Source organism: Stomoxys calcitrans, chromosome 3, assembly GCF_963082655.1.
Source record: "Stomoxys calcitrans chromosome 3, idStoCalc2.1, whole genome shotgun sequence".
Lineage (NCBI taxonomy): Eukaryota > Metazoa > Arthropoda > Insecta > Diptera > Muscidae > Stomoxys > Stomoxys calcitrans.
This window is the reverse complement of record NC_081554.1, coordinates 5,800,193-5,872,281: the sequence shown is the minus strand read 5'-3', so window position 1 is coordinate 5,872,281 and position 72,089 is coordinate 5,800,193. Positions and strand designations below refer to the sequence as shown.

At 38.4% G+C, this 72,089-nt stretch overlaps 4 protein-coding genes across 6 annotated transcripts in view; 2 read left to right on the top strand and 2 right to left on the bottom strand.

The window, feature by feature from the left end:
* LOC106080821 (dyslexia-associated protein KIAA0319-like protein) overlaps nucleotides 1–3,385 on the bottom strand; it is an 8,102-nt gene extending 4,717 nt beyond the window's left edge. Inside the window, exons 1-5 of the mRNA XM_013242398.2 lie at nucleotides 1,215–3,385; nucleotides 1,019–1,150; nucleotides 660–959; nucleotides 325–606; nucleotides 20–260 (exon numbers count right to left, since the gene is read on the bottom strand). Coding sequence (XP_013097852.1) covers nucleotides 20–260; nucleotides 325–606; nucleotides 660–959; nucleotides 1,019–1,150; nucleotides 1,215–3,206 — 2,947 coding nt within the window. The 5' untranslated portion in view covers nucleotides 3,207–3,385. The remainder of the gene's footprint in view (nucleotides 1–19; nucleotides 261–324; nucleotides 607–659; nucleotides 960–1,018; nucleotides 1,151–1,214) is intronic.
* Nucleotides 3,386–6,527: 3,142 nt separating this feature from the next.
* LOC106080832 (uncharacterized) lies at nucleotides 6,528–9,516 on the top strand. The gene is made up of 3 exons (XM_013242418.2): nucleotides 6,528–6,781; nucleotides 8,740–9,356; nucleotides 9,440–9,516. Exons 1-3 carry the CDS (start codon nucleotides 6,533–6,535, stop codon nucleotides 9,507–9,509), a joined length of 936 nt encoding a protein of 311 aa, XP_013097872.2. The 5' UTR covers nucleotides 6,528–6,532; the 3' UTR covers nucleotides 9,510–9,516.
* A 5,879-nt stretch (nucleotides 9,517–15,395) lies between these two features.
* Nucleotides 15,396–44,916, bottom strand: LOC106080817 (blastoderm-specific protein 25D). 3 transcript variants are annotated; one of them, XM_013242392.2, is made up of 7 exons: nucleotides 44,074–44,916; nucleotides 34,044–34,484; nucleotides 25,421–25,794; nucleotides 23,258–24,696; nucleotides 17,157–17,583; nucleotides 16,967–17,078; nucleotides 15,396–16,880 (listed from the first exon to the last, which is right to left on the bottom strand). In XM_013242392.2, the coding sequence occupies exons 1-7, from the start codon at nucleotides 44,429–44,431 to the stop codon at nucleotides 16,630–16,632; spliced, it is 3,402 nt and encodes a 1,133-aa protein (XP_013097846.2). In that variant the 5' UTR covers nucleotides 44,432–44,916; the 3' UTR covers nucleotides 15,396–16,629. The 3 variants fall into 3 exon arrangements, with proteins under 3 accessions (XP_013097846.2, XP_059220520.1, XP_059220521.1); XM_059364537.1 differs by having other exon boundaries at nucleotides 15,397–16,880; nucleotides 17,157–17,547; nucleotides 44,074–44,915; XM_059364538.1 differs by lacking the exons at nucleotides 15,396–16,880; nucleotides 16,967–17,078; nucleotides 17,157–17,583 and adding an exon at nucleotides 22,706–23,104.
* Nucleotides 44,917–46,834: 1,918 nt separating this feature from the next.
* LOC106080827 (putative mediator of RNA polymerase II transcription subunit 26) lies at nucleotides 46,835–56,647 on the top strand. The gene is made up of 4 exons (XM_013242409.2): nucleotides 46,835–48,249; nucleotides 48,315–49,496; nucleotides 50,658–51,491; nucleotides 55,580–56,647. The coding sequence occupies exons 1-4, from the start codon at nucleotides 47,245–47,247 to the stop codon at nucleotides 56,303–56,305; spliced, it is 3,747 nt and encodes a 1,248-aa protein (XP_013097863.2). The 5' UTR covers nucleotides 46,835–47,244; the 3' UTR covers nucleotides 56,306–56,647.
* Nucleotides 56,648–72,089: the final 15,442 nt, after the last annotated feature.

Genomic DNA, 72,089 nt, shown 5'->3' with positions numbered 1-72,089 from the left:
TTTTTTTCATATTCCATACCACAATTGGCCTCCTCGAATCCCCAGAAATATCCAAATGATGGCATCCAAAAGGCTTCACAGAAACAGGCTCGTGTATCAGAGTTGCAAACACCATGACCGGAACATTTATTCTGGCAGACCATGGTGCGAACATCGGCAAACACTGTACCCAATATGGAGGCATCTCGTTGTAGTTTCTCTTTAAGCAAACGCTCTATGGTCAAGCCATCCACGGGAGAAGTTTTACCAGCTTTTTGCAACTGTTGAGAAACAGAAAATAAGATATCATAGACTTTTTCAGTTTTCATACAGTGTTTTTCTTACCTCCACATAGAACACCAATATGGCGGCATTGGTTCGCGAATCATGCTGCAAGTCACGCACTTGGATCTTCATGTCACCCATTAGCAGACCAATTTTTTGCACAATCGTTGTCAGAGCGGAATGTGTCAACATGGATATATTCATGGGCAACGTTAGTTGTACCAAATTCAAGAGCATAGGGTCGGGATGTATAAAAACGCTGGCAGTATCTGAACTGGTCAAGCCTTGATCATCACTTACGGTTAGTTTGAAGACATAACGTCCAGACACCAAATTGGTTAGCTAAAAGAAAGACCCCAATTAATAATCGTCTTATATTCTTATATTCTACTTACAATCATTATGGGACTGCTATCCGTATTGCCCACAATCTTGCCGGCAGCCAAACTGGCATCTTCGCGAGTCCATTGATATTTCGATACACCCAAATCATCCGAAGAAGCAGAGCCATTGAAATAAATCGCTGACACTGGCAAGGTAATGCTTTGGTCGCCCCCAGCATTTGCCACTGGTGGAGAATTCTTCTCTTGCACCACTTTTAGCCACATATGATCGCTGGCAGTGTTATTGCTCTCATCAACAACGGTGAGTTGAAATTCATAAGCACCCAAAGTAAGACCAGTGGCATTAGCTACCTAAAGTGTTTTCAAAAAAATTACAAACCGACTATTTAACACAAAAATCGATTACCTACCGTTTCATTTGATCTCAGTATCATGGCTGTGTTGGGTCCACTTACTTCTTTCCACTCATAGGATTTTATGCCTATATCATCTGTGGAAGCAGATCCATTGAGCGTAATCCAGTTGGTGGGCAAATTTATAGTCTGCAACGAAAACGAAAAAAAAAATGAACAAAAGTTTTCCCATGTGGCTATGTATCAAACTTACCATATTCGTACCCGCCACTGCCACAGGTGGGGAATTTGTGGGTGGCTTTACAAATACATGAACCTTGGCTGTGCTCGATTGGCCACTGCCATCAGTCACCTTTAAAACGAATGTATACATGCCCTCTTCCAAATTGGACAACTGCACGTAGGGTGTTCTGGTGTTTTGCATATCAACAGCCTTTGCTTCATCGCTGGCATCCTTGGTCCATTCCCAGGCAACAATTTCGTGATCATCCGAGCTAGCGGTGCCATTGAGGGTAACATTGTTGTTGGGCAAATAGAGTATAACAGCATCTCCAGCATTGGCCACCGGGGGGTAATCGGTGCCTTTTAGCACTGTTACATTCGCTGTTGTGGAATTTGTAACGTTATCGGTGTCAGTTACAGTCAACTTAAAGGTGTAATTTCCTGGAGAAGTGAGATCAGTCAATTGCAGTGTGTTCACCTCGGGTAGCTTAGGTTGATATCCAATTGGGCCGGAGACTACTTCCCAGTGCCATGATACAATTTTATCATCATCTATGCTGGTACTGCCGTCTAAAATGGCGTTTGTTGTTGGCTGCCTGATGGTCTGTTCGCTGGGTGTTATTATCACCTGCGGCACTCGGTTTATACGTTTTTCTGGCAGGACTGTAACATTTGCCATGCCTTCACCATAAGTGCCATTATCCCCCGTCACGGTTACCTTAAATGTATACAGGCCCTCGGAGAGGTTGGATAATTTGACCTTCGATTGACTTTGGTCGGATATGGTACCATTCATGGGACTTTTGGGTTGATTGATAAGTGTCCACAGGTACTTATATTTGGTATTGCTGGACTGTTCATCGGGTACGGTGAAGGCAGCCAGTGTTACTTCTTTCTCGGGCAAACGCACTTCCTTCGAGACGACCGATACCATCAGTTTTTTATTTGGTTCAGTTTTGGGAGTGGGTTCAGTCTCTGGCTTCTGCATTGTCGTGGCTTCATTGGAAGATGCCGAAGCCATCATTATGTTATGAGCTGCTCCTGTTTCGTCCATCAAGTTGTAGTCCATGGAGTCTGGCACACAAACCCGCAGATGATTGCGCACAAAACCCCGTATACATTTACAAATACCCGTATTTGTATCTACCGAAACGCATTCCTCATTCAGGGCGCATCTTGTAGCGCCCTCAGATGTCATGTCTGGACTGCAAGTTAGAAAGTTTGTTAAAGCAGCCGATTCGGGCGACAAGTTGGCCCTGTAATAGGACAAATCTTCGGGTAATATTCCCTCATTCTCATCCAGTGGCGATGACATTAGCAACTGTTTTACCCTTTTTTCGGCCAGAGGGAAATCATCATCTTCATCATAATTCCCCGGAGACGATTCAGCCGTACGCGAATAATATGGGAGTTTATGAGGTTGTTTCCAAAAGTTCAGGGAATTTATGTTTTCATTACCTTCGGTCTCATCGAAGGGCATCATTTCGTTTAAGGCTTTTGAGGACTTCAGCGTATCCAGCCATGAGTATTTCTCTTTTTGCGTATCACTTCTCACCGGATTAACCAACACCATCTGTATGCGCCCTGTTGGCAGTGTTCTACGCTCCTTAGGCAGACATGCCTCATTACTCACACAACGCACATGATAACATTTGCGTTTAAACATAAACACCACATTGCAAGTGTTATTGCGTCCTTTTTCGCAGCAAGCCTCCACACAAGTACGCAAGTCTACTTCGCCTTCATCCGTCGAAGGATACTTTTCATATATTCCCGACTTGGATTCATCATGGGGCATGGCACTCTCAAAAACATATCTCACCATATTGGGACACAGGACCGTCAAATCACCATCTCCCACATTTCGTGTACTTACGGGTGTATCACCTTGTGTGACCTCATGCCCAGCAGTTGGAATTTCTGTAGTAACAGCGGTGTCCGCTGCTAAAATTGCTACCACATATGTTGCAAGCAGAACTAACAACCTCATCTCCCAGGCAATAAAAAATCTTGTAATCATCATGAAAATCTGAATATTTAAATGTTCACTCTATTTCTAGCAATGTTCAACTTTTATGGGCACACAAAAAAAATTAGTTCTTTACTTTCGGTTTGCTCTCAAATACATTTTTTGTGTTTTGTTAAAAAATTTTTTCGCTACCAAATGGGATATAGCTCAGTGGCAGAACACAGTCGATATGCTTTGTCAAAACAAATTTCTTCTTCTTCTGGGGACGTATATAAACGTCAATTCTACCACCATATGACTACGGCAGTGAAACAGTAAAAGGGCTATGTTGCCACATGTTTGGGATTCAAGTTTTATGGGGGTTGGTGAGTTGCGTTTGTCGTTTTGTTTTAATTTGTTTGAATATTTAAACTAAAATGTTCTTTGAGTAGTACTTTCACAAACGTATAAAGATTTTATCATCGCCCTTTTGCAGGTAACTAATTTAAATGTTATGTAACTAATTTAAGAGTTTATCCGATCAAATAGAAATTACGATCAATTTAAAATTAAATTAAATCAGAATCCTAACATTTTCTATATATTGTTTTTTTTTTGTGATGAAATGCTGTATCCCCTGAGGATTTTAAAACCAAATAAGGTACTTATCTATTATTACGGTATGTAAAAAAATAGTCGGCAGTTTTGCCTTTTTCAATACATCCTCCTTTCGAGTACAAATATTCAATTCTATTGAAATTTGGTTTTTAAAATTCGAAATTTTGTTTTAAGATGTAATTAAAAAAATTTTAATTTCTTTTATTAAATTCCTAAAAATTTTCAATTTTATGAAAAATTAGCTTTTTCACCAGCAGTCGCCAACATTTTCCAATGATCGGCAGGATCTGGCACTCAAATGCCGACCACTGGAAAAGCCAATTTTTTATGGTCCCTTAAGGCGGCAATTACACCTTAAAAAAGTCATATTTTGACCGAAAAGTTTTTTTATTATGAAGGGCAATAAAAACTTTTTTTCAGAAATGGAAAAAAACAATCGGCGACATCAAAAAATTATTTGGCCACATTTTAATTTTTTAAATTACCTTAAAAACAATTTAAAAAACTTTAACACTTCAAAACGTTGATAACACTAACTGTTTTTTTTTTTTTTGTTTAGAGAAACTTTAAAGTTACACCAGTAGATACCCCTCTTCATAATAAAACTAAAATCATTTTAAACTATTAAGTCGACCGTTCTTTCTTTGCCTTGCCAAAACAACTTTAATCAGCTGTATTACATTTTTAAGAGACAACACAATCTACGGAGTTATCGATAACGCAATAAGTCAATCGACATTGAAGTATGATTGTAGCACAAAAACGTTAATTTTGAAATAAGCACATGTAGTATTGTAGGTTGTTGTTGTTAGGTTAAAGATGGTGTGCAACTAAATAACCCGCTGTGTTCTGCGATTTCAATTTTCCCCGCAAATCAGTTTGTTATTATCACGTAAACACAAAAATAAATTGTCAAAATATTTCTTTGGTTTTATTTAGAAAGGTTAGGTTAGGTTGAATGGGTTGGTTACCATAGCACTCTTGTTCCATTTGTATGGGAAGGTAAGCAAATTTATAGGTAAAGGTCATTGCCACAAAGGTAAAAAATATGAAAGTTTGGGCATGATCGGTCATGTTTTACCTGTATTATATTGGGTTGCCCAAAGAGTAATTGCGGATTTTTTAAAAGAAAGTAAATGCATTTTTAATAAAACTTAGAATGAACTTTAATCAAATATACTTTTTTTACACTTTTTTTCTAAAGCAAGCTAAAAGTAACAGCTGATAACTGACAGAAGAAAGAATGCAATTACAGAGTCACAAGCTGTGAAAAAATATAATATATATGCATTTTTCAACAAGGAATAATAGACTACGTCTAGACAATACGGTGATAAAAGCAAGAATCTTAAAATTTTGCATGAAGGTTGCAAAAGATAGAGAGCGTCCAGCAGGATATTGATTTGTACTAAAAAGTTACGAAATGTACTATTTTTCGTACAACCGTTCGAATTGTACTCTTTCCCGTACCACTTGACGAATAGAGCAGGAAAGGCTATAAAGATCGATCTACAACACTGACATTTTGTATGAAAATCGTGGTATTTGCTACCAAATAGTACTATTTGGTACCAATAACCACTATTTAGTACAAATAAGTGCTATTTGATACCAAAAAGTACTAAATAGTACATACTTAGCACAATTGTTGGAAGTGATATCAAAACACCAACATTTGAGCCAAATCGAATAAGAACTGCGCCCTCTAGAAGAACAAGAAGTCAAGACCCAAAATTGGTTTATATGGCAGCTACATCAAACATGGACCGATTTGACCCATTTACAATCCAAACCGACCTACACTAATAATATGTATTTGTACAAAATTTCAAGCGCCAAGCTTTACTACTTCGAAAGTAAGCTTGCTTTCAATAGGCAGACGGATAAATTAAAATGTCACGACGACTAAGAATATATATACTTTATGGGGTCTTAGACGAATATTTCGAGGAATTACAAACAGAATGACAAAATTAATATACCCCCATCCTATGGTACAGGGTATAAAAATACCCGAAAATCTGAATTTAAATCCAATCCAGGCGAATTTAAGCCATATTTAATATGGATATTGGAAATTATAAAGAAACATTACAACCCACATTTTAGTCAAATCGGCTATTAAATGTTTTCTTCAGGGGTTAAATATGAAGTAAGTGTGCAAAATTTGAGCCACTTTTCTCACTAGGTCGAAAGTTATTGTGCTTTCAACAGAAATATGGATGAATGCAACTCGTTAAATGGACATTAGTTATAATGGCTATAGAGAATATGGCAGAATTATACGAATGTATTATGAGAACTAAAAAAGTCCCTATACTCATAGGAACAAAATTATCTTTTAACTGATCTCAGCTTCTTAGACACATTTACATTTTCACTTAGCACATATCCCATCTTTACGCTAGCCAAGAGAATTTATTCCCATGAAAATAAGCAGCCAAAAAAAATCACTATGCGTTGCATATCATTGAATGGTTGGATAACAGGAAGAGCTGCAGAATTCATTGACCATCTTAAGTAATGATGGCCAGTCAACAACAAAAGCATAGACATGTTACCATTACCATTTTTCTGGTATTGAACACCAAAGCCGGTATTGCATCAAATCACTTAGCATCGTTCTGTTCAAAAAAGAACAAAAAAAAAAAGAACGTCTCAAACATTCCACATTCCCTTTCAAAGATAGTTGGACCAGAACTTGCATTCAGTCTTGCTCCAACTGTTATAACGTGTACAACAACTTGCACCTGTTCTGTGTTCCAGTGTTCAATTCTGATTGAATGAAGCGATTTTGTTTTTGCCAAGTCCAAAAGAGAAAGATGCAATCAATAAAACTGGTTCAATGTGTAGTGGTGGTATTTTGTGTGGCATTAATACATTTGCCAGGAGTTCACATGGACACAGATGAAGATGAAACTAATGTCAGCGGACGCATAATTTATGATCAACGTCAAAGTGGAAAATACAATATACATGTTGTTATAAAAGATGTGGCCATTATTGAAATGGGTCAAAATGAAATCGAAGATGTACGTAATTTTATTGAAAGTTCTTTAAGTTTTAAAAATTGATTTTAATGTCACCTGACTTTAAGAGATGTGGTTTTAAAATTCAACATTCAAGAAAGGCTAAAGATCATCCAAATCGAATTTTCCAAAATTTTTGTATCTGAAGGGGGAGAAGATACTTCTTTTTCGTTGGTATACAAAAATGTATCTTGGAGATGATTTTACTGTTTAACAATTTTATCAATTGAATAAACAGGCGTCTGAGGTAGAAAGTACATGGGACCCAAAACTATTGATGCTTATAATTTTGAAGCTTCACTTCTCTGATATGATACTTAATCGAAAAATTAGACAAAATCATAAATGTGCAACAGTTATGTAATAATTAAAGCCAGATATAACCCTTTGATCCTTGAAAAGTTTCAGCCTATGATTTACTTCATGCAAATGTATACCAGTCCAAATGCATCAAAAATACTGAATGATATGCAATAGGCTGTGGTGAGTGCACTGCAGTAACGTCATAAAGATATTTGCAGAACATATTTACAAAACCGGGCTAAATGCCCAAAAGAGAAATACCTATCATCAGTTCGTCGGCGAATTTCAAGCTAACGCCTTTGAAAAAAACTTTTAATCAAATCAATATTGGGTAAATTTAAAGCAAAAGGCAGGTACTATATTCGTGTTTCCCACGTCATAGAGATATTTGCGGAACATATTTACAGAACCGGGCTTAATGCCCAAGAGAGAAAAACCTTTCGTCGGTTCGTCGGCATATTTCAAGCTAACGCCTTAAAAAAAAACTTTTAATCAAATCCATATTGGGTAAATTTAAAGCTAAATGCAAGTACTATTGGGTTGCCCAAAAAGTAAATGCATTTTTAATAAAACTTAGAATGAACTTTAATCAAATATACTTTTTTACACTTTTTTCTAAAGCAAGCTAAAAGTAACGGCTGATAACTGACAGAAGAAAGAATGCAATTACAGAGTCACAAGCTGTGAAAAAATTTGTTAACGCCGACTATATGAAAAATCCGCAACTACTTATTGGGCAACCCAATATATTCGTGTTTCCCATTTGAAAAAACATGTTTTTCGCGATTACTTTTTTGGAACACTGAAAAAATCTCGATGTCAGCATAATTTCCCTCATTCTAGATGGTGAATTTCGAAATGTTTACAAAATGCTATTATGGTTGTCGAAGACGAAAATTCTAACATTTTTGGTATCACGTAAATAGAATTCGACTATTAAATTTGGCGACAACGAACGATATATAAGTTAATTGCGGTCTAAAGTACATCACGCCTGTTGGTTAAAAGGGTATGGAGCCAAATTTTATATAATTATAGCCTTCGACAACCAGAATAAGGGTGAATATCTATTTTTTTAATTTTATCAATAGTAATGAGGGAAAGTCCAAATGAATGAAAATATTGTTTATCTAAAAAAAGTAATCGTGAACAAATTTTGATTTTGGTTACGAAAAGCGAACCTAGTACCAGCCTTAAGATGTTAAATTTGTACTATATTTCCAAATTCTTAATTCGATTTTCATATTGATCGGTTGAATGTTCTTTCACATTATAATTGGGGTCGAATTTGGATGTTTGATTCGTAGTGTACTTTCAATACCTTTCATTTAAATTCCACAGTGTCTTTAGATACTTGGCCAAAGTATAAATACCGAATTTGTTATCTTCTCCCAAACATCTTTGAGTACCATATAACCATAATAGGTTTTTGTCCGTTTGAGTGAGGGGTAGGCGGGCATCGCCACACGCACTCTCACCGGGACTTCAACCAAATTTGGGTTTCTTATTTCTACTAAACACCCCAATTGATTTCCCTCTATGGCGGAAATTGGATTATAGCTCCTCTTAGACCCTAAACACAAAAACGAAGTTCGTCTATGCATAGTGTTACAAATAAGGTGTATTAAAAGTTCAACCCGACTTGTTTTTTTTTCTAGTCTAGCTACAACGATGAGGACTACTATTACGATGACAACGATTTAACTGTCAAACCCATTACTCTCAATCCTCCAACTTCAACTTCTACAGCGCAAATACCTACATCCACAACCACCACCACGACATCAAAGAGTGAAGAACATTCAACAACGCCTAACATGGAATCAGAATCTTCCACTAAACAAGCAACTACCGAAAGTGAAACAACATTTCCAAAACAGCAAAAAGATGAAACGGCAACATTGACCCCAGCAACCATAATATGGAATACATTATCATCAATTATTTCCAAAAAACCCATAAAAGAAGAATTATCACCCCCATCACCAACTCCATTTTCAAAACACAGTAATGCTCATGTAAGACCCCGCAGCAAAGTTGAGCCAATTTATGCCATTGATGAGGAATCTAAGGCTAGAGAAGACTCCGTGCCCATAGATGCTGAGCCGAAGCTTATGAAAAATTCCAAAATATTTAAAGTAAAAGTTCATAGATCACCCTATCCACCACATCACTATTCGCCATTGAAGATACAATCAAGACGCTGCCGTTCGAATCAATATAGAGATATAAGTGGCAATTGTCGCACCAAGAGATCGCCTTCCAGTTCACTATTGTAAGCGAATTTTGGAAAGTGTTTGTATGACATTTCAATTTTTTTTTCTTTTTATTCCATTTTACTTTTGGTTGATTGTAAAGAAATCGCCTGTTCCACATGTTGGTTACATTACCCTTCGTCCATGGCGAGCAGCATCAGAATGAAGACTGAATCTAAAATAACACTTTGAAAATAATTTAATTGTAACATTCCTTTTTTTATAATCATAATAATAATACAATATATCTATACTAATATAGTGTTTTTGTATTTTTGTGTGTATTATTTAAACTCCAATTTGGGATAAATTTGTTGAAGAAACGTAGTTCAGTAGTTCAATTTGCGTTTTTACTATTATCAAGAGGAATTTTTCGAGTTTTCTTTTTTTCATTTCATTACTAAAATTTACAGTCAACATTTTTTAAATATATTTTGTTTTAAAACTTTATATAATTTCTGTTTTTATTTATTGGGTAACAATTGATAAACTAAAAAACATAAGTTATTCGGGAAGTTAAACTATAATAAATAAAATAGTATAACATAGTACAAATTGCGGGAGTCGCCGACTGGTCGTTCAGTCCAAATTTACATAAAATAAGTAGAAATATAAAAAATGTTTGAATACTTTATGATAGGATATGTACAAGATCTAAGGGATATTAAAAAATCCAATTTAAGAAAATAATAACAATCACCAAAATAAATTAAATATTGGTAAAAAAAAAATTCAAATTGTAGACTTTTATCGATTAATCAATTGAAGTTTTGCATTTGCATTGAAGTTGAATAGATTTCATAGATTCATAATTTTATGAACATTAAACTCTCTATTTCTTGTCAACAAAAAATAATGCAATATTATTTAGGGATATAGGTATGTATGGATGGACTAGTTGTTATTAGGGGTGTACAGCAGGTTTTAATTTAAAACTTTTTATAGAGTATTGCTATTTTCAACAAAATAAGAAACGTTATTCAAAAAATTGATCTCTAAAAGAATTGCGAAATACATTTTTTACTGGAATTTTGAAATTTAAAAAAAAATTAATTTAAGGCATTTTATTCCCGATTTTTCCTCAACCAAAACTTGTTCAGAACTTCTTTGAAAAAGTTCGGTTGATTTGTGAGTAATAATTGTTTAAATTAAACCACGGTATGTATCATGTGTTAACACGTGAAGTGAACCATTCAAAAGACTTTTCTCCTCTTCAACACGGTCGTTCTTACATTTTACTACATTTTTTTATTTTCATATATTTTATGCTATAGCAACGAATCGCCTAGTTGATAAGACATTTCCATCAACATTGACAGGGATTGATTAGGATTCACGGATACCCAAATTCTAAGATGAATTATTTAACTTTAATGAAGAATAACTGGCGCCACATAAAGAGGATGGGGTTTAAAAATGTTGAGTTTAAGTGTCACATGAACTTAAGGAATAAGAAAATAAAAACCAAATGTGAACTTTCCCTCAAAATCATACTGATTATCAAAACACTCGTATGACTCTATCGATCCAAGGAACTCAATGAGGACTACTGTCCCTCCTACAATATGGACCCATTCGAATGTAAGTAAATTTTCTCATAAAGAATTGTTAAAGGCGGCAGAATATATTCGACGCGAGGGACTATATACCTGGCGGGACTTTTAATGTTGACCAACTGGATGTCGTTTTCTCGCTTAACAAGTCTAGGGCTGGAGCTATCCCACCTTTTCCTTGACCTTCTGTATCACGGATGGCTCCATATTGTAGGAGGAGCAGCAGTCCTCATTGAGTTTCTTGGATCGATAGAGTCAGAGGCTAGAGGCTTTGTAGTTATGAGTAGAAGTTGGTGAAAGTCGAGCATCTAATGTTTTATCTTATAACTGCGGGGAGAAGACACAAGCTGGATAACTATAATATTGAATCTGGATGTAGTACTTTCTAGTTAAAACAGTTGAGGATTCATAGCATGAAATACGTAAGCAAAGTACATATCTGTGGACATTTGACAAAACAACTTATCTCAAAATAAGAAAATTTCCAGGATTTTTATTATAAATGTATGGCAGTTATTTCTCATTTACCAGGGCCTTCTACCATTTCTGGTTCCAGAGTTGAAATCTGGCGTAAAAAAAACTTCAAAGATCACTTTATCTTTTAAGCTGTCCATATTTGCTTAAATTGATACACAAAAAGTTTTGCATGCCATTTTATGTGTTTCTTCGCTCTCGTGCAAAATTCATATTTTCGAGATATTATGTTGTTTTGTCAAATGTCCACAGACATTTATGATTGAAACATCAACTGTGTCACGACTGTGGCCGTGATAAAACTCAGAACTTCTTTTTAATATGGCTTAGCATCAGTCTGTCTGTCTGTGTATCTTTTTTGTACTGATGTTCGTGTGTAATCAAGATGCAGATCGCATTTGTTACCCAATCACCACGATTTAATGCCTGAATCTCCTGCCAAACATAAATTAGTGCAAAATTGCCCATGAAAATTCCAATTACGAATAGGGCTACTCACATATCAATGAGTGCTTAAACTCAATGATAAGTAGGGTGCGCATGAGTTTAAACTCAATGATAAGTAAGGGGCGCATTTATCGTTATTCGATTATTATTTGTGAATATCCAAAAAACTATATATATCGGAATTATATACAAATCTGAACCGATTTTCTTGAAATTCACTATATATTCTTCTTCTAGGTATCGGCAACATCTGAGACAAATTTCGTTTCAATCGGTTGTTGTTTGTAGGTGTAATAGCATTGAAAAGAAATATCTCAAAATATGTATATATCGGATATATATCCAAGCCTGAACAGAATTTTTGATATGCATAAATATTTTTCTTTCATCGTCCTTCCTTTCTGTGCTGAATTTTAATAAAATCGAAACATAAATCAAAGAGCAATTGTAATATCAATAAATAGTGTAAACAATATAAATATCAGATATCAGGGACGTAGCCAGGATTTTATTTTGGAGGGAGAGGGGCCCACCCCACACTTTTTTTTAAAATCGAAAATTGCCAATATACAGAAATTTTTTATATCCCAAAAATCAAACGAAAAATGTCACTAAATTCTTAGCTTTAGCCTTATCCGTAAAGAAAGAACATTTTGAAAGTTTTAGTGCCTAAATGTACGAATTAAAAAAAAAAAACTAGTCGGCCGATAGATACTGTCAAGGTGTAACTGTACAGCAATTTTGACATCTTTATCTCAATCCGTAAATAAAGTACCATTTTGTACGTTTTAGTAACTAAATGTACAAATTTCAAAACAATCTTCTAGTCATCCGTTAAATAATCCCAAGATGTACCTGTATCCTTTATTTCACAGATGTAGCTCAGTCTGTAAATAAAGTATCACTTTGTACGTTTTAATACCAAAATGAACGAATACCAGAAAAAACCTTCGAGTCGCTCGGTACATAGTGCCTAGATGTAAATGTATTCCAAATTTCAGAGCTATAGCTCAATTCGTAAAGAAGGTGCCATATTGTACGTTTTAGTACCAAAATGTGTGAATAACAACAAAATTTTCTAGTCGTCCGGTACATATTGCCAAGATGTGTCTGTATCCCAAATTTCAGATCTGTAGCTCAATCTATAAAGAAAGCACTAAATAGTACCAATTACAGCACTTAAGTACTTTTTATTCCACTCCTGCGACGATTTCAACATTTCGTTTTGTTACAACTTATCGTATATTTGTCAAGACATCGATAATTTTTAGCAATTTTTTTAATTTTACCCTTCTCCGTTCACTGTAATAGTATATAAGCTATTGCGTACTTTTTGGTACCAAAAATGTATGATGGTATGATCGGTAAAGAAAGTATGAAATGGTACCAAATACGGTACTAAACATACGTTTCTTACGTTTCCATTACTATTTTTCATAATTTTGTCTATATATCCCATTTATTTAGCAACAACAATCATTTAAACCAAATTTCGAAGTTCTAGCTCTACCAGTTCGCCATATGCAAAGTCCACCTATATCGTAACTTTTTTGGTACTTTTTTGTTTCTAAATGTCAAAAAAAAAACTGTTTTGGTATCCCGATTTAGGTTGCCATATTGTACCTAAAATCAAATCTCTAGCTAAACTAACAAATAATGTATCAAAAAGACCCATTGCGGTACTTAACGTACTATTTTGGTTAATTTTTGTAACTAAATCTTATTTTATCCATCCGTTCGCGCTGTGTAAAAAGTCACCGCTTCGTAGAACAAAATCCCGTCTTACCGCTCGCCTACGACCCAAGACCGACATTCGTGCCAAATTTAATGACTCTAGCTTTAGCCGTTTGGACTGGGAGTTGATCATTCAGTCAGCCAATCAGTCAATCACGCGTCTCTTTTCTTTAAAGAGATAAAATTCCATAAAAATCGGACAACGGAATCGAGGGTCAGGCGTAATGGGTCAATTTTGTCTTTAAACATATTTATTGAAATTTTTCTATAGAAAAATTTTTAGGAAAATGTAGTTTGAGACAGATTGGCATAACGTAAGTCCTTAAAAAAATAGTGATGAAAATGTAAAAAAATTTAATAAAATTTTTTTTATAAAAATGTTGTCTTAACAAAATAATTTCGAGGGGCTCCGTCCCGTGCTGAAGTTAAGTCATAAGAGAATATTACGCTGAAATTTTGTCTCTAGAAAAATATTATTAATATTTTTTAGAAAAAATTTCACTTATTTTTTGTTTTTACTAAGAATTTCATTACAATTTTGTCCTTAAGAAAATTTAAGGCGGCCTCAGCAAAATGTTGTCTTTGTGGAATATTATAAATAAGAAATTTTGTCTTTATAAAAAATGTTAATGAATAAGTTTAATTTTAAATTGTTTCTTTAGACAAAATCATTTTGGGGAGGCTTGAGCCCGAGGCCCCCCTGGCTACGTCCCTGTCAGATATATATATATATAAATCTGATCCAATTTGTTTCAAACTTAAATTTTTCTTTTTCAACACCTATAAGTCAGATTTGCCGAATTTCATGAAGATCGGCATGCCCGTTGATTTCAACGACACTTTTGAGGTCAAATTCCCAACTATGAGGCGTACCGCAGTGCGCCACCTTTTCGGGGAGACGTTTTTACATGGCATAGTACCTCACAAATATTGCCAGCATTAGGAGGGGATTAGCATCGCGGATATTTTTGTTCTTATGTTCTGACGAACCCAGGCGTTTAGCATCATAGGCGGACATGCTTACCTCTGCCATACAGTGGTCTCCAACATACAACGCCTACTCCTACAAGATTAAATGAAAGCATGAAGACATGTTGAAATATTATGTTATAAATTGGAGAAGAGCATAAAACTGAAGCAGTTGGAAAAATTTACATTCCAAATAAGTCCAAATAGGTGGCTTCGAAAATGAAAACAATCTCATAAATTGGCTCAACAACTTTTTCGAGACTAGGTCAGCCGATTTATGTCGAAGGAGCATCTTTTGTGGATTCATAAATTTCAAAGATTGTAAGCCTAGATTCTTACGACACCCCAAGTTCTGGAGCCAAAACTTAAGACTCCTTCAGAACCTAAGGCCTATGGCTGCGTTATCCGATCAACTAAAAAAAACATCCCAGTGACAAAGGGGAAAATAATTTCCATATACAGGAACAGAGAAAATCTTCTGGGCTTCAAAGAATAATGCCTAATTCGAGTCCGAATGACACACATTGGCTTAGGCACCTCATTGGCAACAAAATTTCAACAAGGTTCTTTTTTTCAATCGTTGGAAATAAGTGCATTAGACCTTTTAACGCATTATCTTTTTCAGAACAATTTTAAATCTGAGATCAGATATTTTAAGCAAAAAAACATGTTTTTAGAATCACTGAATGTCTAAAAGTCCTTAAACCCTATAAAGTCTAAAATAGAATGGCAGAAAACCGTGATTATCATCTCCAACATACCAAAGGGGAATCTAAACCAATTCTTGCTCATAATTACAGAAATTCCAAAAAACATCGTTGACTTACATATGTTAAGAAAAAAAAAAAAAAAAAATTATTATATTTTATATATATTTTATATATATATGGGGTTTTGATTTAAAATAAGAAATATAACAGTATATAAAAAATGAGCAATACGAAACATAATTCAGTTCAACAAATGTATATAGATTACGCACTAATAAAAAAGAGTGGGGAAAAGCAGGCGGATTGTATATAAGAAAGGAAGTATGTTGATAAAGTAAAATTTTAGTAAAACTTAATTATAATAAATTATCTATTTATAAATAAATACTCATTTACATAGATTTCTATTTCATTAATAAGAAAAAATAATTATAGCATCGAGAATAATCCTTTGTTTCTATGAGACGAATTTGTTTGTGACAAAAATTGTTGAATAATTGCCTTAGAGTAGGTAATCCAAGGCAAGGCATTAGAAAAATAAACGACAACTCTTAAGTAGATTTATTTAAACTTTTAAATATTTCTCTTGACTCTGTACATACAAAGTTATAGTTATTTGCTTTTTTCGCTTGTTTCCAAAACATCGATTTGGTGTCGCCCTACAAATTCTTTAATCTTCAGCAATATTCGTTTAATAAAAAAAATTCTTTTGCCTTTGTTCGTCTTTTAATAATTCGTTTCACACAAACCAAGGTTTCGTTTGTTACAAACAAATTTTATTTCGTAGATAGCCTTGTGCGCTTTTCTTGCAGATTTCTTGGGAATTTTGTTCATGTCTTTTGTCAAAACTTAAAAATATAAGTATGCAGGTTTGTTATATAGATTCGTTGTAACCGAAAATCTACGTATATGGGTAACTATTTTCTTCATTTCTTACTAAATTATAATTGTGATTCATAATTAGGTATGTGTGGGTAGTTGTCTATTGGAAGGCATTTGGGGTTTGATTGCAATAATGGCTCTCTACTTCATTTATAATTATTTTCTATTTTCAGTGTTTAGTTGAAGATGGGGGAGGGCTTAATTCGAAAAAGTCTTACCTGATAGTGGAGGGGAGTAAGGAAGGTATTTTTGCTAGGATTTGTGACACACAGCGTTCTGGCTGCAAAACACTTGTGCTTAATTCAGAATTTGAAAGGTGTTCGTTTCTTCAATGGTGTTGATGGTGCAGCTTACAAAGCTACCCTGGCTGACTATCCTTTTGTTATCCAAAGAATTGGATATGTTTCCTTATTTTTGAGGTGCAAGGTACAGCTGGGCAGAGTTGGGTTTTTGGGATTTTCGTTAAAACTTTAAATATTTAAATACAATGTCTTTGTTTCTTGGTAATTCTAACTAACAGTAAGTTAAGGCATTCCTGGTAGGACTGATATATTCTGTCTTTGTTGTTGCTGTTGTTGTTGTATTATATTTGCTCGCACTCTTTGTTGTTCCAGCCTCTGCACGGAGGCAGTTAAGTGTGAATTCTCCACATACAGATCTTTAACAAGGATATCAGCGTTTTGCAAACGCTGCACCTGCTCAGTAATCAGGGCAGTTTGAGCCTCTAAACGTCCATGTAAATCATTCAATTCGATTTGATGATGACGCCAGGATTCTAAAATGATGATTATAAACAAATAAAGTCAAAACAAACTCTTAAAGTTCTGCCCTAACATATACATTTTTTTCTCCATAACTTACGTTGCATTATTGACTCTGTGTAGTGCTGTTGTTGCTTTATGACATTCTGCAAATGACGATTTTTCAATTCCAATTGATTTACTCTTTGTATCAAAGAAGGATGTGCTGTTCGCTGCAAAACAAACAAACAAAAACTCGAATAAACATTCGTCTGAGGGTAAAACAGTACCCCATTTTAGTGTCTACTAACCGCATAAGCTTTTTCTAATACTGGCTTAGCTTCTTGCAATTGTTGCAGCTCCATGATCAAACCATCTCGCTGCAAGGACAAATCCTTGATTTGTTCCTTCAATGAGAGTTCAAAGAATTTCAAACGTTTGAGTTCTTCTTTCAAGCCGCTAGGCGTGGGACTAGTAGAGCTGTTCTTGGTGCTGCTGGCATTCGATTTAATTGCCATTTGAGCATTACGCTGTTGACTGTGATTCGAGTGTATGCTATGGGTTTCGAAACTTTTACCCGATGTCGTTGACGAGGTTTCACAATCGGCCACATCGCCCGTTTCCGAAGGTACTGTGGCCTGTGGTGATTGTGTACGATTGGGTTTCTCAATGGGAGACTGCAGTGATGTTTGAGGCGGTGTGCTGAAAATTGTAGTTTCCGATGTGGTTAAATTTATTCTAAAACAAAAAATTCAAATAACGAAAAAAAAAATGAATTGTTTGTTAGTTTCGTGTTTGTTTCTTGAGTTACAAATTCACTGGCATTTTTGGAGGAAAACATTTTATTAATATCAGCTTAACGATTTTAGTATTTAAACTACCAAATTGCAGTCTTCTTACAAATTCAGTATCTGTACATTGAAAAAGGAGGTGCAGAGCGCGGAGGTTAGCATGTCCGCCTATGACGCTGAACGCTTGGGTTCGAATCCTGGCGAGACCATCAGCGGTTGTTTTCCCCTCCTAATGCTGGCAACATTTGTGAGGTACCATGTAAAACTTCTCTCCAAAGATTTGTCGCACTGCGGCACGCCTTTCGGACTCGGCTATAAAAAAGGAGGCCCCTTATCATTGAGCTTATAGTTGAATCGGACTGTACTCATTGATATGTGAGAAGTTAGTGGAATGTTCATGGGCAAAATTTGCAATTTAGCATTGAACAAATATTCGTTGAGAACAAATAATTTGTCTGATATAACTAAAATTCGGTACGTCCATTAAACTTTAGTCTTCCAACATCCTGGCCAAATACCGCATAGAAAGGTCCGTGTAGTAAAATAAGTACAATGACCTTCATAAAAGCCAATCCGCAGGTTTGATATCACCAGCTCCAAGAAACCTCAAATTTTGCTTGATGTGGCTGAAATTTAGAAGCGCCATAGCCTTGAGTAGACAAGTGTTTTCGGATAGGACACAGTAAGCAAGCGACTTTAGTTAAAAATTTGTCGAGCAGAGCACCCAGTGAGGTACGAAGTGAAAAACAGGCTGGAAACAATGACAGAACACAGCCGTTTAGAGCAATGGCGTTGGCAAGACAAAATGTTCCTTTCGTAAACCCTTAACCTGTTTATGTGATATGTTATCAGAAATTTGTAAAATGGATCGGATGGTTCGTTCATGCAGACGCCTTTTACTTTCTTATCCGCGGTGGCAAAGAATCTTCGTCCTCTTAACGACGTCCTACACACCACATTCTGCAATTCTCTATCCCTTACTCAACAATAACAGCTTAATACCCCTCACCACCGGCACGGAATAATCATGGGATCTTTAAACTCCGATATGTGGGGTGTTCATCATTATCACGAGTAGCTTAGCTAGGAGCAACCGTACGCGTCCACAGGTTGCGGAAAGTGGAGCATCATAAGCACTCAATATTTAAGCAAGAGCCGGTATCGCCTGACCTCTCACATAGACTTCCTATGATTGTCTGCGATTGCAATTGCAGCTATTCCGTACTGAGCATTACACTATGCACAATCTGTGTAAGCGTCCGGTAATTCTTAGCTGGGCTTCTCATGATAAAGACGAACACCACTTAGATCGGAGCTCAAAATTCCAGCCTGTGAGCCGCTCGCTCCATCCCAACCGGTCGAATACCTATCATTAGTCCAAATTTTAGATAAGATATCGAACACCCAAAAGGGCAAAAAGCATCCCACTGCCACTCGAGGCAGAGGCCATAAGGAGAGCCATGCCATATAGTCCGTTAACTGACGGATTATACCCTTAATTTGTCCATATCCACTCTGGTAATACCCGAAATATAGAAATTAGCTCTTGGGGTCCCTGTTCATAATTCGGGAAAATCCGCGGACCAGAGCAAGCCATTAAGCTGATATCTCCCCCAACTCCGGTCACAAAAACGTTTGATGCTCTACTCCTACCTGGCTTGAGTTTATCCCTACTTAAAACAAATCATCAAACCGGATTCCGGGAAAAGACCCCATGAACGCACTATCATAGTTAACTTTGCCTTTCAATCACACCACACTCTTCAATGGCGTCATCTAGTAGTCTGATCTTCCTCGACGAAGGGGTGCATTGTGAACTACACGCGCGGTGGGCAGTCATACGTAGAGTTTAGAAACACGAAATCGAAGCCCCCTAGAGTTTAAAAGGGAGGGTGTTCTCCCCGACCCTGATTTATGTCTTTGTTTCTCTCCAAGTTCCCTCCGACTCCTACTCACCACCATATATTTATGGCCATGGCAGCCCGTTGTATGTACCGGATTGACCCAATGAATTCCTTCATCGGCAAGGGCTGCCGCCTCAGTGTACCACACACTGCTACTACAACAACAACATTACCAAACTGTCGTGGACAAATGAGAATACCACGAAAAGTAAAATTTGCCTTCGTCTACGACTCCCGTCGATTTTCGCCTTCGACAACCGGAATCAGGGTGAGTATCTACTAACACTGTGGATATACATCCAACGTCCATAGACATCAGGGTGGATCTACATGATCTAGAGCGAGAGGTTCGGGGCTACAAGAGAAAAACCCTTTCCCGACATGGGAGAACTGTGAGCACCACACAGGCTGAAACTTTGAGCTCCGATCTGTGTGGTGTTCATCGTTATCACGAGAATCGTAGCTGGGAACTACTCAGAGACTCAGGCCAGGCGGCACCGGCTATTGCTTACATACTGAGAGCCTATGATGTTCGATACGACAAAGCGTGTTATTAGCGCCCTCAAATAACCAATGGCCATCATTGTTCCCGAGGCACGGCATGACTATAACCACCACACGGGTTGGAACTCTGAGCTCCGATTTGTGTGGTGTACATCGTCATCAAGAGAAGCTTAGCTGAGAGCTACCGGGCGCGTCCACAGTTTTCGAATAGTGGAATGCCTCTAGAGGACACCGTATCGCAGAGGTTAGCATGTCCGCCTATGACGCTGAACGCCTGGGTTCGAATCCTGGCGAGACAATCAGAAAAAAGTTTCAACGGTGGTTTTCCCCTTCTAATGCTGGCAATATTTGTGAGGTACTATGCCATGTAAAATTTTTCTGCAAAGAGGTGTCGCATTGCGGCACACCGTTCGGACTCGGCTATAAAAAGGAGGCCCCTTATCATTGAGCTTAAATTTGAATCGGACTGCACTCATTGATATGTGAGAAGTTTGCCCCTGTTCCTTAGTGGAATGTTCATGGGCAAAATTTGCAATTTTGCAAATTGTAATGCCTCTTATACGGAGTCGCTGTAATTGCAGTCGCTGGCAATCAGTGATATGGAGTGGAGTGTCTTACTGAGAGGCAGGGCGGCAGGCAAGCTTTTGCTGAAATACTGAGTGCCTATGATGTTCGATAAGACAAGGCGAGTTATTGGCACCTTCAAATAACCAATGGCCATCATTGTTCCTTGGTACCGGATTGACCCGATGGAGTCCTTCAGTCCAGTGTACAACACTCTGCTACCACAACAACAACAATAACATTGTTTCCGCGGAGATCGGTCCTTTGGAACGGAACGAAATTGGTCACTTATAGGAGCTCGGCGAAGATCGCTAACTCCACAGGTAAAAGTAGTTATAACAACCTCTATATTAGACGGCGTTTCAGCTACATTGTCTGCGTGATTTGCAGAAACGGTGACGCGCAGTCCTTGGAGATTGACCGCTACCCTTGCAAATAAAGAAGTAAGCCTCCATCAACAAATCAAAATTGCGCCCCGGCAAATGCAGCCTTGTCAACTCCTACAAAGCTAGAATTGATGCCTGCATATGTTGGATGTGTGTCTCGATTGTAATCTGGGGCTACCACCACCTGTTTAACTGTCCAACCTATCCTACTCGACCTGGTACCTGATCTCTCTGGACGCATCCCAACTTAGTCGAAGAGTTCCTGGAGTTGGATATGATGAACCAAAACACACTGCTCCATAACAATAACAAGTTTGCACCAGCTGGCAAGCATTGCCCTTAAGGTTAGCCATCATTGTGAACTTTTAGCTTAAGAAATTCCACTGAGATGTCATCGGAGCAATCATACGAACTCACTGAGCTGGAACCCTCTTCTAGAGATGAGAAGAAGAATATTAAGATGTTTAAGAACTCTAGCCGTCGACATATCGTCGATCCACGCAGGATATATACCAGGATGCTGTTATCAATATGATCTTATTATACCGAGGCCACCGTAGCACAGAGGTTAGCATGTCCGCCTATGACGTTGAACGTCTGGGTTCGAATCTTGGCGAAACCATCAGAAAAATTTTTTAGCGGTGGTTTTCCCCTCCTTATGCTGGAAACATTTGTGAGGTACTATGCCATGTAAAACTTCTCTCCAAAGAGGTGTCACACTGCGGCACGCCGTTCGGACTCCGCTATAAAAAAGGAGGTCCCTTATCATTGAGCTTAAAAAAACTTGAATCGGACTGTACTCATTGATATGTGAGAAGTTTGCTCCTGTTCCTTAGTGGAATGTTCGAGGGCAAAATTTGCATTTTTTTATACCGACTCAGGCACGCCACTTATTGAAGACGGCGACTAATATGGCTAAATTGAGATCCAGATGGTGTAGTATCGTTCGACGTTAGATGGTACAGTCCATAACATCTGTCCAGGGGACCCCATGGCACCAATCACGCCTGCGCCTCACATGAAAGGCGAAACCAACTAACCTAACTGCAGAGACACTATTGTTCGCTCAAATTGAAGCTGCCAGATTTCTGAAATTGGTTCTGGGGACCACAGCTGGGTCAGATTAATATCAGAATAAATCAATATGTATAGCAATCGCGGCCACAATAGAAAACAGAAAGCCACTCACGTTCCCTGCGGATTGTTTTGTGCGGAAACTCTACCATCTATTGCCCAAAAAAAGCATTCCTGATAATCCCGTAATGATGGTTAACTTTGTTCTCTCAAAAATTGTATACAGAGCGTACCCTTAGCATAGAAAGGCTTCCGAGGGGTGAACAAATAGCACACAATATACAAATAGCAGTTTATTAACAGGTTTACTAGGTTCACTCAACGGGTCAACTGGAACATCCTCCAGCATTCTCTTGCTTTCCTATTTTCACACGTAGTAACAATTACCATTTCAAAATTTCATCTATAGCCACCACCATTAGGAAAAAAAAAAAACAAACCAAAATGTACACGATTCCTTCGACCTTGTTTACTATGTGTGTACTATACAATTTCCACAACTCCAGCTTTGTACACCAGTTTTATTTGTAGTACCCAAAAGAAACAAAACGACGAAAACACAAACAATGCACAAAGACGAAGCATGCAATAGAACCATAGATAGAAAACAATAATAAAAACAAAAAATAACAAAATATCAGTATGAAAAAAAATAGTGGCACATTTTATTTACAAAAATTATTCTGGTTAAACTAACTAAATAAGTAATACAAATATTAATACGAAAAACAAAAATGATGGAAAATATGATGCCATATATTTGGGGATATCAATCTTCATATGTGTGATGTGCAATATTCTCTATGAGAACAAGTGCAATGAACTTAAAGTCCACTTAAGATTTTATTTACATTTATCAGATGGTACATTATATACCATGTTTTTTGCTTATATACAGTCAATTTTAGTTACTCTGTGTTTTATGGGATTTTGAGGAAGAGGGTGGGATAAGCATTAAATATTGCCGATTAGCCGATTTATGAAGCTTTGGGGAAACCGAACGTGCATGTTAGACGATTTCAAAGGGTGGGAGCAGCTAAAAATGTGATTGATTAAATGAATGGGTGAGTGAGTGAGTCAGTGATGTAAAGGAAATAAAGCTTCAACCATACATCAAATGTAACAGAAAGTCAAAAGCTTTTGAAAAGATAGCAGGCGCTATGACACACAAGTGCATTGAAATACTCACCGCACAGCATGATTGCTCACTGGCGCCATGGTTAGCAGAGTCGGTAAACTGTTCTCATGGCATGTCTTTGAGGGCTCCTGAATGGTGCTCTGGTGCCACAGATAACTAATGGGCGAGCTGGCCGGACTGCATGACTCTGCTAGATTGGTGTTGGTGGTGTTGGCGGCATTTTCGGGCTTGAGCTCATTGGCACCGGTGAGTATTTCAACGCTTTCGCCCAAACGCAGGCGAAGATCTTCAATTTCATTTTGAAGAACTTCGATTTCTTGAGACTTTTCTTCGAACATTCTACGAGCATTCTCTCGTATTTCTTCGGCCTCGGCTTCGAGATCGGCATATTGCTGTTCCAGCATGTCTTTCTCTTCAATGGGCGAGAGGCGTCCATCCTTACTGAATTGTTCCTCATATTCGCGCACCTTTTCCATAAGCTCAGTGAATTTTTTGTCACTCTCCTGTTGCTCCTCTTCGTAAATTTGACGTTCCTTTTCGAACAGGGCCCTCTCCTCGGTTAACTTGGCCTGCCAATAGTCTTCGCAATCTTCATAAGCCTTTTGCATTTGTTCCAGGCTGGCTTCCAGTTCCTTACAGCGTTCTTCGGGTGTGGGAGAAGAGGATGTGCCTGCCACTGAGTTGGTAGTTTGTGCTGCTTGCGATTCCTTGGCAAGTTTAAGTTCCGTTTCCAATTCAGAGATTCTTCTTCTCAGAGTATCCATTTCGTCTTGGGCCTGTTTGGACATTTTTATGTGGTGTGTATTTTGTAGTTCAGAGTTCAAAGCCATCCATTCGCCACTTGTATCACTGGCCTCACTGCCGTCGTCGTTGGTGCATTTCCTCAGCTTACCCAAGCGGGGACTTTCTTCTATAAGTCTGGTTTTAGTCGGAGAATCGCCTCGCCGTTTTGTGGCTGTATTTGATGAGCTGCCATCGTTCTCCTCTTGCGGCCCGGAAGATTCTTCACAAATTTGCAAGGATTTTTTGGACTTAATTCTCATTTTATTCAATTCATGATGTAGGGATTCCACTTCAGCTACAAGTTCATCATTTTTATCTCTAAGATTACAGTTCTCTAACTGTAGACTAGAAATTTTGTCCACCAGGCGTAAAACTTCCTCATCGGCCATAGATTTATCGTACGTTTCCCGATGTTGGCCAGCATCATGTTTTGTTTCATCCATATCGGTCAATTCACGCTGCAGCTCAATATTCTTCTCCAGCAAATCGGTTAATTGCTTTTGCATTTTATGTTGCTCCCACTCCAAGTCCTCGTTCTCTTTACGCACCAATTCTAGTTCAGTTTTTAGCTTAATTTCATCCTGTTCAAACGTTTTAATACGAGCCTCCAAACGTGCATTGAGATTAGACCAATTTTCTCGATCATTAGCCAAGCGAGCAGTTAGATCTCGGACCACACCAGCATGTCGCTGTTCCAATAAGCGGATCTGAAAGAGTGATACAATTTTAAAATTACTTCTTGGAAAAAAATGTCTTAGCTACTGCCAGTTGGACAACAAATCCTCCTCAACTGGCTACCTAATAAAAGGAAAATCCGCCCTAATCCAAGATTGATTTATATGGAAGCTATATCAAAACATGGACCGATATAGTCCATTTACGATCCCCACCGACCTACACTAATAAGAAGTATTTGTGCCAAATTTCAAGCGGCGATGTCATGACGATCAAAAATATATACACTTTATGGGGTCTTAGACGAATATTTCGAGGAGTTACAAACAGAATGACGAAATTAGTATACCCCCATCCTATAATGGAGGGTACAAAAGTATCAGAAAAATATTATTTAAAAAAAATTTAATTTTTTTTATATTTGGCGGTCACTGGGATTATCTATTTTTCATTAACCTTCCAAAGGGGAGCTACAGACTGTTTGGTCAAACACGGGCTGCATGACCGTATCATGCAAAATAAAAAATTTTAAAGAAAAACATGTTATTGAAAAAATTTTAAAAATATTTTTGAAAAATATAAAGAAAAATCAATTTTTTGAAAAAAAGGAAAGTATTTGAAAAACAAAAATTTGGGGAAAAAAATGGTTTGTTTCATTATTCAAAATATAAGAATATTTTTTCTAAGGTATTTAAAAAAAAAAACTCAAAAGCAAAACAAAAGGTCGTTTTTTGTTTTGTTACATCAAATACTTACTTCTTTTTTGGTGGCATCTTCCAAAGAAGCATGCCTCTCGTCGATTTCCACCGCCAATAGAGCAATGCGTCTATTGGCATCCTTATTGTCCGCTCTTAGTTTAGAATTTTCATCATGCAACTGTTTGGTGGCTTGTCTCAGGTTTGCAAGTTCAGTTGATTGTAGGGCCAGACATGCCTTCATTAATGCCATCTGGGGTTCTTCATCCAAATTGGGTATTTCCTCCTCCATGACTTTATTCAATTGGGCCAAATTGATTTCATCACTATCGAAACCCAAGGCCAAGAGTATGCCACGGCCATTGGGTATTTGAGAACGTTCCCACAAATCCAAAATAGTATTTACCGGCAGAGTTTCCATGAAAGCAGGAGAATCTAAATGGAATAAAACGAGGAAAAAGAAAATTAAATGGTTAAGGGGTGTGACGGGAAATTCTAGTGGAACTAAGCAATTGAAAAATTGAGCCTTCTGGAAATTAAAGAGAGATAGCTTTTCACCACTCGGGCTCAATTTTTTTTTTTATCAAGAACTTGGACAAGAACTGAAAAGAGAACAGACAGAGGTAAATAAGGACATGAAGAGAAACTCAAAATAGAAATCCATGAGTTTGTTAAAGGTGTACAAAAGTAAACAAAAAAAAAGAGTCAAAGTAGAGTAGTGCCAGGAAAGATCTACGAAAACTATAGTACAAGGTGCGCTATCTTAAAGTCGGATTTTGTTTTTTTTTTAACTCTACTTGTAGACTAAATATATAGCCACTCTAAAAGAAGAGCGTGCAGTTATACCACCAGCCGTTTTTAATGATTTTCTTTTGGGTTTCTTATTTCAATTGAATTCAAAACAAACCTTTAGCCAAATGTCCAGTATTAAAATGAGTTTTGCTTAACTCCCATTCATAGGAACTCCAAACAGCGTGCATGGCGGATGAAAGATTTTTCAAACCTAAATAGTTTCCGATTTTGTTTGTTTGTTTATTTTGTTTTGTTTGCGGTGAAGTTGAAAAGTGAAAGAAGTCAGAATTTGAACTAACCAAAGTTACAAAATGATAAACAAGTTTAAGCATTACTTCGAGCAAGAGACAAATGAAACATGCCCCCCCGCCGGAAACAACTGCGACGACAAACAGAGGCTACAAAGACAAAATGGAGAGAGGTAGACACAAAACAGCCACAGCCACAATAGCAAGTCAGCGAGCCGAAAAAATATTCTCAAGGGTTTTGAGTAATGTGAGCAAAAGAACCAATTTGGAAAATTGATCAATTTTGTATGATTTTAAAGATTTGCTTTCGCTGGTGCAAGAATGCATTTGGCAATACGAAGACTGCCACAATATCAAGGCGCAAAGTGTAGTTAAAGCATTTAATGAATTGTATCGGGTGGAAAGCTTTGATGCAGTGACATTTTTAGGCTATGATATGGAAGTACAACTAAAATACCTAAATTAATAAGTTGCTTGTATGATAAACCTGTGCAAAAAAAGACAAAAAAAAAAATTTGAATGACAAATTACTTCTTAGTTGCTAGCTTCCTACTTTGTGGAGCTCTACATTTTTAAACCATTTTTAATATCGTTATAGCCAAATAGTATTCATTGTTGTTAAATCGTCGGCATAATGCTATCTTGCTATCGCGATTTTCAAGTTTTTTGACTTAAGATCGGTTTTTGTGATGTTAAGAATCTTAAAGAAAATTTCCCGTATCGTAATAAGATTTCGAGATATTGGTTTGTAAATATGACAAATATGTTCTACTTCAATGCATTTTGCAAACTTCAAATGGGATCATCTCAAAATCAATAAAGTGGCATAGGGAACAAGATAACAGTACCCCGCCGATATGTAGATATAGAAAACTTATTTTGACAAGATTTACATATTTTAAGGGTTTTATTGCAAATGCAAATTTTGCCCATGAACATGCCATAAAGGAACTGGGGCAAACTTCTCAAATATCAATGATTGCTGTCCGATTCAAGTTTAAGCTCAGTGATAAGGGCCTCGTTTTTATAGCCGAGCCGGCGTACCGCAATGCGACAGCTATTTTGGGGGGAAGTTTTTACATGGCATAGTGCCTCACAAATGTCGCCATTGTACGTAACGAATTGACCCGATAGATTCCTTCATCGGCAAGGGCTGCCGCCCCAGCGAACAACAATGCAACAAAACAACTGCCGCTGAAAAAATATTTTCTGATGTTCTCGCCAGGATGTAAGGGTTTAGTTGGGTTTTCTATTTCTAACCGAAAAATAATTGGAAATTGAAGCCACCTTAAAACCCAATATAGACAAGAATTGCTAGAGCTTTAAAACGCATTTGGATTGGACAGCAAGAAATTTTCGTAGCCTACACCATGGAAACAAGAAATCAACAGGTTGGATACCTGAATGCAACAAATGTGTTGAGAGTACTACATTAACAGTATGGTATGGTAATTGTTTCCCTACGGCATTTAGGCTATAAAATTTGTTCAAATACCTTTCTATACACAATATTAAACTGAATTGATACCAGTGTTCTCTGGTTTTCTGGTTTCGGTAACTACCGAAAGCTACATGTCAGCAACTTATAAATTGCTGTATTCTATGGGTATCTAGAGCAATGGTTTCCAATTTACGGTTGACAAATGACAAGATTATTGCAAATTACCCAAAATCTGACGAACATATATATGGGAGCTATAACTAATACTGAACCGATTTCCATGCAAATCAGTAATGTCGAGAGTCATTAGAAAATCCTTCCTGCCAAATTTCGAGAGAATCGGGTAACAAATGACCATTTTATTGTATTATTACTGCAAATCGGACCTGTAAAGTCGGGAGTCATAAGAAAATCCTTCCTGCCAAAATACGAGAAAATCGATTGACAAATGAGCTTTTTATTGCAGTATTACTACAAATCGGACGAACATATATATGGGAGCTATATCCAAATCTGAACCTATTTTTTTCAATTTCAATAGGTTTCGTCTCTAGGCCGAAAAACATACCAAATACCAAATTTGAAGACGATCGGATGAAAGTTGCGACCTGTAGTTTGTACACAAATTAACATGGACAGACAGACAGACGGGCATAGCTAAATCGAATCAGAAAGTGATTCTGAGTCGATCGGTGCACTAATCAATGGGTCTATCTCTCTTCCTTTTAGGGGTTACAAACTAATTCACTAAGTTATAATACCCTGTACCACAGGAGCCAAGTCATCCTAGTCTCTAGATTTAGCCAATTTCTTTGCTTTTTTATACCCTCCACCATAGGATGGGGGGGTATACTAATTTCGTCATTCTGTTTGTAACTACTCGAAATATTCGTCTGAGACCCCATAAAGTATATATATTCTTGATCGTCGCGACATTTTATGTCGATCTAGCCATGTCCGTCCGTCTGTCTGTCAAAAGCACGCTAACTTCCGAAGGAGTAAAGGTAGCCCCTTGAAATTTTGCACAGATACTTCTTATTAGTGTAGGTCGGTTGGTATTGTAAATGGGCCATGTCGGTCAATGTTTTGATATAGCTGCCATATAAACCGATCTTGGGTCTAGACTTCTTGAGCCTCTAGAGTGCGCAATTCCTTTCCGATTGGAATGAAATTTTGGACGACGTATTTGGTTATGATATCCAACAACTGTGCCAAGTATGGTTCGAATCGGCCATGTTTTGATATAGCTGCCATATAAACCGATCTTGGGTCTTGACTTCTTGAGCCTCTAGAGGACGCAATTCTTATCCGATTTGAATGAATTTTAGCACGAAGTATTCTGTTATGATATCCAACAACTGTGCCAAGAATGGTTCGAATCGGTCTATATCCTGATATAGCTGCGATATAAACCGATCTTGGTTCTTGATTTCTTGAGCCTCTAGAGTGCGCAATTCTTATCCGATTGGAATGAAATTTTGCACGACGTTTTTTATTATGATGTCACACAATTGTGCCAAGTATGGTTCAAATTAGTTCATAACCTGATATAGCTGCCATATAAACCGATCTGAGATCTTGACTTCTTGAGCCTCTAGAGGTCGCAATATTATCCGATAGGAATGCAATTTTGTACGACGGATCCTCTCATGACCATCAACATACGTGATTATTATGGTCTGAATCGGTCTATAGCCCGATGCAGCTCCAATATAAATCGATCTCTCTATTTTACTTCTTGAGCCCCCAAAGGGCGCAATTCTTATTCGAATTGGCTGACATTTTACGCAGGTCTCCAACATATAATTTAATTGTTGTCCAAACCGGACCATATCTTGATATCGCTTTAATAGCAGAGCAAATCTTTTCTTTTATGCTTTTTTTGCCTTAGAAGAGATGCCGGGAAAAGAACTCGACAAATGCGATCCATGGTGGAGGGTAAATAAGATTCGGCCCGGCCGAACTTAGCACGCTTTTACTTGTTACTTTCTTTACACTTTGCTAAACTAACTAAAATTCCGATGAACATTCCATTGAAGAACAGGGGAATACTTCTCTTATATCAAAGAGTGCACTCCGAAAGTTAAGTTCAATGATAAGGGGTCTCCTTTTTTATGCCGAGTCCGAACAATATGCCGCATAGCGACACCAGTTGGTAGAGAAGTCTTAACATGGCAGAATATGTTACAAATGTTGCCTGCAATAGTAAGAGGATAACCATCGCTGGTGGCTTCCTCGTTGTTAAAACAGATGGAAAGACCGGGAATCGAATTCATTGGACAATTATAAATTTTTTTCACTCTCACAAGGGAAAATTCGCTCACGAACAAATTACGAAAAAATAATTTTCCCAACTTTTTTATAATCAATTCTTTATTAAGTATATTTGGATAATTAAGCTGTTGTACACTTAGTTGTTATATGTTACTGTGTAATAGGTATTTCTGGCCGAGAAGACTTAGTATAACTGCATTTGAAATACATAAAGAAGTTAAAGCGTGTAAGTTCGGCCGGGCCGAAAAAAAGTGTTTGAGGAACCGACCCCAAAAGTATATGTTGAACGACCGGGACTATATGATAATCGAATGAAAGGTCTACGACAGTAGAGTAAGAATTTGCTATCCAAATTTAGGCCAAAATCTTGATGACTGCCCAACCCAATAAAAAACGAAGGGCGACTGAGACAAATGGAAAAAAAAACATCAACCGAACATGTATGCCGTTCGGGACAAAATAGAACTGCAATAAATAATCTTTGAGTTGATCCAGCTGTGGTTGGGTTGAAAACGTTGTACCCCATGTGGTAGCATTGTGATATGATTTTGAAAGTGTAGATCTGAAATAGGCCCATAGCCCTTAATGACTTGATCATTGAAAAAAAGCAATTTTAGGGTCTGGCTATGCTCAGCTAGATTTGTATAAAATGTTGACAAAATTTTCCAATATTTTGATGCATCGCCCGATGGTGGAATCAGGGAATTTTGACAAAAAAAGAAAAACTATTTTGAAAAAATTCTATACAAATAAAATTTTGACAAAATTTTCTTTAGAAATAAAATCTTGACAAAATTTTCTATAGAAATAAAATATTGACAAAATTTTCCATAGAAATACAATTTTGACAACATTTTTTATAGAAATACAATTTCTTATTTTCGCGTGTTTTGGTGGAACTGAATGGAAGAATTATTTAAATGAGATTTGAGGAGAAGAAATCGTCAGTTTTGCAGACAAATCAGGACACAGATACACCACTGGTGGGCGCATTTCGATTCTTGCTTAGATAATAATTCTCAATACCATTGTGGATCATATCCGCCCTTCTGACCGGCCTACAGTTTACATCACCAGTGATGCCAACAATTTACCAGCAAAAAGCGTAACAGAAATTGTAAAAGGTTTTAAAATTTTTTTGTAAAAAGGAGTAAAAATATGCACTATCTTTAATATTTGGAAACTATTTGCTGCAATTATTTATATGATTTTAACGAAAAGTATCTGCAAACGATGATCAGCATTTAATTCGACCTTAAAAATAAGCCGAAAACCCAAGAAAATCATAGCCAATGTACGAATGGATACACAAATGCGGGGCTTCGCTTTCGAATGCTTTTCCTTCGACCGCTAAGCTATTGATTTCATTTTTGTGGGGAATTGTGGGGATTGTGGGGAAAATTAAAAAAAGAAAAATCTCCGATCATTGAGCTCGTCTCGAAAGAGAAACAAACTAAAAATTGTGAAATCTAATGATCTTCGCCTGACAGGCAAAAAAACTTGAATATGAAAAAATTCGAAAGAGCCCGACCGGGGTACGAACCTGGGCACACGGAACAACAGCGGGAGCCGTTGCCGTCGTTTAGCGTTCGAAGACATCAATACAACTCCCAATAGATGCACAGAATCATGTGCACCATGGAAGAAGTGTAATTGTCGCAGAAAAAAAGTCTGCCATTACACGAAAACATATGCATTGGGAAAAAGTACAGCTAATAGACAGGGTTGTCGAGCGTGGTTAATGTGGTACTTGTATCATAGAGGCCTTTTCGCATTAAATACGATTTAAATACAACATACCAACGCACGGCCTTTGAAGCCATCACACCTTATATGGCTGAAAAGTCTTCTAACCAAAGACGAAACGCGTCCCATTGTGGTAGGTGTGTTTTGCTATCTCTGGCTTTCCTTTTCCATTTGCAAAGAAAATCTTCGGTCATTGAGCTCATGTCGAAAGAGAAGCAAACAAAAAAATTTTGAAAAATATTTTAAACTCATTTATGTAAATAATCTCCCTCTTTGTGTGTAACATTCGATTCGTCATTCAGTTTGACATGGCCCGAATGCAAAAAACCAAAACAAACAAAACGAGTAAGAGCGCGCCAAGTTCGGCCGGGCCGAATATTATATACCCTCTACCATGGATCGCATTTATCGAGTTCTTTGCGTGTTATCTCTTTTTAGACAAGCAAAGAATAATGAATAAGAACTGTTATGCTATTGGAGCTATATCAAGTTGTAGTCCGATTCGGACCAAAAATGAATTGAGTGCTAAACATTGTAGAAGCCATTGTGTAATATTTCAGGTCATTCGGATAAGAATTGCACCTTGTAGGTGCTCAAGAAGCAAAATCGGAAGATCGGTTTATATGGAAGCTGTATTAAGCTATAGATCGATTCAGACCATATTTTACATGTATGTTGAAGGTCATGGGAGAAGCCGTTGTACAAAATTTGGATAATAACTGCGCCCTCTAGAGGCTCATGAAGTCAAGATCCAAAATCGGTTTATATGACAGCTATTTTGGGCTATGTACCGATTTGCTCCAAACTAAACACAGTTGTTGGAAGTGACACCAAAACACCACGTGCAAAATTACAGCCAAATCGGATAAGAATTACGCCCTCTAGAGGGTCAAGAAGTCAAGATCCAAAATCGGTTTGTATGGTAGCTATATCAAAACATGGACCGATTAGGCTCATTCACAATCCCAACCGACCTACACTAATAAAAAATATTTGTGCAAAATTTCAAGCGCCTAGCTTTACTCCTGCGAAAGTTAGCGTGCTTTCCACAGACGGACGGACATGGCTAGATCGACTTAAAATGTCATGACGATCAAGATTATATATACCTTAGACGCATATTTCAAGGTGTTACAAACAGAATGACGAAATTAGTATACCCCCATCCTATGGTGGAGGGTAATTTTGCCAAATAATAGAAAAGCAAAACATCTAAACCCTTTCCAATTGTTTGTAGACTTTTGACAACATTTTTCTAAGAAAAATTAAAAAAATATATCTGGTGTTCTAAACAGACTTTAAACGAAATACACATAAAATGTTCAAGTTTTCTACGAAATTTTAATAGAGGAAAATGCCCACACTCTAAGGACATCGCGAACTAATAAGTTTATCAATCCCATGGCAGCCGGTTGTATGTACCGGAATGACCCGATTGATTCCTTCATCGGGGCAAAGGCTGCCACCTCAGTGTACAACACACTGCTACAACAACAACAAGTCTATGACACATGGTGGGAAGTAATTTTTCAGGATATAATATTTAACCAATCTCAAGTATCAGAGGGATTCAGGTTTGGCCTAATGGAGTCTTTTATCGGCAAGGGCTGCCGCCTCAGCGTACAACACACTGCTATAACAACAACAACAATTTCAGGGGTTTTGGTTTATGGTGAAGTTATTTTTCAATTAGCACACTTAAATCATTATCTTTATCCAAAATTGTCTTTTATGATTACCATTTCATTTTAATTATGATTGTGTAAATTTTTCACACTTGACTCTTTCAATGTCTATGCAGTGAACTTCGTGAGCGTTTAGCTAATTTATAAAATAAAAAAAAATGATTGGAAGCCAGTGCCATAGTTGTTGTGTTGCATGATGTTAATGATTGAAGTTGCTGTGTTACAGTTTTTTCTTCCTAACATAATTTAATTTAGATTTCCATAACTCACTCTTGCTAGAACCATTTTATATTCCTAAGAACTAAGTAAACTAGGAAATTGTCAAATGTGTCGTCACGAATGAAAGATGTTGAGAAAATTATAGACATGTTGATGAAAACAAAAGCTCTAGAAAATGATTTTCATGATAAAAAAGCATTGACATGTTTGTTTTCTCCAAAACAAAAACAAAAGGTAAAAGAGAAAAGCAAGAGTCACAAAAAATAAAACACAACTTACCGAGAGATTCCACACTACTGCTGAGGGGTTTCTTTGCTAGCTGTATTAAAGAATCATTACCAAGTTTCGCTTTGTTTGCTGCCAATTTTGTTTTGTTCTGATGAAATAGATTCCTCTGGGCTGGCAGGGAGGCACAGCGTTTTAGTTTAGTTTCGGTGGCGCCTGTGTTCGTGCGTCTACGAGAGCCCGCTATATCAGTTTGAGATGAGGATCTTTGCACTTCTGGAGCTAGGCAACTGCGATGAGAGCTTGAATCTTTTTCATCTATGGAATCTTCTGAATCGGAGGCAGTATGATCATCACCTTTAGTTATATGTGGTCTAGAACGCCTGCCATATTTTTTAGCACCCACAACTAGTTTTGGTGAGACTTCACGATCCGAAGACTCTGGAGGACTATCGATAAATGTTTCCTGTTGATCAGTGATAATTAACGCGTGATCTGTAATGATGAGAAACAAAATAAGATTAAGAAAATATATAGGCTTTTAATAAGTCTTACTAAGATATCTGGCCAATTCATCTATGGTGGGATCATTAAATACTTTGGCTTTTTTATAAAATAAATGGGTTCCCATGTTGTTTAATCTTGGCTTGTTCTAAATGTTTTAATAAAACTTCTTGTTTAAAGTATATGAATGTCTTTCACGGTTCGTGTCTTAGAGACAACTAATGTCAGGCATAAATGATGCCTATCTATTTATAGGCGTTTGCCAGGTAAAAAAGTACTGTTATTCCTGGAATAAAAAGAACATTTGCCATTTATCTTCGACTTAACCCAATGCTAAATTCACATATGTCCTAATGCGTTACCTAAAGTCAGGTGTTTACATTTGAGAGCATTAATTTTTCGCGTACCTACTCGCTGGCTTATTAAACCGTTTAGGATTTCCAGAACAATTAGCATATGTGAATACCACCACGAAATACTCATATGTCCGTCTTTATTGGAGGAAAATAAATAAACCAAACAAAAGTGCTTGGGAGTGAAAAAAAAATTGCGGCAGTACTACCTAATTTGTAAAATTTCCGTGGGTTATAGTAACTATGAAACCCAGATTTTTTGGCATTTTAAAATTGCATTCCTCCTACTCAGCTGCCAAGGATATCTAGCAAAGTTCATCATTTAAATTTTAATAGAATTGAAAAGATGACAATTCAAATTAATTTAATTTTAAAAAACTCTTTTGATCTTCTCAAAACTGAGCAAACATAATGAAATAATCGTTTCTTAACGAAGATTAAATAACATACATATGTATGCCACAAAATGAGCATTAAATGACATCTGAAAAATGGTTAAATGTTTCTAAAGGGTGATATTTTAGCTTTGATCTTTTTGGCAACACTGGTACAAACAGCTCACGCACGTTTCCTGTTTTGTCTCACTGTCAAATATCTTCAGTTTGGTCTATAATTTAACCATGAATCGTCTTACAAACGAACAACGCTTGCAAGTTATTGAATTTTATTATCAAAATGCGTGCTCTGTTAAGAAAGTTCATAGCGAGCTTCTTCCATTCAGCGACGAAGCTCATTTTTGGCTCAATGGTTACGAAAATTAGCAGAATTGTCGATTTTGGAGTGAAGATCAGCCAGAAGCATTGCAAGAGCTACCAATGAATCCAGTAAAAATCACAGTTTGGTGCGGTTTATGGGCTGGTGGCATCATTGGTCTAAGCGGATGGACCATTTTAAACGCAGTCACGGTCAACTTTGGTATGAAATAATCTTCAAACATTTAATTATATGGTCCGAACTATCCATTCAAATAAAGATATGATGCATTTCCTGAATTTTATGTTTTTTTTTTGAAAACTTTCCTATAGCTCTTAAAAAATCACCCTTTACAACAAAAATTAGTTTGACAAAATTACGTACATCTTTTAAGATGGAGGTAACCGTAGCGCAGAGGTTAGCATGTCCGCCTATGACGCTGAACGCCTGGGTTCGAATCCTGGCGAGACCATCAGAGAAAATTTTCAGCGGTGGCTTTCCCCTCCTAATGCTGACAGCATTTGTGAGGTAATATGCCATGTAAAACTTCTATCCAAAGAGGTGTCGCACTGCCGCACGCCGTTCGGACTCGGCTAAAAAAAGGAGGCCCTTTATCATTGAGCTTAAACTTGAATCGGACTGCACTCATTGATGTGTGAGAAGTTTGCCCCTGTTCCTTAGTGGAATGTTCATGGGCAAAATTTGCCTTTTTTATAAGATGCGAAGAAAGATATATAAGCTGATAGATGCTTTGCATGCTTCGAAATACTCGTAGTTTCTTTTGTTAAGCCGTTGGAAACATACCATTATGGAACTCATATCATTTAGTGCTGTCCGAGTCAAGTCTTCTCTAATGTAAATTTGGTCACAAACATTATTTTAAAGAACAGAGGCAAACTTCTTACATATCAATAACTGCTGTCCGATTCAAGTTTAAGCTCAATGATAAAGGAGTCTGAACGGCGTGCCGCAGGGCACCTCTTTGGGGACAAGTTTTTACCTGGCTGCTATACGATAGCATCTCCATTTTACACAGTGATCAAGCGTAATGGTCAATTTTTTTTAAATTGTTGTTTCTTATCATTGAAATAGAGGCCACCAAAGCGCAGAGGTACTGCGTCAGTACCTGACAGATGTCGCCAGCATCAGGGGAGAAAACCACCACTAAACAATTTTTCTGATCTTCTCGCCAGGAGTTCGGAGTCATAGGCGGACTAACGTCTGCGCTACAGTGGCCTCTCTTTCAATGATATGATAAATAGACCATTACGCTTGATCACTGTGTAAAATGGAGATGCTTTTATCGGTGCATTTCATCTCTAAGAAGATATTATGGGAAAAATAACTTCTTATCGAATTTTACAACAAATATATACATTTTTGCAAAAAAACGTACCGTAATGTATGATTTTTGCATAACGGGACCCATCAATGTTTGTTGTTGTTGTAGTAAACAGTGATGCCACTCCAGAAAATTACTTCGTACAAAAATTTGAACAAAACAATCTACCAAAAGCGGCCAACGCATACATAATCTATTATATAACTACAGTAGTTAAAGCTTGCAAGATATATTCATTTTCAGGTAGTGACAGCTGCCCAACGACAAAATATTGAGCGCACTATCTGTCAAATTCAGTGATTAGTGCAACCCTGATTTTGTGTATGTAACTAGTTCGAGACATTTTTCGTTGTTTGTGTGTGCTATGGTTCTTAATTATAATACACACACACAACCAAAACTCGTTGAAAGATAGTGCACTTCGCGAGAAAAAATTGTACTCAGGTGTTTACGGTACACTACCTGATAATTATGTCATCGCTAAGTTGGGCCGGGTCGAATCTTATATACCCTCCACCATGTATCGCATTTGTCAAGTTCTTTGCCCGGCATCTCTTTATGAGCAAATATTGTAATAGATAAGAGTTGCTATGCTATTGGCGCTAAATCAGTTTATATACCGATTTGGGTCATACTTGGCTTGGATATTGCACACCATAGTAGATGTCATTGTGTCATTCAGCAAAATCAGATAAGAATTACGCCCTACAGAAGCTCATGAAGTAAAATTGGGAGATCGGTTTATATGGGAGCTATATCAGGTTATAGACCGATTCAGACCTATATGGTACGTACAGATGTCAAAGATCATAGAAAAAGTGGTGGTTTGTGAAACTTCAGCCAAATCAGACAAGATCTGCCCCCTGAACGGACTGAAGAAATGTAATCGGGAGATCTGTTTTGTATGGTTTTAAACCGATTCATGGGATACGTACTATACGTATGATGGAGGTCATAGGAGATGCCATGCAAAATTTCAGCTAAATCGGAAAAGAATTGTGTCATCTAGAGGCTTAAGAAGTATAATCGGGGGATCGGGTTATATAGGAGCTATATTAGTTTTTGGACCGATTCGGACCGTACTTGGCACATCTGTTGAATGTCATAGAAAATGTCAAAGTACAGAATTTCAGCCAAATCAGATATGAATTGCGCTCAAGAAATATAATCTGAACATCGGTTTATATGTGAGCTATATCAAAATATGGACCGATATGGCCCATTTACAATCCCAACCGACCTATACTAATAGGAAGTATTTCTGCAAAATTTCAAGCGCCTAGCTTTACTCCTTCGAAAGATGGACAGACGGAGGGACATGAATAGATCCACTTAAAATATCAAGGCGAACAAGAATATATATACTTTATGGGGTCTTAGACCAATATTTCGATGTGGTACAAAAAATTACGAAGTTTGTATGCCCCAGTTGATGGTATTAAAATGAAAGAGTTGCGTTGTGTTTGTTTGTTGCGTATAAATGGAAAAACGGCATGAAGGTAGAGTCGGGGGCCACCGTAGCGCAGAGGTTAGCACTTTCGCCGATGACGCTGAATGCCTGGGTTCGAATCCAGACGAGAACATCAGAAACATTTTTTTTTCAGCGGTGGTTATCCCCTTCTTATGCTGGCGACATTTGTTGTGAGGTACTGTACCACTTGGTATGGCAGCCATGTAAAAACTTCTCCTCAAAGAGGCCATAAAAAGGAGACCCCTCATCACTGAGCTTAGAAAGCACTCATTGATATGTGAGAAGTTTGCCCCTGTTCCTTAATGAAATGTTCATGGGCAAATTTGGGTGGAGTTTGGCCCCCTGGTTAGATTGGTCAGATATCATTTTGTAATATATGAAGGGAGAGAAACCTCACCCCCTACCCCAATTTTCAAAAACACTACATCTCGAAGAGGGGTGCATCTTAAGCGAATTTTTGTATGCCTCCTAATGGTAACCCAATAACAACAGGTAAAAAGGTGTTAAGTTCGGCCGTGCCATAATTATATCTTATAAGGGGCTAGTCTCGATAATATTTAATTCAGGTCCCGAGAACTCATATACAAGAAACAGTTTAGGCGAAATCAGGCAAGAAATCCGCATTTTATGGGATTAAGACCCTAAATTAGAAGATCGGTCTATATGACAGCTATATCTGTGTAGTTTAATCTGATTCATATTTGGGTCGGATGTCGGGAGGCTTAAAACAACTCAGTGTTTCAAATTTAATTTCAACGAAATCAGGTAATAATTGCAGCTTTTATGGGCTTAGCCCCTTAAACAGCAGATCGGTATATATGGCAGTTAAATGTAAATATAGTTCGATCTGAACCATATTTGTTTGGGTCGCATGATGGGAGGCTTAAGACAACTCACTGTTTGAAATTTCAACGAAATCGGATAATAAATGCAGCTTTATAGGTTCCAGACCCTAAATCAGCGCAGAGGTTAGCATTTCCGCCTATGACGTTGAATGCTTGGGTTCGAATCCTGGCAAGATCATCAGAAAAAAATTTTCAGCGGTGGTTTTACCCTCCTAATGCCGACAACATTTGTGAGGTACTATGCCATGTAAAACTTCTATCCAAAGAGGTGTCGCACTGCCGCACGCCGTTCGGACTAGGCTATAAAAAGGAGGCCCCTTATCATTGAGCTTAAACTTGAATCAGACTGCACTCATTGATATGTGAGAAGTTTGCCCCTGGCATTAGGAGGGGATAACCAACGCTGAAAATTGTCATGATGTTCTCGCTAGGATTCGAACTCATGCGTTCAGCATCAGAGGCGGACATACTAATCTCTGCGCTACAGTGGCCCCCGTACTTCTATAATAAATCAAAAAATCCATATCCAAATTTGGTATTAAGTTGTTAAAGGCCCAGGTGATTGAGTGGTAGAAGTATCTAAGCGATCGTCAACACCCAAAACACCCCCAAACAGGACTTATTAAACGACCAAATAAACAATATTCGGAGTAAAAGAAAATGTAGCGTTGGAGGCCCGGTTCAGCTAGTATTCTATAAGCAAGAAAATGCAGTAATACTCATTGTACAAATCTTACGACCATCTAGCCCTGTTTGTCCTTCCGACTGTCTGTTGAAATAACATTTAAGCCTTTAACAGTAAGAGACATATTAGTTTGAAGATGGATATATTTTGTTTTGCTCCCCTATACACTGATAAAAGTCGTATTTGCGTAGATTGATCTTTAGGTTTAAGGTCTTGCGCCCATAAAATCTGTATTTACTACACGAAATTTGTGTCAGCACGCAACATTTACTAACACGGAATTTCATTGGAACCCCCAATGTCCGAAGATGGTCCAGATCGGAGTCTGATTCCATATTGCTTTAGTCAGTGAATATGCAATTTTTGGCCGACTTTATGGGGGTGGGCCGGGCCAAAACCGCCCTAAACTCTACTCTTAAATACATATCACTGCATACCCATATTGAACCAATGGGTAAACATGTCCGTTTGGGTGGGTTTTGGGGCTTCGCGTCCACCACGTTATTTGACCCCAATATATTATACCAATTTTGTGTTTGGGTTAACATAAGTGGGTATGCAAAATTTCGCTTAAATCGATGCAACCATCTCCAAGATCGTGCGTTTTTTAAAAATTGTGGATGTCGAGCAAAAATTTATCGACTTCGACACAAAAGAGAATACTATTTTCGACTCCAACTCCGGAGAGGAACCGGATAAATAATTTATTGAAGTTAAAGCCTATAATATATATTTTTATACCCACCACCATAAGAAACAAGGTATATTGATTTGGACGATTTAACCATGACCGTGTGTATGTCCGTCCGTCCATCCATCAGTGTATTCGTTTGTTGTTATCAAACAACAAACTTTAAAATTTTATATATTGAGTTCAAAATTAGCACAGACCCGTATTTTTTTTAAATTTTTTTATCAATTTTTTTGTTTTATTTTTAGATATTTTCTGTTCGATTGTTAGCATTGCTCTGCTAAATTAGTCACAGAACTTGAATGGGGTTGTGTCTCTGCTAGGTAAAATTAACTTTATCTTCACGGAGATTAAATTTAAAGCATTTAGCCGGTAATTAGCGCTTTCATGATTTGAAAAGGTTATCTAATGAGACTCTAGGTTGTAGCAGTGTGTTGTACACAGATCAATCCGGTACGTACAACCGGCTTCCATGGGATTGTAGGTATTTTGTGATTGAGACTCTAGGTATTGGGTTTCCCAAAACAGTAATTGCAGATTTTTCGGTCGGCCAAATGAAGTTGATGATGACCAAATCAAAGCATTAATCGAATTGGATCGTCATGTAACTGAGCGTGAGATAGGAGAGAAGTTAAATATACCAAAATCAAACGTTCATTATCACATAAAAAGTCTTGGACTGGTGAAAAAGCTTGATATTTGGGTACCACATGTATTGAAAGAAATTCATTTAACAAACCGAATCAACGCTAGTGTCATATTCCACCAGGACAACGCTAGACCGCACACATATTTGGTCACTCGCCAAAAACTGAGTGAGCTTGGCTGGGAACTTTTGATGCATCCACCATATAGCCCTGACCTTGCACCATCAGACTGCCATTTATTTCGATCTTTGCAGAACTCCTTAAATGGTAAAACTTTCGGCAATGATGAGGCTATAAAATCGCACTTGGTTCAGTTTTTTGCAGATAAAGGCCAGAAGTTCTATGAGCGTGGAATACTAAATTTGCCAGGAAGATGGCAAAAGGTTATCGAACAAAATGGCAATTATATATTTGATTAAAGTTCATTCTAAGTTTTATTAAAAATGCATTTACTTTCTTTTAAAAAATCTGCAATTACTTTTTAGGCAACCCAATATTTTGTTGTTGTTGGGGTCGGAATTGTTACTTTACCATACCATTCAGCAATTGATACTCGTTGATGTTCGTAGGGGTTGGAAAACGATGGTAGAAAGAGGGTTAATTACATGTCCTAGAAAAAACCCCACCCCACCTTTGCACCCTTAACTTCATATAAGACTGGCGACCCCACTATAAGTTCGTACTTCAATATTTTCGAATAGGCTGTTGGTGCACGTTGGCGGTGTCCTCAAGTCATGGCATGACACAAGATTGCGAGATCAATTTTTTTGATTCATTGGTTAATTGTCCATAGAATTGGCAACGCTGTCAAGAGTGTGGTTTGTGTCTCGAATATTTAAATTTTGAGTACACAAAAAACTATAAAAAAATATTTTTATCAATTTATCAAAACCAAAAACTTGATCGACTCCCTACAGTGAACAAACTGTCATTGTCCACTGTTTGGATATTTTATTGTCATCTAAAAAAACTGTACAATTTGCTTTTACAAGAATAATATGTTCAAACTATGGAAAATTTGGCTTTACATATTTTCTGGTGAACATTCCATCAAGAAACAGAGGGATACTTCTCTCATATCAAAGCGTGCAGTCCTTTTCAAGTTTTCGCTCAATTATATGTGGCCTCCTTTTTTGTGCCGAGTCCCAACGGCATGCCGCTTGGCGACACCACTTGTTAGAGAAATTTTAACATGGCTGGATACCTTACAAATGTTCACAGTATTTATAAGGAGATAACCACCGCTGTCATTTTTCTGATGTTCACGCCGATTTCAATTCAGGCATACGGCGTCATAGGCGAACATGCTTACCCCTGCGCAACGGTGGCCTCGTTGCTTTATGTACCTTTAATGTTATATCTTCATACCCCACATATATATTTATATCGCCCTCCCTCAAACGTTAAATTTGTGTAGAGCCTTTGCCCAAAAGCAGGGAGGTTTATGAAAAAAAATTTCATCACTACACCAGAAAATATGCAATGGAAAGCGACTGCTAGTCTCCCAAGGAACGAGATAGCTGTCAGCACCATACAGGCTGGAACATTGAGCTTCACTTTGTGTGGTGTTCATTGGTGTCATGAGAAGCTTAGCTGCGAGCTACCGGGCGCGTCCACATGTTGCGGTTAGTGGAATCCTCCATACGGAGAAGCTGCAACGGCAGTCGTGGACAATCAGCGGTATCGAGCGGAAAGTCTCAGTGAGAAGCCGGGCGGCACCGGTTCTTGCACAAATACTGAGTGCCTATGATGATCGATATGACAAGGCGTCAAAGGATCGCGGCGATCGGTCCTTTGGACTTGAGCGAGCTTGCTCACCTACAGTAGCTTGACGAGGATCGCCACCTCCACATGAAAATGTGGCTACAACAACAACTGTGACAAAAATTTCTAATTTTCTTAGTGGTATTAATTTCGCAGGTTAACATTCGATATAACTGCAACCTATCAATGTACCGTCTTTAATGCCTCCATATTCAGATGGTTTAAAGTACCCTTTTCGGAGTGCAAACGCCTCTGGCTTACTTTTCCATTTCAAGAAAGTCTTTGAATATTATGCTCAACTCAAACGTGCTATAAGCAACAAAAATATCCTTTAAATGCAACAAAGCAGTTTAAATATCGCTTAAATATATTTTATTATCATTCAAGGTCATATATTTATTTGTATCCCATCAAAAGCGTTATGTCATTTATTTCCCCCATGACAGTTAAATATTTATTAATATTTTAGCAAGTTTACACATAGAAGTGCTTCACAGGCTACAATGCTCGAACATTTGCATTTGCAAATACAGAAACGCTAACCCTCGGATCATTCAATTGATTATCCATCCTATGCTGTTGCTGTAAGTTTGCCGACCATTGCATGACAATACTAAGAATCGTATCTTATTTTTTTTTATTCTTAAACAACAAAAGAAAAGCCAAACACACACACACAGCAGATAACGATAAAACATTAAAATATTTGTTGCAAATTTTTTTAATTACTCTTGTTTGTGACGTCTAAGTGAGGAGTGCTGATTGCTGTTTTGCGGGCACAAGAACAGGGAACACAAGCTTATCTTTGATTATTAGTATTTACCTGACTTCTGACTGACTGACTGACTTGACGTAATGCAGAAGCGAAAGTGAAAAAAAGAGTTTCGCTAGTTATTGGGAATCACAACCGAAAAATAACAAAGGTGTAAATTAAGTGGAGAGGGCAGGTAATATGTCACCTCATGCACAGGGAAAAGAACTTTGTCTGAGTTGTCCCTTTCCCTTCTCTATTTCAGCATTATGCTGTCATTAGAATTTTTCCACAAACAGATATTCCCTTAAGACAATTGACCCCACTCTCTAACTTACCCAATGTTTTGCCAATACCAGGGCTTTGCGCGTCTTCTGTTGTTTTACTTTGTTCGGCTGTAACTTGCGTTGTTGTAGTGGTAGACGAAACACCGCTACCGCTACCGCCACCGCCTCCACTGTCAAGTTCAGTGCCCAAAAAGTTCAACAAGGCTTCCTTGAAGTTCTCAAAAGTTACATGCGACGTCCGTCCCTCTGCAGCCAAATTTTCAATGAGCACCGATCCCTTATCCCTGAGCTCCAGGAGGCCACACAAACGACGCAACGACTGTTCATCCAAATATCCATGCTGATTGGTGTCACAACTTTTGAACATTTGATACAATTTATATTCGTAGGGGTCTTGGGAAAACTCCATGTCTTTGCTAGGCTATCCGTCGTCGCTAGCCAGATCGCTTCTTGGAATTGGATTCCTTTGTTATTGGGTATTGGGGTTTCACCTCTTTTTTTGAGTGAAATTATTTTCCTTTCTTCGCAATTATTATTCTGTTTTTGGCCTCTGTCGCCGCCTCTGCTTCTGTTATGTTACTCTGCCCCGGCTCTGTTGTGACCCCCACATGCAATGAGGATGATGACAATCTTAATTGTAATTGAGTTTCTGGTACGATGGTGCGAGTGACGATTTTGATTTTTTCACACCACTTTTTGCAACAAAAAAAAAATAACATTTAACCCGTTCTTCGCTTTGTTTTCATTTGAAATTGTTAAAAAATTGTCTTCGAAGAACCTTAATTTAGGACAATATTAAAGTATAGTTAGTGAACTAATCAATTTAAATTAAAAAAACAGGAATAATAACTATATTTTTGCTATGTTTTTAGTGTATATCGTGAACACCAATACTATTTTCACCAAACTATTACAATGACCACGCACCATGATGTGCCATGTAAAGTTCCCATAAAGGCGACTAATCGATTTATCGATTGTTCGATTTTCAATTGCGAAATCGAGAAGTGCAATTAAAGGGCCCACCCACATGCAGTTTCACCTGAGCAAGATGAGTTGTTTCGAGCTTTGCAATCGCAAATAAATACCGATACTACGATGGTGCTTCGTCAAGATTTGAATAAGGTTAACCGAAGCGATCTGCCGACAAACATTTTTTTTTTAATTTTTAGCAGTACTTGGCATTCTTTGTTTACGTTTTCTCCTACTTGATTATGTTTTCAATCGGCAGATTTGACATCCTCAATGAAGTTCATGGGGCTTATTCACTTTATGGTTTCGCAAGTGATCTTACCTTTTATTAGTAAATCTTGGGTTTTCACTGCCCTTTCATGGCGAAACAATAAAAGGTGGTCTCATATTTACAACAACCACAAATCATATGGTGCAATCCGCCATTTTGCCAACAAGCTGACCGACGTTTTGCTAACACACATAACCAAATTTGTGTGCGTGTGTGTATACGTGTGCGTACATATGCAGATGATATGGGAGAAAGAAGATAACAACAAAGATAATGCAAACAAAAATCTAACATTATAATACCGTCAAACCTGGCCGGCTCTTAACAGCTGTTCACGTGAGACCTCCTTGTTAAATCCGCCTTGTACTATTTAGTGCAAATCATAATTAATCGTTTCTTCTTATCTATTATTGCATGTTATCGATAACTTACGAGTACGACTTTGCACCAATATTTTATCCAGAACATCTGACTTGCACTGAATAGAACTAACATCAGATGTTGTCTTTGTTGTGTGTTGTTGTTTTCTGGCAAACAATAAGGCATTTTCTCTGCGAATGAAGTCAGTACTAGGCTTTAAGGCTGGTACTATGTCCGTTTTTCACCTTTGAAAACCCATTTTTTACGATCACTTTTTTGAAATACTAGACAAATAACAATGTGATTAATAGACAACTAGAGAAATAACAAAGTGATTAAGTAATAAGGATATGTCCTACTGAATGAAATCAGCAATTTGTTTTGCTTTAAAATCTATTACCTAAAAAATTAATCGGCGAAAAAATATAGCGAAAAGCGAATATAGTACCAACCATAAAACAAAAAGACGGATTTCAATAAAACAAAATTTTACCTTTGAGATTATTGTAGTGATTCGAAATAGTAGTCGCGAAAAACATGGGTATTCAATCGTGAAAAACGAACATAGTACCAGTCTTTACTGGTAATCGAACGAATTTCAGTGCAAGTTTGTGCAAATATTAGAGAACGCCACGTTTGTATTTGGTGGTAGCGATTTTGGCCAAGCTCATTAGGTAAGGAAGCGCGTTCCCAAAGGATTGATCGCCGCGCCAACAACTCGCCTAGTTAAGGCTGGTACTATATTCGCTGGTACTACAAAAATCTCAATGAAAATATAATACTTTTAAGAAAAATTTTCATAAATAATGATAAAATGTTCTACTGATTGAAATCAGCAAGTTTTTTGCTTCAAAAGTAATCACGATTTCGTCATTATTTCGCATATCACAGTCTTTAGTATTTAAGCAAGGAGAGGTGTGAACACTCTTATTGCTGATTGCGTAATATTGCCATATCGTTTAAATATTATGCGAGAAACCCACATTTGTTAATACGAGGGTTATAGATTCGATAAATAAATGTACAGTTTAGTTATCACGAATTTTATTATTTTTTACGAGAAACCGGCCCTAAATCAATTTAATTTTGGATGAAACCTAAACCCTGTTTTATTAACTGTTATCGCATGATACGGGCAGCCTTTCAGTGCAACATGATGCAGTTATCGATAAAACGGTTACTGGTTACATTGGTATTCTTTATGACTGGTACTTGTATTTTCTTCGGCTTGTTCTGATGAGGAAAATATATTTATTTTGTTTAATCTGTTAATTTGTTGTTTAATTTCGGATGCATTGAATGCAGTTTATCGAAAAATCCTAAATTAGAAGCCTTGCCAAAGGGCCAAGCTGGTTACTGTATGGAAAACGAAGAGTGTGTGTGATTGTGTTGTGTGCGAGTAATTGGAGAACTCTGTTCAGAGTAATTGGCATTGTGTGAGGAGTCTCGAGATTCTGACGCGGTGTTGACGTTTGTCGTGGAAATCCACTGACTGATTGCACAGCATCAAGCATTTTTTGGCGTGTTTGTTTGTTGTCTTTTGCTGTTGTGCAACGGGGGTGAAGACGGCAGCATTGACAATTGGATTCTGAACGCTTGCAGAGTTTGCAGTTTGAGCCATGAACTCATACTTGCGACAGGCATCCGTGCCTGCCGACCAGATGCATAGTTTTCTTAAAGATAAACAAGCATGGGAGAATGCAATTGCTTTATATCAGGGGCCTGATCCATTAGACCACTGGTGGAACTATATATGCTGGTATGAAAACCATGGCCATGGCGATCCGGACAATAAATTCCGCGAAACTTTGGAAAGATGCCTAACGTTGTTCGAGCACAGTGATTACTACAAGCAGGACTTGAGAATGGTGCGCCTATGGCTAAAGTATATCGATATGCAAACTAATCCACTGCATTTCTATCAAGTTCTGCACCAGCGGGGCGTCGGAAAACAGTCCGCCTGTTTCTATATAGGTTGGGCCACCTATTACGAATCGGTTAATAGTTTCAAGGAAGCAGAGGCTGTGTACAATTTGGCTTTTCAAGAAAAGGCGCAGCCATATGCTGACCTGCATCATGCCCACAGCAAACTGATGTACAGCAAGTCAGTACACGCTCAGGCACAACAACAGTTACTCCAGCAGCAGCAACAACAACAACAACAACAGCAACAGCAACAAATGCAACCACAGGCACAGCCTCATATTGTTCATTACCAACAACAACACCATCCAACTACATCGAATGCGGTATCCACAAATAGTGTGGCAATTGGCCATGTTCAGCAACCGCACACCATTCAGGTTCAGCAATATCGGCAGCAAGTTTCCTACCATCAAAGCACCCCTAGCAATAGCCATCAGACGCAAGCACAGCCGCCACAGGCTGCTCATCAACAGGCCCATCATGCAGTTGTCCATCAACAGCACCAGCCTCAACAAGCAGCACAGCAAATATATCATCAGCAGCAGCCCCATAACCATTATCCACCGCAACAATTGCAGCATCCACATGCGCAGCATCTTCAACAGGTCCATGCCCAGACGCAGCATGTCCATCAGCCACATCAGCAAATGGCGGCAACAAATGTTCATCAACATCAGGCACAAATAAATACGGCACAGGTAATTACAACTTTTGTGCACAACCCTTTGTACGCTCTTAATAAATGTGCTCCCTTTATTTCCAGGCGCCAGCTCATGTCTATAATGTTCATCCCCATACAACCCACCAGCAAACAGTAAATACTGCAGCCGTTCACCAGCCAAGCCAAAGCCATAGAACGGTACCCGTGGAACAACAATTGCCGGCAGTCACCACAAATATGTCAAGACAACAATATGAAAGAGCCTTAGAAGCTTCTACCAAACAACAAATCTCTTCGACTCCAGCGCAGGTTGTAACGGCACCACAACCCACATCTACACCTAGCACTACCATTGAAGTTGCTGGCATCAAGCCTACTAGAAAATTTGCGGCATATTGTCGCAATAACCATGAAACGTGGCAACCTGCATTATTTTTAGAAGAACCAGATGATCCTCAGAAAATCTGCTATTATGCCAAGAATGCAGTATACCCTACAGGAATGGGCATAGAATATAGCCCCGAAGAAATAAGGGCTCGTCGTTATAAAGAAAAATTGGAAGAATTGAAGCGAAAGCAACCTATGGCAAGAGCAGTTGAAAGGCAGCAACACGTGCAGACAGCTGGTCAAACACAAACAAATGTACAAGTACAAGAAATAGGCTCGTTAAGAACGGAGTCTAAGCAAACTGCAACAACGGTAGCGCAACATCATCATCATCATCAACAACAACAACCGCACGAACAAACGCAACACTACTATGTGCAGCAACAGCATACCAACAATAATCATTTGTACTATCAGCAACAAGAAGTAACTACTCAAGTTTACCAACAGCAGCAGCAGCAACAACAACCCCATCAACAGCAAGCGTCCAACCAGCAATACCATCAAGTGCATTACCAAGCACAAGGATATGAACAATTGCAGTATGCGAAGCAAACGGCAGATGATGAAGACGATGACTATGCTGGTGGTGACACGGAAGACCAGGATGAAGATAATCCCGATACAGAAGAAGAAGAACAACATTACCAAAATCACCAACATCGCCAAACTGTTTATCAGCATCAACTGCACACTTCGGTGAATACCCAAGATGATTTGGAAGAACAAATCGAGGCCTCTACTATACGCTTCAGTATGCACACGCCCACCCAAGGTTCTCAAAATAAAACGTTAAAAATTAAATTCAAAAAGGAGAGACCTACAACGGGTATAGAAACGCCCAATAGTAATAACAACTATAGCGCTTACACCATTGAAAGGATATATCAGCCAGAGGTATACACTTTACTCGTATTTATTTTGTTTAATTTAAACCTGAACAGTCATTCTGCGTCTAAACGACAACGCGCGTCGTCTATTATTATGGTGAACAAAATAATGACGACTTTTCAAGGATAAGAAGATGAATTAAATGATGGATTTTTGTAAGAAGAAGTTGGAATTTTTCAAGCTTTGAAACTACGTCTATGCTTACGTTTTGTTCTTTGGTAGAAAATTATTGGATGACAACATCCACCCATCCCATCATCATATATTGTAAGAAAACGGGTTAGTCCATTTGGTAGATATTCTAAAAGTTAATTTGCAAAATTAAACAGTTTTTGGCCATTACGCGGTTTTCCGCCTCTCCGCCAGGGCGATCAATGTAGCAAAAGTTGCTCTGCCGATTAGAATGTGTTTCATAACTTCAGCTATCCTGCAGAGTATCTAATCTTCTTGTTTTCTGTACGATGTAAGTTGTTGTAGCAACATTTGTATGTTGATGTAGCAATCCTCATCGAGCTCTTATAGGTGAGCAAGCTCGTTCCTCTCCATAGGTCTGAACGTCGCGGGAACGTTATGGTCATTGCTTATATAAAGGTGCCAATAACTCGCTTTATCATATCCAACATCATAGTCACTCAGTATTTAAGCATGAGCCATCGTCGCCCGACCCCTCACTGAGGCACTTTGCTCTATACCGCCCGCTAATTGTCCGCGGCTGGATTTGCAGTTACTCCGTATGGAGCATTCTGCTATCCGCATCCTGTGGCCGCGCCTGGTAGCTCTCAGCAGAGCTTTTCGGGATGACGATAAACACCATATAGATCTTATCTTAACGCATCAAACATTGTGGTGCTCATAGTCATCCCGTGCCGAGGTGCAACGTAATGGCAAGTCAGTACATCTAACAATGGTCATATATTCTCAGACCAAGGATAAGGCATGTTTTTCTCTTCAGAAGGCTGACTTGTAGATGTTTAGATATCCTGCTGATAGTTAGACTGTGGCCTTTGATTTCAATACATGTCCAATAAAAATTGAGGGAGGTCATCTCAGTTGTGACCCCCACTTGGCTAGGACATATGAATTGGTGACGTATTTGACACTTTATATTTTATTCTTTAGTTATTTTAAGATTTAAAATCATTTTCTTTTTTCTTGTTATCTTTTCAGATTGGCTCACCCACAATGTCTGAAAATGCCATTAAACGCAACAATGGCAACAATCATAGTTTTCATCCATATCTTCTTGGCCAAACATCAACACCAAAGACTTCCGCTAAACGACAAAAATCATCAAAACTGAAGAAAGCTTCCAATAAATTTCATGTATTGGCTTGCCATAACAGTAACTCATCTTCTGTGGAAAATGGTCATGCGGTTTTGACCACCAATAATAATTTACCCAAAACACCTTCGGCGGAGAACAACAACAAAACACATCTCAATGCCACATTCAATGATAATGCCAACTATTCATTTTCCAGCGCTGTAGCATTGGACAACTCGAATTGTTCTCTGACAAATGCTGTGGGCCGTCTCAACTTCCGCGATGCTTCGGCATTAAATAGCACAAATCTTAATCAAAGTAATGCTGTCGATATATCCACCTACCAGGAGAATTCATTTTTCTCTACGCAACATGATGCTGAAGCAAAAGAACGTCGACTGGCTAAAGCCTTAGAGACTATTGAACGGCATATGGCCAAAGAGGCCATTGATCCATTTAGCAGTGAGCTGTGTAGGGCCTTCCTTACAAAACTTGATTTCCCCGGTTCGGAGAGTGAGGCCCATGACAATTATAAGATAGTACAGACGCCGTTGCCGAAAATAGCCAACACACGGCAATTATCTTTGGGTGATGGCATACAATTCAATATAGACAAAGAGATCGGACGTGGTTCCTATGGTTCAGTGTACAAAGCTTCAGATGCAGCTACGGGTGCGGTGGTGGCATTAAAATTTCAAAAACCAGCAAATACATGGGAAATTTATATATGTGATCAGGTAAGTATCCTAGAAGCCAATAGGTCACAAATAACGAAGACAAAATACCCTACATTTCAATGTTCTTCCGCCCGTCTGACACAAGGATGGAGTGAATAAAGTCATCTGCTGTAAATTTTGTATAGATCTTATGTATGTAGGGCTTTGGGAATTGCGAATAGGCCCTATCGGTTTATGTTTAGATATAAACTTGTTCTTACAAACCTCATTCACTACAAACTTCAATTTTTTCCTATTTTGCTAAAAATATAGGAGATACATATATGACCTCCATTGCAAAATTTCCCACGAACATCTTTAAGGAGTAGAGGCAAACTTCTTACATGTTAATGGGTGCTGTACGATTCAAGTTTAAGCTCGCTTTTATAGCCAAGTCCGAACGGCGTGCCGCAGTGCGAATAACTAATACTAAATTTCCCATGCACACTCCATTAAAGATCAAGGGATACTTCTCTCATAGCAATGAATGCAGTCCAAATGAAGTTAAAGCTCCGTGATAAGGGGCCTCCTTTTTTATGCCGAGTCCGAAAAGCGTGCCGCATATGACAGCACTTGGTAGAGAAGTTTTAACATGACAGTATACCTCACACATGTAGCCAGCAAAAGAAGGGGTTAACCACCGCTAAAAAATTTGTTTGATTTTTAAGCTGGGATTTGAACCCAGGCTTCGGCTTGATATGCGAACATGCTAACGATGCGCCACGATGGCCTCCTCAGTGCGACATCTTTAAACATGTCATAATACTTCACAATTATCGCCAGCATTACCAAGGGTTGTTGTTATTGTAGCCACATGTCTATATGTGTAGGTGGTGATGCTCGTCTAGCTCCAAAGAACCGATTCCGGTCAAAGGACCGATTGCAGCGGGCTATTGGCCAATGGTTATTTAAAGGCACCATTACCTCGCCTTGTCCTATCGAGTCTCTCACTGAGACTCTCAGCTCCATCCCGCTGATTGTCCGCGACTGGAATTGCAGCTACTAAAAACACAATAACTTTTGCTAAAAAGGGCTCTGTAAATTGACCTTTCGCCTGGCTCGGGATGACTGCCACGCAGGGGGGACAGGGGAGCAAGGTTGTCGGATTTACCGATTTTTCACCATTTAGCCGATTTTTAGCTTCCAAAACAGTGAAGTGCCGAAAGTTTTCCATTGGACGAAAATATTCGGCAATTCAGGCCAATTGATGTTTAGATCTCTTGCTATATTTCAGCATTGAACTGCTAACGGCTTTAAAATTGAGAAACATCTATGGTAATATTCGAAATAAAAACTCAACAGAACGGTTTTACAAACATCTGGACTATAATAAGGGGCTTTCATATATAACAGATGAGAATCCTTTAGATAACATCATATGGATTCTAAAGGCGCGAGGTGGAATGCTTAACTTAAACGGCAATTTATATGGTGTGGAAGACAACCATAAATTATGTAACCTTTGCAATATGCGGGCTATCGAAAATATCCAACATTTCGTAGGTGTATGCCCAGTGCTAAAAGAATTTCGAATTTTGTACTTTGGCAAAATAGTACTAGCTGATCATGAAATGATCAATATATTGAATGGACAACGACAGGATGATTGGAGCAATTTGATTAAATACATAAAATGTGCAATGAATTATAGGCACTATTTGATACAAGAATTAAACTAAACACAAATGTGACAGACGTTTAATGCAAAAAGAAAACATTGTCTAAGTTTAACTATCTTTATTAAAGTTAATCAAAAAAAAAAAAAAAAATACAAGCAATGAATATTATACTTATATAGTTGAATTTTGTTTAATAAAGATCTAATCTAATCTAATCTAATCTAAATCTCAGTGAAGTGCCGATTTTCCGAATATAATTTTAAAAATTCATTATTCTCTTTAATTCTTATATGCACTTCCAATGGATAGGGTTATATTTATTCATTTTGTCATTCCGTTTCCAACACATCCTGGCGAGACCATCAGAAAAAAATTTCAGCGGTGGTTTTCCTCCCCTAATGCTGGCAACATTTGTTGCCACCTCTCTCCAAAGAGGTGTCGCATTGCGCCACGCCGTTCGGACTCGGCTATAAAAAGGAGGCCCCTTGTCATTGAGCTTAAATTTGAAACGGACTGCTCCAGTGATATGTGAGAAGTTTGCCCCCGTTCCTTAGTGGAATGTTCATGGGCAAAATTTGCATTTGCGTTTCCAACACATCGTAATATCCATTTTCAGCCTTACAATGTTTATAAATTGGTGATCGTCGTTTAATTCGTAGGCAACTTAACCACATCTGTCCGTCTGCCTGTTGAAATTGGGCTATAGTCTTTAAAAATGCAGATACTGAGCTGACACAGCTGGCACAGATATTATGCCATAGGCCGTTAGCCTCCATAATATTTAATATTCCGATTTAACTTCTTCAGCTCACAAAAGACATATTTCACCTGATTTGGCTAAAATTTGAGAAGGCTTCATTGTGATAAAGACCGATCTTCTGATAAAAATTCGTAAACTCATTTATGCAATATTTATACCTGATTAAGCAGAAATTTGTAACTGTGGTTTCAAAAAAAAAAAACAAAACAAAACCTCCAATTGCACTCCCAATCGGAAGCAATAGATAGAATGGATATAAGTAGCAGCCATGTATCGCCATGGATCTCAATATGAGACTTTTGTGCTCATTTGATATTCATTTTTGACCCGATTCTGCAAAAATTTAGTACATATGGTGGTATTATACCCTTAAAACCCATACCAAACGGGTATAAATCGGACCACATTTAGATAACGCTGCTTTATAGACAAATCTTCTTGATCACATTAATGACGTATTTTCTCACGATTGCGTAAAAAAAGTTCCGCCGAAATTAAGGCGGACTGACGTTGCTCACCCATTGGAACCTGCAAGGATCGCAAATATGCGGTTACTACAACAACTAATCTTTCAAGTGACTTCTTGAAAAAGAGTAGTCTAAATTTTTTCCGTGTTTGCTGCAATTTGACTTAGGTAGGAACAAGTAAATATACTCCCTTGAAACTCATACCGAAATTGGTCCAGACCTAGCCTCATCGAATACTTACTTGACCTCTTGAGTTCCTAGAAACCTCATTTATTCATTACTTGCTGGTCCGGTGTGCTTCGATACACCCATAAGTGCTTGTGGCCCCATTTTGACATGGTCCAAATTTATTTTCGTATTTAATTTTCCCGTTTGGGAAATTCCCTAGGAATTGACCCCAATTTTATATATTATTTTCGTGTTCTACTCTCAAATACCTTTCGTTTGATTCCCATTTTGACCGGTTGGGAGTACATGTCCATTTGGAACATAATTTTTAAGTTTCGCATTCTACTCTCAGGTACCATTCGTTTGAATCCCATATTGTCCCGATCGGCCTATATGTCTGTTTGGGGTGTGACGACCCCCCTGCGACTTGACCACAAATTTGTATATAAGTTTCGTATTCTACATCCAATTAGGTTTCATTTGAATTAGGTTTTCATTTCCATACTGCACCAATCGGTAAACATATAACTTGTGTGGTTTTTGGGGTAAGGAAGGGGCCTCCAACTACTCTTAAATACCTTTCATTTGATAGCCATATTGTACCAATGACCGTTTGGGTGGTGTTTGTGGAAGGACGCCCCCCTGGTTATTTGAACCTAAAGTTTTATACCAATTTTGTGGTATAAGTTTTTGAAAATTGGGGTTAGGGGAGGGGCTGCCATCCTCGCCGATATCACAAAATGAAGTACTCTATTTTCACCGGGGATCTAAACTCTACCGTCTGTGAAAATTTATTGAGAATCGGTTCAGCCGGTTTTTGAGTCTATTCGGAACCAAAAAAAGTGCAACACTTTCATTTTTATATAAAATATGTGTGGTATAGAGTATCAGGCGGTCGGATTTGTTCGACTTTAGTTCTTGGTTATTTTTTTTTTTTATAAAATTTGTGTGCGTATTATTTTGTTACCTAGTGTGGTTTGCATAACGCTTGAGTCGGGATTTAAAAAGTATTGCCGACTTTTAGGTGTTTTTGAAAATCAATTACCACAAGTGTTATATCTTTGTTGAATGGCTTTAAAATTGTCTTTCTTGCAGGTTCTCAAGCGGATACAATCGCCCAATATACTGCCCGGCTTGATGGACATCTCTACAGCCATAATAGCTCCAAATGCCAGCATTATTGCCACAGAATTTTCACCGTTCGGCTCGCTGCTTGACATAAACAATAAGGTACGACAGGCCACTACCAAAGTAATGCACGAATCACTGGTCATGCATTTCTCCGCACAAATATGTAACATCATACGCCACCTGCATCAAAATAAGATCATACATGCCGATATAAAACCAGACAATTTTCTATTGATGCGTGTGCCCAGCACCGATTTGCATTTTCCTTCGTTGCGTCTTATTGATTTTGGCTGCGCCATCGATATGACACTGTTCCCCGACAGCGATAAGACAAAGTTTCGCAAAGTCATACAGACGGACGGCTTTACCTGCATAGAAATGCAAGAGGGTCGTTCATGGTCATACGAGACGGATCTATTTTGCATTGCCGGTACAGTGCACGTTATGCTCTTTGGTGAATACATGCAGTTGCAGAAGAGAGGTGATACATGGGATATAAAACAGAAACTGCCACGCTACCTTAAGAAACATGTTTGGACACAATTTTTTGGTGATATGTTAAATATAAAATCGGATAAATTACCCGATTTGAATGAGATGCGAAATATTTTCGAAGAGGAAGCTGCCAGAATGGACTCTGAATTACAGAAACAAATGCGTGCCCTGTCCAACATTTTGCATAGACGATAATTATGATAGGTTTCGAAAGTGTTTTTCTTCCTAGTCTAGCCTAACCTAACAACATTTCATTTTACAGCCGCCCCCCCAAAAAAAACCCCAACTTTTTATTTTGTAGATTTACACCGAAAGCATATGCTGCCTATAGTAGCTACACATATAATTCATGACGATGCTTCTTTTCCCCCCCATAGATATACAAACCTATATATTTTTATGTGTGTTGTTATAGTTTTCTAATATTATTTTGTTATGAATATCTGTAATATCAGGTAAAAAACTGGTCCCATTTGAAAACACTAACAAAACTCTCGAAAAGAAAGTATGAAAGTTCCCCCTCAGCTTATATATAAATATATTTTTTTTTATTATTGTTTCTTTTTTCCTTCCAAGTGCCCACTTGGTTTACAGCCACAATTAAATTTGAAAAACAACAAAACAAGAAGAAGCAAAGAACTACAGCTTAAAACTACAGTTCTAACAGCCCTATGTGTATTGAAATATGAGGTTCTTTAGTATTTGCATATATCCAATATTCTCTTCTAACTGCTTCAAACACACGCTTAATCGTATATGCGTTCAAAATTACAAAAACTTATAAAATGGAGAAAAAAACTATACATACACACACACACAAACACACATTCAAACTAAAACATATGCATATACAGAAATACTATATATATTGTAAGTTTATGTACAACAAATACAAAATATTATTAACAACAAGAACAACAACAACAAAAGAGAAAAATACTTAAACCTTTTTCTGTGTAAATATAACAAAGAAACAAAAACATTTTGCAAACTTTCATTAACGAAAACAAAAGGAAAATAAACAAACATTATGTTGAAGTGGAATATAATTAAAATCAACCAACCAACAATAAGATATAATGTATAAAAGAAAAAAATTATAAGCATAATTATTCATTATTATTGTAATAGTTTTAAACGAAAATTAAGCCGAAATAAAATCAAAAAAAAAAAAAAAAAATTAAATGTTTCCTATAACAAGATTTATTTGTTCAGCCATGCTATCCATTATTCATTTGGTATTTACCTATAGGTAACGAATAATGTCCCCACCATAATCCCATGCCAACCGGCTGTACGTATCGGATTGACCCGGTGAAGTCCTTCATCGGCAAGGGCTACAGGCTCAGTGAACAACACACTGCTACAGCAACAACAACAACACTATGTCCCCACCAGAGTTGTGAAGTGTGGCTATCCTTTTCAAGCTCCTGTAGGTGAGCAAGCTCGTTTTGGACCAAATTTCAACAAAATCTGGTAATAAATATAGCCTTCAGACCCCCTTTTCGGAGGATCGGTCTATATGGCAGCTATATCTAAATATAGTCCGATCTGAACCAAATTTGGGAGGCTTAAAATAACCCATTGTTTTAAATTTCAGCGAAATCGGGTAATAAATAAAGCTTTTATAGGCTTCAGACCCTTGATCGGGAGATCGGTTTATATGGCAATTACTTTTGAATATTGACCGATCTAATCCATATTTAGGTCAGATATCGGGAGACTTAAAATAACTCACTGTTGCAAATTTCATCGGGTAATAAATAAAGCTTTTATGGTCTTCAGACCCTTTATCGGGAGATCGGTCTATATGGTAGCTATATCAAAATACAGCCCGATCTGAACCATATTTATGTTAGATGTCCGGAGACCTTAAACTACTCACTATTTCAAATTTCAGCAAAATCGGATGAAAAATAAAGTTTTTACGTGCATTAGACCCTTTAGCGGGAGATCGGTATATAAAGCAGCTTTATACAAATATGGTCCGATTTGGCCCGTTCAAGAACTTAACGCTGATCAAAAAGACGTATCTGTGCCAAATTTCACCTCAATATCTCAATTTTTAAAGGCTCTAGATTGATTTCAACAGATGGACGGACAGACGGATAGACGGACAGACACGGGGTCATCTTTAAATCGTCTTAGAATTTTACGCCGATACTTTGTAGGGTCGGAAATTAATATTTCGATGTGTAACAAACGGAATGACTAAATGAATATACCCCGTATCCTACGGTGGTGGGTACAAAAATAGTAAAAACTAACGTTGACGATCCACGCAAACGAAAAAAGACCATGATCTGCGGATGTGCACTTAGAATATCCGGACTCTTTATAGAGAAGGTGCAGTATACGCACTAATGGATGTATTGAAGAAGTACAAGGCAGATAGTACCGTACAGTAGGGCGATGGAACGGGAATGGTGTCACAACAACACCAAATGAACTAGCGAACTATATCATAACTGCCATGACACGTGGCATGCATTTGTGATAAGTTGGAGACTGCAAACTTTTGTCTCTAGTTTTACTCCGTTGGATGAGAGGCTAGCCCCAATCGGCATAAAAGACAAAATTTTCAACATCATCCTTATTAGTGCCCATGGCCTGATGGAAGACAGTGACGAGTAGACCAAGGATATTTTCTACGAGTGCCTAGACAGATAATACGCTGCCCCGTCCAAATGCAAATTGCAAATTTGCCCATGAACATTCGATTAAGGAACAGGGGCAAACTTCTAACATATCAATGAGTGCTGTCGGATTCAAATTAAAGTACAATGATAGTCGAGTCCGAACGGCATGCCACTGCGCCATACCTCTTTTACATGGCAAAGTACCTCACAAATGTCGCCAGCATTAGGACGTGATAACCACCACTGAAAAATGTTTCTAATGTTTCCGGCAGGATTCAAACAAGCGTTCAACATCAAAGGCGGACATGCCAACCTCTGCGTTACGGTAGCATCCGCTACTCTGTCCGTGATATCAAAATCGTTCTGAGAATGCCAAGATAGGGAAGGAAAATATCTTTGCTCCAACAGTCGGAAAATTTAGCCTCCACTAGATAACGCCCGATGTTGTTGTTGTCGTAACCACATTTTGATGTGGAGGTTTGATGAACACCAAACAGTTTGGTGCTCATAGCTATCTCGTCCCGTAATAATGTCTGATAATGGTTTGAGGCTAACATATTTCACCACTGCAAAAAATATGGTATTTCATTTCAATTTAAAAAAAATTTACGCCATGTGGCTTTCAGATGAAGAAGTTGGGAACCAAATTGATTACGTTATAATAAATGGAAGGCATTCATCCACCGTGTTAGATTTGCGATCGATCCGAGTAGCAAACATAGATTCGGATCATTACCTTGTTGCAGCAGAGTTTCGCACCGGTTTGAGCATGGCGAGAAAAGTACGATCTCACACTGAACGGAAGCTGGACATTGAAAAGCTGCAAACAAAACAGATGGCAACGGCGTACGCCAATCAATCGACCCAACTGTTTGATGAAAACACTCCTTGTCCCGGCGGTATAACGGCGCAGTGGCACACCATTGTCCACTCCATTGAAAATGCATCGAAATCCGTACTTGGGTACCAAAAGCCTCCCCAATAAACCCAGTGTACGACTAAAAGTATCGAAATGCTACTGAGGCTAAGAATGCGGCATACAGAGCAAATTTGCACTCAGTAGCAACGCGCCAGATGAAGGAGAGGTATCGAGAGAAAAGGATAGAGGAGAAATGTCTATTCTGCAGAAAGAAAAAGGAAATGGAAAGACTTGAATGTAAACGAATTGAGATATACAGGAGTCAGAATGAAGCCCGGAAATGTTACCAAAAAATCCAACATTAAGTCGATTGCTTTGGTGCAGGTACGTCCTCCTTTAGACTCATGATTACATAGATGTGTTATAGCTCTCAGTGAAAAATGGCTATGAGTTGCAACGAATAGAAATCTGACATTTTCTTTTGCCTCTTTCTATGGAGAAGTCAGAAGAATGAGATGAGAGAAAAGTATCAAAATACAACGGTTGCGTTTGCCAAGTCATATTGTCAAAGTGAAGGGAGCAGCTCGAGCGAAAAAGTCTTGAAGGCGAGAATTGTGGTAAACTCAAACCTGGGCGACCAAAAATCAGATGGAAAGACCAAGTGGTGAAAGACATCTGGAAACTTGGACTAATAGATTTTAGAAGTAGCGTAGAAGATCGATCGCTGCTTGATCTACAGACTCGCTTTTGTAGCACTGAATCTTCCGCTATATAACAGCCAAGTAGATGTCGTTGACTGCCCGTCGTAGTTCGTAGTGCAGCATTCTTGCAGGTTCAGACATTCCACTACATACCGTTCAGTTGGGAAGTCTACATTGGTGTTGGTTGCATAGTTTACTACTGACCGACCAATTGTTTTTTGTTGGCTCCCCAGGTACAGCCGACAAGTAACTTGAGGAACTTGTTTCTATTAGAGGTGTGCAAGCCCGTAAGTCCTCGTGCAGGTGTTGTGAGCGAGTTCAAAACGCTATCATGTGGTGGTGCATTGTCGTTACTGAAAAAATCTCCAATCACGAGCCGACAAGTAACATGAGGAACTTGTTTCTATTAGAGGTGTGCAGGCCTGTAAGTCCTCGTGCAGGAGTTGTGAGCGAGATCAAAACACTATCATGTGATGGTGCGCGGTTGTTACCGATGAAATCTCGACTCACGAGAAAATCACGGGCATATGAAAAGGTCGTACGTGAGCGTGGGCGAGTAAAATTGTTTCCGTGAAAGAGAGAGAGAGAGAAATCATTTAAGCTCATATTGCTAGTTTTTACTTGTGCCTTTCTTAAAAATTGCTGTAGCATGTTCGGAGGACCTGAAAAGACTGTTACAGCCGACAAGAAACCAAGTACAGCCGACAAGAAACTTGAAGAAACTTGTGCGTGCACGTGAGTCGTCGTGCAAGAGTTGTGAGCGAGATGAAAACACTATCATGTGGTGGTGCGTGGTCGTTACTGAAAAAATCTCCAGAAAAATTACGGGAATATGAAAAGGTCGCACGTAAGCGTCCGCGAATATCTTTTTTTTTCGTGAGAGTGCCTTTCTTAAAAATTACTATAACATGTTCGGAGGACCTAGAAAGATTGTCAAATGTCACACCAAGTATCTTGTGAAAGTTGGCGGTCGGAATCGTAACTCCATCGACTCTCACATCCAGCTGCCAACTTACTTCCTCTGTTCATGTAGTGAACAATATGACCGAAGATTTGGTGACAGAAATTTTAAACATTCTTTCAGTGAACTAAGCGCCAAAATCGTCAAGGTAGACGTTTAACTGATTACGGACGTCATTAATGTGACCCTGAAGCCATGATGGTATGCATATGATACGATCTCGATGCCGCATGAAAGGTGTGAAATAGAGGATAGGTAGAGGCTAAATAGTGCTCACCTTGGGGATATTACGCGCTTTGACTTCTTATCCCTAAATTATATAATTCGCGATGCAACGTTTCGGGACTTGCCGGAGGGACATGTTGCCGATGTCCTCAAAAAGAGTGACATGACTGACAGTACTAACCTTCACCTTATCGATACCTACCCATGTGATTCAATTTTCTTTCGAGAAAATTTCATAGATTTTTGTCTTTCGAGACAATTCATAGAAATTTTGTCTTTCAAGACAATTTCCTTGAAATTTTGCGTTTAAAGAAAATTTCTTTGAAATTTTGTTTTCAGATAAAATGTAGCTGAAATTTTGTCTCATTTGCCCTCCAATGAGGAGACACTATAGGATTTAACTGTGCCTTGTTTAGCATTGAATTGTAAAAAATGCCAACTTCACTGGCCCACAAGTATACGAGCAAAAGATCAAAACCAATGGCCAATAACTTGGCATCGAAAAAGCATTGCCGGCAAAAGACCTTTCCCAAGACCAGTTGACATGACTCTAGAGTATGAGGTGCAAGGCAAGGGAAAAATGCTTTGATTGTTGTCCTTAGAAATGCATTTGTAATGGGCCATGGCAGTTGGTCGTAGTGTTGAAATAAAGGTCAACTCCAACACTCGTTTGCCGTTGTTTGGTAAATCGTTATTAGTCGTTTGCAAAGTTTTTCCTTTTGTTTTGGCTGTTATTACATGTTCGTCTCTCCGTCTCTCCGCCTGTCTGCCTGATTGTTTGTTGATGGAAATTGTTTGAATGGCCTAAATAGAAAACGATGGTTTAGTGGAAAAACTCAACTCTCTTCGCCGATGTAATTTACTGCCACTAATACCAACAATGGCAAGTCTTGTAATTTATGTTAGTGCAGAGTTGCAAACTTGTTGCTGGTCTGTTGTTGTAACATTTGTGGTACAACAATCGTCAATGGCAACAATAACAACAACCACACAAAAGTAAAACCAACCATTGCAACTCGATTGCAACACCATGCAGCTGCTGCAATCGATGGAAATGGCAAAAGGTTTTCAAACGAAATGGAGAAAGAGATTAGAAAGAGGCCCCCCAGACCAGACCAGACCAGCCACCCAAACAACCTCCACAAATGCATCGAGCTGCAGTAGATAGCAACTCCATCAACACGAATGCCTTTTGCTATTGCGCTTGACCTACTTTTCCCCAATGGCACAAACACACGGATATAAGCATTGAGCGATACACATCCATAGACAAGGCACAATACACACACACCATCCTACTAACTGCTAGCCACAAACACCGATTGAAACTCCAGGAGGAGAAACAGAAGGACGTGGAGAAGGGGGATTGACGTTGAAATTTCATGCAATTGCGAAATACATCACTATTATCGCCGTCATCATCATTAATAGGATTGTTTTTTGCCAAGCCACTTTGTAGGTCTCTCTCTCTCTCTTTCTCTCGCATAAGCCATTTTCTTAGGAAAACCAATTTCAATGCATTTTTTGCTGCAATAATATTTGAATGTAATCCCCTTTTAATTAAAATAAAATTTTCATTAAGTTTTTCATCAAAAAAATCTTAGGTAAAATATTTGTGAAAACTTAGCCTAGATTGAGTAGTTTTTTTTTGTACCCTCCACCATAGGATGGGGGTGTACTAATTTCGTCATTTCGTTTGTAACATCTCGAAATATGCGTCTAAGACCGCATAAAGTATATATTGGATTGCCCAAAAAGTAATTGCGGATTTTTTAAAAGAAAGTAAATGCATTTTTAATAAAACTTAGAATGAACTTTAATCAAATATACTTTTTTTACACTTTTTTTTCTAAAGCAAGCTAAAAGTAACAGCTGATAACTGACAGAAGAAAGAATGCAATTACAGAGTCACAAGCTGTGAAAAAATTTGTCAACGCCGACTATATGAAAAATCCGCAATTACTTTTTGGGCAACCCAATATTTTCTTGATCGTCATGACATTATAAGTAGATCGAGCCATGTCCGTCCGTCTGTCCGCCCACCTGTCGAAAGTTTCGAAGGAGTAAAGCTAGGCGCTTGAAATTTTCCACAAACACTTCTTACCGACCTACACTAGTCGGCTGAGATTGTAAATGGGCCAAATTGGTCCATGTTTTGATATAGCTGCCATGTAAACCGACTTTGGGTCTTGACTTCTTGAGCTTCTAGAGGGCACAATTCTTATCCGATTTGTCTGAAATTTTACATCAAGTGTTTTGGTATGACTCCCAATAAATGTGTCAAGTATAGTCTAAATCAGTCCATAACCTGATATAGCCGCCATATAAACCGATCTCCCGATTAGACTTCTCGAGCCTCTAGAGGGCGCAATTCCTATCCGATTTGGCTGAAATTTTACATGACGTGTTTCGTAGCGACTTCCATAACTGTGCTAACTATGGTTTACATAGGTTCATAACTTGATATAGCTGCGATATATACCGATCTTGGGCCTTGACTTCTTGAGCTTCCAGAGGACGCAATTCTTATCCGATTTGGCTGAAGTTTTTCATGAAGTGTTTTATTTTGTTTTATTCCAACAACTGTGCCAAGTGTGGTCTAAATCAGTCCATATCATGATATAACCGCCATATAAACCGATCTCCCGATTAGACTTCTTGAGCTTCTAGAGGGCGCAATTCTTATCCAATATGGTTGAAATTTTGCTTGTGTCATTCTGGCATGACTTTCAACAACTGTTCCAAGTATGGTCTAAATCGGTTTATAACCTGTTATAGCTGCCATATAAACCGATCTCCCAGTTTGAATTTTGAGCCTCTGGAGGGCGTAATTATTACTCGATTTGCCTGAAATTTTGGAGGTGATGTTTCCTATGTCTGGTGTTTTTCTATTCGAAAAAGTCATTCGAAGAACTTGACAAATGCGATCCATGGATCTCTCTATTGGACTTAAAATTTGTACAATGATTTCATTTATGACTTCTAATTGATTTATTAAATTTGATTTTTTCCATTTAAATCGATCTCCCGATGTTTACTTCTCCTTATACCCACCACCGTAGGATAGGGGGTATATTCATTTAGTCATTCCGTTTGCAACACATCGAAATATCAATTTCCGACCCTACAAAGTATATATATTGGGTTGCCCAAAAAGTAAATGCGGATTTTTCATATAGTTGGCGTTGACAAATTTTTTCACAGCTTGTGACTCTGTAATTGCATTCTTTCTTCTGTCAGTTATCAGCTGTTACTTTTAGCTTGCTTTAGAAAAGAAGTGTAAAAAAAGTATATTTGATTAAAGTTCATTCTAAGTTTTATTAAAAATGCATTTACTTTCTTTTAAAAAATCCGAAATTACTTTTTGGGCAACCCAATATTTCGGTTCGTCGTAAAATTCTAAGACGAATTAACAATGTCCGTGTGTCTGTCCGTCCGTCTGTTGTAATCACTCTACAGCCTTCAAAACCTGAGATATTGAGCTGAAATTTGGCACAGATACATCATTTTGATGCACGTTGGTTAAGTTCTTGAACGGGCCAAATCGGACCATATTTGGATATAGCTGCTATATAGAAAGGGTCTTAAAGAGTCTTATGCCCACAAGTGCTTAATTTTTTGTCCGATTTCGCTGAAATTTCAACCAGTGAGTAGTTTAAAGCCTCCCGACATCTGAATATGGTTCAGATCGGACTATATTTATATATACCTGCCATATATACCGATCTGCCGATAAAGGGTCTGAAGGCCATAAAAGCTTTATTTATTACCCGATTTCGCTGAAATTTGAAACAGTAGTTTATTTTAAGCCTTCCGACATCTGAACTAAATGTGGTTTAGATCGGACTATATTTAGATATAGCTGCCATATAGACCGATCTCCCGATAAAGGGTCTGAAGGCCTTAAAAGCTTTATTTTTTAATCTATTTCGCTGAAATTTGAAACAGTGAGAAGTTTTAGGCCTCTTAACTTCTGACCTAAATATGGTTGAAAATAATAATTTGAGTTTATTATTCCAATTTTCCGATAAGAATTCGTGATGTCATAAAAGGTGTATTTGTGAACTGATTTCTCAGCAAGTTGTCACAGTGAGTTACGTTAGGCTCGACGACTTTCTTCCCGAATATGGTCCAGATAGTACAAAATTTGAATACAGCTGCTATATGGACCGATCTGCAGATTTTTGGGCCCATATTCATTACCTCATTTCGCTGAAATTTTACACAACGAGTAGTTTTGGGCCTCATCTTCGAATATGGCCCCCATAAAGACCCATCGCTCAATTGAAGGCCTTTCACCCATAAATGGTGTATTTAGCATTCGATTTTGCTGAAATTTAGTATATTGAGTTGTATCAGACTTGTACGCTTTCTTCCCGATTTGGTACACACCGGATCATATTTGCCTTAGTTGCCATTTAGATCGACCTGAAGTTAGGAACAATGAGTTGTGTAAGACAGCCAACGTTCTTGCCCATATATCGATATACGTTATTTGTTCTACAGTTTATTTATATAAGGAATAATAATGGAGCATCATTACCTTGGTGAGGCAAAGGTTCGCACACGTCTTAGTGCAGCGAGAAACGTACGATCTGACAATGCACGGAAACTGGACAAGGGAAAGGTGCAAACACAACAGATGACAATGGCATACTCCACTCGGCTGGCCCAATTACTTGAAGCACTTCCGGACCCGATAGTATATCAGCGCAACGGCAAACCCACCCTATGGAAAGAGCCGCAACATCCGTACTTGGGTATCAAAAGCCTCGCAAAAGGAACCCATGGTACGACCAGGAGTGCCAAAAATCTACTGAAGCCAAGAATGCGACAAACAAGGCAACATTACAGTCAGTAGCAAAGCGCCAGGCGATGTAGAGGTATCGGGAGAAAAGGAGAGAGGAAAAACGTCTATTCCACAGAAAGAAAAAGGAAATGGAAAAACGTGAGTGTGAGCGAATTGAGATGTACAGGAGTCAGAATGAAGTCCGGAAATTCTACCAAAGGCTTTAGTGTTGGCACATCCTCCTGCAGAGACAAAGAAAGAAATCTGGTAACTGACACAGATAACGTGCTGAGGATATGGAAAGAACGTTTTACCCAACTGCTAGTGTCCGACGTTGACGGCGAAGAGGATATCGCAGAACCAATCCCTAATGATGGTATAGAATGTTTACCTCCTAGTCAGAATGAGATCCAAGTAGCAGTGATCCGACTAAAGAACAACAAGGCAGCAGGAGCCGGCGGGTTACCCGCTGAACTATTTAAGACCGGAGGCGACACGTTGATAAGACGTATGCATCAGCTTATCTGCTCAATTTGGCTAGAAGAACGCATAACCGATAATTGGTACCTCTGCGTACTATGTGCTGTACACAAGAAAGGGGGTAAGATGTATGTGCCGACTACGGAGTCTCCTACTCCTTGACATGCAAGATATTGTCGAGTATACTATGTGAAAGATTAAAGTCTAAAGTCAACGAAATAATTGGGCCCTATCAGTGTGGCTTTAGATCTGGTAAATACACCATAGATCAAATATTTACACTGCTCCAAATCCTGGAAAAGACCCGAGAAGGACAAATCAACACCCAGCATCTTTTCGTTGACTACAAAGCTGCCTTCGACAGCCCTATACGTTCAAGGGTATTTCAAGCCATGTCTGAGTTTGATATCCGTTCAAAACTTATACGACTTTGCAAGCTGATGCTTGCTGATACACGCTCCTCAGTTAAAATAAGAAAGAACTTCTCCGCAGCTTTCAATACCAAACGAGGTTTCAGACAAGGAGACAGCCTATCGTGTCATCTTTTTAATATCCTGCTGAAGAAGATTATACGAGATGCAGATGAGAATAGGCATGGCACATTACTCACAAGAGAACATATGCTTCTCGCGTATGGCGACGACATCGATATTATGTGTCGGTCACCGCAAGAAGCAATTGCAGCCTTTAAAAGTAACGAAAGAGATTCAGTGAAAGTCGGTCTGGCAGTAAATGATGATAAGACGAAAAGGATGTACCAACTCCCACAAACCCCTGTAAACCTGAGCAGATAAAGAAAATGAAAAAAGTTGGAAACTACAGCTACTGCTTTATCTACCTCGGAACCGTCGTAACCAAAACAAATGACACCAGTTTTGAAATAAAACTAAGGAAAATATTGGCTAACAGATGCTTCTTTGAATTGAGCAACCAGCTGAGGAGCAAAGCCACCTCTTGACAGACGAAAATTACACTATACAAGTTACTGATACAACCCGTGCTGTTGCAGCACGGGGAGTACTTGGAGTGTTTGAGAGAAAAATCCGTCGTGAAATATATGTGGCATCGTATGAACCACGAGCTCTACGATGACAATAGCATAGTTGAACGCATCAAAATACCACAGTTGTCTTGGTTAGGTCATGTTGTCAGAATGGATGAAGAATCCGCAGCAAAAAAGTCTTCTGAAGGCGATCACGGTGGTACACGCAAACCGGGACGTCTAAAAGCCCTATGGAAAGATCAAGTAATGGCAGATACCTTGAAACTTGATGTCAGAGATTTTAGAAGGAGCGCAGAAGATCGAGGGGCTACGTTCAGCTAATGGGACAAATGATCTGCCATAGCCAATTTTAGAAAGAAACACAACGGTTGCCTTGTATTGGTCATGTTGTCAGAATGAAGATGAAGAAACCTCAGCAAAGAAGTCTTTTGAAGGCGATCACGGTGGTATACGCAAACCGGGACGGCTAAGAGCCCGATGAAAAAAACAAGTTGTGGTAGACACCTTGAAACTTGAACGATATTCCACGTTCGGCTAATGAGATAAATGTTCCGCCTAGCCAATTTTAGTAAGTTGGTAAATAATGGAGGATAGAGACCTTCGCAGATATGTGCTTATGGACGGAGAGCTTTCTCATCACCATTTACTTTGAAATGTCCAGAAACATATAAAAAGAATTGCGAATAAACGATGAAATTTCTAGTAACGAATCTGTGCCTGGCATGTTAGGACTTTGTAAAGAGAAGATGCAGTATAGGCATTGCCGGATGATAAGAGAGGTACTAGAGGAAGTGCTTAGCAATGGTAAAGGCTTCCCAACAATACCAAAGCGCCAAGGAACAAGATGTGAGCTTTGTTCCAAATATGCCATCAAAACGTTCAATCATGAATGGAGGCGCTGTAAAATATATTGAAGTTACAGAAGCCGCTTCCATCATTTTCGCACATCTTCCTTCAGTGACAGGGAGGGAAATCTGCTTGGTAAATGAGAATAAAAATGTCAACATTCTTTAAAAAAATTAAAAATGTCTCAAACATTTTCTATAAAAATCAAATGATGATTATAAAATGTAGACTTTCTTCAATTCATGTTTCTCATGTCCTGAATACATTTGACGCATGTTAAGCCATTATTATGAGTAGCGATTCTAGGAACTAGGCCAGTTTCAAACGATTGCTATAGACTTGTTAGTTGTTGGTTGCTAATAACTGAAAGTTGAATTGTTTCTTTTGGCGTTGGGATTATCACCATCATCAGCAGCAACTGCCGTGGAATTGTTTCTGCATCATCAACAAGATCTCTTGTGCGACAATGTCGAGTGAAAGTAAAGTGGGACAAATGCAATCATTATTATTATTGCATTTTCATTGCACCGTTTCGCATTGCATTGCATTGGATTGCATTGCATGGAAAATTGCATCGAAGTAGCCGAGATTCGAAACAATACCCCCACCACCATCATCATCACAAGCAGCAACAACAACAACAAAAAAAGATGTAGTGGCATAAACTGCAGCTTATAACATGAAAGTTTTTCTAATGTCCTCACACTCGCATGAACGCTGCCATTGTCGGCAGCAGCTTTAGAGAGCGCCTAACACGACTACCCACTCTTACGATAACACTCACACATAGGACTCAAAGTGACAGGCAGTTTTGCTCCCCCTCCTCCGCACCCTCTCTCTGTGTGTGAGTGCAACAAGTAATGGCACCAGCAACAAATGAGGTTTGGCTAAATGAAAACTTTTAGACAATGCATTTTCTTTTCCTCTTTTTCTTTTCATCATTTTCTGCCTTTGCAGCCATAACAAAATGGCAAAAGAGAAAATTGCCAGCGTTGCCAGCTGTGGCTATGTGCGAGCGTATTGATGTATGTATGTGCCCTATGTGCACTCTCATAGAGGAGGACTGTTAGTGAGGCATGTCTTCTATTTTTACATCGCTGCCAATGCAACATGAGACGGGCCTGTTGCTTGTCAATACATAGATAGACTTGGCTCAGCGACCAACCAACCGACTAACCTACTGTGCCACACACCTTCATCATCACCATCAATGCCAAGGAGGGGGACTCTGGCCGTCTAATGCAAAATGCAAACAAAAACTTTCTTTTTTCCAGCCAGCCAGCCAGCAAAAAAAAAAGGCAACACAAAACATGGTTACAAACACCGATTTGCAAAGACTATCTAACCGAGATGCATACTGCACAAATGGACGGATGCATGGCTTCATGATGAACACAAGCAATTATGCTGTCTTATGTCAGTAATTATCCTAGCTCATCTATCCTAAAGTACCCTGCATGCTGCCTGCACACACTGCTAAAAAGGAGGAGGGAAGAGTACTTTGTAATAAGAAAATGTAGAAATATAGAAATCTGTGCCAAAACAAAGTGGTGGTCATAATCATCATAATCACTGTCATCACTTTATGTTAAGAATTATTTTTGTATAGAATGGAATTGTTGACATCTCTTCGATTTTGGTTGATAGTTTTCTTGTTGGCACAATATTTCGCAAAATTCGTTAAAATTGAATTTTCTTAAGAAACCACTTTGCAATTTGATTAGAATAATGGTCAGTGGAACTTTATTTTAATGTTCTTAGGTCACTAAAGACAGTATCTTTGATTTCGTGGCCTAGCGTGGCCAAGAGCTTCGGCATAGCCCGTTTCTACTTCACACAAAGTTTTGGAATGTCCTTCTATACTGATGTTTAAGGCTTTTCCGTTAGCGGTAGTCATCCATAAGGGTCGATTCAAATGTCATTCTGGCTTCTGTTTCTTTTTGCAGTCTTACCTCAATATCGATGTATAGCCTTAACAGTTCATGCATGGCTCATCGTCGACACTGATATAAGCCCTTAACATAGGGTTTTCTTCGCAAATACTCGATGCACAGCATCATTTGCTTTTGGAAGTACTCATGCTTCTACTCCATATAACTTCGCAAGCCCATATAATTCTCCTTTTGACCTTAACGCTGATGGCGTTTGTTATGTCCATAAAGATATGGATAAAGACCTTGGCTATTACAAAGTCGCAGATATCATTATTCAGTAAAATTGCAAATTTTTGCAAATTTTGCCCATAAACATTCCATTAAGGAACAGGGGCGTACTTCTCACATATTAATGAGTGCATTCCGTTTCAAGTTTAAGCTCAATGAGAAGGGAACTCCTTTTTATAGCCGAGTCCGAACGGCGTGCCGCAGTGCGACACCTCTTTTGAGGAGAAGTTTTTTCATGGCATAGTACCTCACAAATGTCGCCAGCATTAGGTGGGGATAACCAACGCTGAAAGTTTTATGATGGTCTCGCCAGGATTTGAACCCAGGCGTCCAGCGTCATAGGCGGACATGCTAACCTCTGCGCCACGGTGGCCTCCATTATTACTCAGTATTTTCTTGTATTCGTCCTTTTCCGTTCGCCTAGAATTAGTTGGTGCCATAAATGTTGTCGCCTATGGTCTTAAATGGTCAGCTGGCAACCCATAGGCTCCATCTGCCTTATTGTGTTTTCATCGAGTTAGTGTTATTTTCAACTTTTTCTGGGCTAGGCATTTTACACTTCATACCAACTCGGATACCAAAAGTGGAGCAAAATATCCTCTGTTTCTGTATCGATTACAAGATAATCATCTTCATATCAACAGTGAGATGAGTCTGTACCAAGGTCATTAGTCAAATGGTTATTCCTTGCTACTTTTTCGGATTTAGTTCTTGGGTCTGGTTGCCTCGATTTGCTCACATTCATGTTTTTCCATTTCTTTCTTTTTTCGGAATGAATATTTCTTTCCTCTCGATATCTCTTCATGACTTTCTGGTGGACATGAGGATAAGAGTGGGCCAATTGTTGTGCGGTTATCGAAATCTACAACGAATTCTAAGCCCGGCATGGTATAACTAAAAGCCTCACATAGGCTGGAAGCCACCGTAGCGCAGAGGTTAGCATGTCCATCTATGATGCGGAACGCCTGGGTTCGAGTCCTGGCGAGACCATCCGATCCATGGTGGAGGGTATATAAGATACTGCACTGCCGAAATTAACGCGCTTTTACTTGTTTCTACTAGTGTAGGCCTCGTTCAGTAGGACCTAAGAAAGCTGTTAGGATGGTGTTGGCATAAATTTATAAAAACTGAGTTGATTCTTTTAACCAGAAAACAAAAGCAGGATGTTTCAGCAGAACCTGTCCTGAATGTGAAAGTGCCGCCGCTTACTTCGGAGTCGAATACATGGGCGGGATTTTCGATCTGAAACCGAACTAGAAAATGGAACGTCAAGGAAAGATTCAGAATGGAACTCCTGTCGCAACTTGATAAGAA

Bases quoted from the DNA above. Each gene is read 5' to 3' on its own strand.
- LOC106080832 (XM_013242418.2), top strand. From the start codon at position 6,533: ATGAAGCGATTTTGTTTTTGCCAAGTCCAAAAGAGAAAGATGCAATCA. The intron at 6,782-8,739 runs GTACGTAATTTT...TTTTTTTTCTAG, and splicing joins GTCAAAATGAAATCGAAGAT to TCTAGCTACAACGATGAGGA. The intron at 9,357-9,439 runs GTAAGCGAATTT...TTGATTGTAAAG, and splicing joins TCGCCTTCCAGTTCACTATT to AAATCGCCTGTTCCACATGT.
- LOC106080817 (XM_013242392.2), bottom strand. From the start codon at position 44,431: ATGGAGTTTTCCCAAGACCCCTACGAATATAAATTGTATCAAATGTTC. The intron at 25,795-34,043 runs GTAAGTTGTGTT...TATTCCATTTAG, and splicing joins CAGTAGTGTGGAATCTCTCG to ATTCTCCTGCTTTCATGGAA. The intron at 24,697-25,420 runs GTAAGTATTTGA...TCACTCTTTCAG, and splicing joins AAGATGCCACCAAAAAAGAA to ATCCGCTTATTGGAACAGCG.
- LOC106080827 (XM_013242409.2), top strand. From the start codon at position 47,245: ATGAACTCATACTTGCGACAGGCATCCGTGCCTGCCGACCAGATGCAT. The intron at 48,250-48,314 runs GTAATTACAACT...CTTTATTTCCAG, and splicing joins CACAAATAAATACGGCACAG to GCGCCAGCTCATGTCTATAA. The intron at 49,497-50,657 runs GTATACACTTTA...TTATCTTTTCAG, and splicing joins AAAGGATATATCAGCCAGAG to ATTGGCTCACCCACAATGTC.